The sequence below is a fragment of the Colias eurytheme genome, chromosome 1 (assembly GCF_061535395.1).
Source record: "Colias eurytheme isolate Ceu_HAF_F1 chromosome 1, ilColEury1 Martin Lab GWU primary, whole genome shotgun sequence".
In the NCBI taxonomy this organism is placed as follows: Eukaryota; Metazoa; Arthropoda; class Insecta; order Lepidoptera; family Pieridae; genus Colias; species Colias eurytheme.
In genome coordinates this window covers 9,187,043-9,259,131 of record NC_142980.1, presented here as the reverse complement: position 1 = coordinate 9,259,131, position 72,089 = coordinate 9,187,043, and the positions used below count along the sequence as shown (strand labels likewise).

General features: G+C 32.6%; 3 protein-coding genes and 1 long non-coding RNA gene across 5 annotated transcripts in view; 3 read left to right on the top strand and 1 right to left on the bottom strand.

The window, feature by feature from the left end:
* Nucleotides 1-23,721: 23,721 nt before the first annotated feature.
* On the top strand, nt 23,722-32,969 carry Phyhd1 (Phytanoyl-CoA dioxygenase domain containing 1). Its single transcript, XM_090103599.1, has 6 exons — nt 23,722-23,837; nt 27,648-27,788; nt 29,815-29,931; nt 30,693-30,843; nt 31,410-31,643; nt 31,951-32,969. Exons 1-6 carry the CDS (start codon nt 23,814-23,816, stop codon nt 32,136-32,138), a joined length of 855 nt encoding a protein of 284 aa, XP_089959725.1. The 5' UTR covers nt 23,722-23,813; the 3' UTR covers nt 32,139-32,969.
* A 2,514-nt stretch (nt 32,970-35,483) lies between these two features.
* LOC149911159 (uncharacterized) lies at nt 35,484-41,238 on the top strand. Its single transcript, XM_090111044.1, has 4 exons — nt 35,484-35,621; nt 38,287-38,421; nt 40,335-40,460; nt 41,148-41,238. Exons 1-4 carry the CDS (start codon nt 35,573-35,575, stop codon nt 41,204-41,206), a joined length of 369 nt encoding a protein of 122 aa, XP_089967170.1. The 5' UTR covers nt 35,484-35,572; the 3' UTR covers nt 41,207-41,238.
* A 20,293-nt stretch (nt 41,239-61,531) lies between these two features.
* LOC149911158 (uncharacterized) lies at nt 61,532-63,276 on the bottom strand. The gene is made up of 2 exons (XR_016458568.1): nt 63,106-63,276; nt 61,532-61,745 (listed from the first exon to the last, which is right to left on the bottom strand). It is a non-coding gene; the product is annotated as an uncharacterized LOC149911158 (long non-coding RNA).
* Nucleotides 63,277-71,012: 7,736 nt separating this feature from the next.
* Nucleotides 71,013-72,089, top strand: part of Tango9 (transport and golgi organization 9) — an 8,247-nt gene continuing 7,170 nt past the window's right edge. Inside the window, exons 1-2 of one of the 2 annotated variants that reach the window (XM_090103588.1) lie at nt 71,013-71,164; nt 71,258-71,343. The gene's annotated coding sequence lies outside the window, so the exon portion shown is untranslated. Of the gene's footprint in view, nt 71,165-71,189; nt 71,344-72,089 lie in introns of those variants that run through there. The other variant, XM_090103579.1, reaches the window with a different exon arrangement.

The following is a 72,089-nucleotide window of genomic DNA, read 5'->3' as shown; positions in this document are numbered from 1 at the left end:
CGATTTCGCAATTGGAGCTAAATTGATAAGGCAATCCAATAAATAGCGTAACTTACTAAATACGGTGAAATGTCGACTGCTCAGAAGATAATTTATCTGAGCTATTTGCTCCGGCCCCGGGTCATATTAATGTAAAATAAGACAAAACTGATTCACTGCGACCTATATTTATGTTAAATAATATATTTCTTTAATGGCTCTATAGACTGGGGTAGAAGCCTTTAAAAATAATGAAAAGATAAAAAAAATCGCAGTCGGATGAAACCCATTAGAAAAGGAGGGGAATATGATAAAAATGTAAGGAAAAATAAATTACGGTCAATCCGAGTTCGGGAAGCGGGAGGGGGGAGCTTTTAAGAGAAAAAAATGGTTTCTCTCGATTTCCGACAAAACTACAAGTCCTATAGAAAAAAGTTCAATGGCAAAGTTGTAGGTAATTAAAAGTTCTACAACTTTTGTATTCACAATTTTTTCACATAACCTAAAAATTTAGGTGAAAAATTCAAAAAACCAAGTTTTTGGTCTTTTATTTTTATCTACTTCAAAATTTTTTTTTTTCTACGAAATTTGGTGGAAACTTACTTTATTATGTCCCAAATACACTGTAATTTATTTGATTGAAAATATTTATTTTTTCGCCTTGTTTTGAATTAATACCAAAAAAACAACCTAATTTTCAATCGAAAAGTCACCCGTCAAAATATCAGCTTTTTTCAAAAACTTGGGGTGCCTTTTATTCATTGAAATCTCTACTTTCATATGGTGTAAAAAAAATAAACACCACCATAGTAAATGTTCTCAGGAAATGCATACAAACAGTGTGAAAATTAGCTTTTACTAAATCAGGCACACTTCTTGAACTCTATATCTTCTCTTGTATTGGCTTTTCGGTAATATTTCAAAAGAAAAATAATTATCTGTTCTAAGTTTAATATTTTACAGCATATTCAAAAGCAAAATGATGTCGATAAAAACATTTCAGGTAGTTCGAGAAGTGTGCCTGATTTAGTAAAAGCTAATTTTCACACTGTTTGTATGCATTTTCTGAGAACATTTACTATGGTGGTGTTTATTTTTTTTACACCATATGAAAGTAGAGATTTCAATGAATAAAAGGCACCCCAAGTTTTTGAAAAAAGCTGATATTTTGACGGGTGACTTTTCGATTGAAAATTAGGTTGTTTTTTTGGTATTAATTCAAAACAAGGCGAAAAAATAAATATTTTCAATCAAATAAATTACAGTGTATTTGGGACATAATAAAGTAAGTTTCCACCAAATTTCGTAGAAAAAAAAAATTTTTGAAGTAGATAAAAATAAAAGACCAAAAACTTGGTTTTTTGAATTTTTCACCTAAATTTTTAGGTTATGTGAAAAAATTGTGAATACAAAAGTTGTAGGACTTTTAATTACCTACAACTTTGCCATTGAACTTTTTTCTATAGGACTTGTAGTTTTGTCGGAAATCGAGAGAAACCATTTTTTCTCTTAAAAGCTCCCCCCTCCCGCTTCCCGAACTCGGATTGACCGTAATTTATTTTTCCTTACATTTTTATCATATTCCCCTCCTTTTCTAATGGGTTTCATCCGACTGCGATTTTCTTTTGTTTCAAAAATTATCTACTCTAGTCTACTAGGTCTAGAGTTCTAGACTATAGAGCATAATGAATAATGACAATTATTATTTTCTTTTTCTATTTATACTTCAAGCGAAGGAAAAATGCCGCTTTTTGCGGGACGGCTTTTTTATGTATTGCAGCATTTTTTCGCATATACAGGGTGTCCCAAAAAGTAGTGATGAACGGAAGCTGGGAGGTAGAGGACCTAGAGAGCTATCCGAATCACCCCCATGTATGTTATGCGATTTTTCGTATTTTCGGAGTTATGACATTTTTTTCAATTTTTCATCTATCGCTGAGTACGATGAGATTTTTATTTATGGTGACGTGACTTATTGCGCTAGATGCTTGATTTTTTTTTGTGTGGTAAGCTGAAAGATAGGCCAATTCAGTATGGTAACATTTACTATCGTTAGATCTTCGAATGGAATAAAAAAAGAATTAAATGCCAAGAAAGATAAAATTACCCAGTATGTTCACAACTTCAAGGGCCCATAAAAAAATAAAATCACATAAAAAAAGTTTTCCATTTGGCTTTTAAAAACTCGCTCTATCTATCAGGTAGCTACCCTAAAAATTTCATTTTATTATTCAGAAGGCTTCAATCGAAAAATTGAAATCTAAATGTGGTAAGTGCAAAAATTTTATTAACATGATGATCATTAAAACCAAATTAAAACCCATAAATAGGTGTTTAATTACCAGAAATTTTTAAAATAACCCCGCTGTTGCTCAATGCAAGTGCGACATCACCGTAAAAAGTTGTCTTTTAAATGTCTGAATGCCCTTTTATCATTTTTAATGGTTTCTTCTGCTACTATGAATTTCCGGGTTATTTCGTCCAAATTGTAGCATTCTCTCAAGTAGCCGAGGTCTTTTTAGTATCCCCATTGAAACAAATCAATGGGGTTTAGGTTGAGGGACCGTGCAGGCCAGGCTTTAAGGCAGGCGTCACCAGCGCATGCGCAGGCTGCAACGACCAATCCATCTTTCAGGGTATCTTTGCCCTTTAGCCTGGCCTCGACGGTCCCCGGACATAAACCCTATTGATTTTTTTCCGTGGGGATACTACAAAGACGAGAGACTGCCACAATTTGAACGAAATAACCTGGAAATTCATAGTAGCAGAAGAAACCATTAAAAATGATAAAAGGGCATTCAGACATTTAAAAGACAACTTTTTACGGTGATGTCGCACTTGCACTGAGCAATAGCGGGGTCATTTTAAAAATTTCTGGTAATTAAACACCTTGTTATTGGTTTTAATTTGTTTTTATTAATCATCATGTTAATTCAATTTTTGCACTTACCTCATTTAGATTTCAATTTTTCGATTTAAGCCTTCTGAATAATAAAATGAAATTTTCAGGGTAGCTACCTGATAGATAGAGCAAGTTTTTAAAAGCCAAATGGAAAACTTTTTTTATGTGATTTTATTTTTTTACGGGCCCTTGAAGTGGAGAACATACTGGGTAATTTTATCTTTCTTGGCATTTTAATTCTTTTTTTTATTCCATTCAAAGATCTAACGATAGTAAATGTTACCATACTGAATTGGCCTATCTTTCAGCTTAGCACACAAAAAAAATCAAGCACCTTCCGCAATAATTGACGTCACCATGAGTGAAAATATCACCGTACTCGGCGATAGGTGAAAAATTGAAAAAAACGTCATAACTCCGAAAATACGAAAAATCGCATAACATACATGGGGGTGATTCGGATAGCCATTTAGGTCCTCTACCTCCCAGCTTCCGTTCATCACTACTTTTTGGGACACCCTGTATATGTATTATACTTTATATATTGTAAGTACATAGTTTAGAGTAGAATTTAAAAACATAAAAAAGATTGATTGTAATTTGTATACAAAAATCAACCCAAGCATCTATGCTATTAACATATTAGAAAACAAGAATATAATTGTGGTTTTATTTCTCACGTCCAACAGGTCGCATGCCACAGGCGCTCTATTTTCTAACGCAATAACAAGACAATTAAGAACATCTCAATTGAATTAATTTATTTTTATCCCGACTCTATGAAGATAATTAAAAACCAATGACTACTCAGCGCTCACCATCGCACGTTTAATGATTTGGTGAATGGGAGGAGCGCAAAATTAGGGCAATATCTCTGGGCGGCTTATGAATTAGACTGCCAATTTGTATGCAACCTTTCATTTCAATGGAAAATTACCTACTTTAAGAGACATAGTGATTATTTTAACGTTATGTATTTTTGAATATAATCAACTCAATTCGTGTGCTAAATGTCACATTTAATGAGATTTTAATTTGAAATTTTTGTGTCCTTAAAAGCATAGTAAAACTGTATATTCACAAAGAATTAGATATAAAATATTCTTTGACAAATGTAATTCGGAAATGTATACAGACGCGGTATCGTGCACTACATTTAGCTTAATTTATGGACTCGTATCCCAATTATGCATTTTAAGCACTGTTTGTAGCTACCAAGTGTCAATAAAATTGCGAACCATTTTAAATGAATTGAAAAAGCTTACCTTAATCATTTCAAGAGACTTAGAGTTTTTACAGGCGGTTATGAGACCTTAACAAATTCTTTGAGAGAATTTGTATGTTTACCTTTCGTGTTTGGTATCTAATTTTAATTGAAATGAAAATTTATAATATTATACTACAATTTTCCAGGTATATGATTGTTTTTGTAATACCTACGTCATATTAGTGAAGAAATCTTTCTGTTTTACCTGGCGAGTAACTAATAAGTTTTCTAAAAATTTGTCTTCGAATAAACCTTCACGGAGAAACTTTCTTGTTCAAACGAAGATTGATTTATCTTGTACATTCAAAATTTATTATATCCTACCACTTTTAAATCCCCTGTATTGTTATACAACAATATCTCACTGTGTGCTTAAATTTTATGATTAATAAACGAGTTGGTTAAACTTCGATTGTGTTCAAACATGTTCATAATTCAAATTTAAATGTAGCGTTATTATTGGTTATCATAATTTTCATACTGAAAGTGGAATTGAAGCACAGATTATAAATTTAAATAGATTTTTACATTCTGCTGAACAAAGGGGATATTGATAATAATTATTAACAAGGCACGTATTGAAATAGTACAACCTTTGTGTTAACAATCCTTACTGAAATTCATAAATTATTAGCTATCTATGGAAAATTACTTATGCACAATACTTATTAATACATGCTATGAATGGATACGGTTCTATTGTTATATTACTCATTTGTTTAATCCGAAACCGCTAAATTTCAATGGGTACTAATTTTAGCAATGAATCCTACGTTCTAGGTATGTGTCAATAGTATTGAATTATTACATAACACGCGGATATTTCAGACCAAATTGGACATTGTAGTCCAAAATTAAACAGGATCGCTGTTTGCGTTGAAATGATGAACCTAATTATAGCTTCAATTGTTTCATCCCTGTTGATAAATTTACAATGCTCCAGTATTGCATAATACCGTAGAACTCTTTGTGAATATTCTACAGCTACAGTGAACACTGTTTAGATTGTATATTTAATATTAAAATAGCCTTACCTGATTGACTGTAATCAGTTCATCTGGGTCAAGTATTGTTGAAGAGGTTTTACGATTACCTGTAAATAAAACAAAATTTAAAATGGGACCTTGGCCTGTAATTCATATTTTTTGCTCCGTTTAGCATACTTTTGTTAAAACATTAGAACATAATTTTAGGTACAGTGAAATTAATGTTTGGTAAATTAATTATCTATATGTATATACAAAACAGCTATGCTTATGATTATATGTATAGACCTACATTAACCAGAATGATAAGGTAACAATAAAATAACAATTGCGGACCGTAAGATAACAATAGCTACATTATGTTGATAACGTTCAACGCAATTATTTTCAATGTATCTACGCAGAACATTACATTTTAATAAGTACTTACAAGATAGGTTTACTAAATACATAAATCCTATCCTATCCTGCTAATATTATTATAAATATGTGAAAGTTTGTGAGGATGGATGTTTGTGTATGAGTATGTATGTTTATTACTCTTCCACGAAAATTATACTGCACCGATTATAATTAAATTAAGCACACATATAGGGTAACTTTAATTAACACGTAGGATAGGTTTTATCTCAGAAATCACACGGGAACGGGGACTATGCGGGTCTTTCTTTGAAAACGCGGGCGAAGCCGCGAGAGTAAAGCTAGTTATTACATAATTGTTATAGGTAATACATAATGAAAACTAAACTCTCAAATTAGTTCGAATTTGAAGCAGTAGTGTTAAATAAAGCTATTAAGCTTGTCATGATTGTTGTAAAGTTTTAGTTGATCGGTACTTTAATTTAAATATTCATATCGTGTGCCCAATATTATATTGTTAATTACCTACGCTTGTAAAATAAACTGTAGTTAATCAGAATAATAAATTTAAAGGGTTTGTTTTTAATTTGTATTCTAAAAATGTGCTATTAAATACTTCGCTCCAAAAATAAACAACATACTGTTGAAAGGTTCGTGTACATTTTTAAAAAAGATGTTAATCATTAATACAGACGAGAGCAGGATTCTCCGTGGATTTGCCCAACTCACATTGGCTCTGAAATAATAATTCATTACTTTGGTGAATGAGTTATGGACTCTCTGCAGTATAATTAGATTATATACTCATTAGAGTATATATTCTTTGATATAATAGTTATACTTTCATCAACTTCACCTTACACCTATTATATCAGAAGACAGGACACTTTAAAATCAGAAAAATATCTTTAAATGGCAAATGTTCATTAAATGGGCTTTTGGTGTACCTGATTTATCGATAGTAATAACATAGGTTACACAGGAAAGAGTTATGCAAACATGAAACATGAAACAACTAAAAAAAGACTTCAAAAAACGGAACCGGCTGTGCCAACCCTAATTTGTCCAGCGTGGTGGATGGACTATGTCGACTATGAGAATCATATGAGAATGAACCCCCACAGATATAGGAGGCCAGTGTCCTAGCAGTGGGAACAAAAACGGGCTGGTAATGATGTCTTGAATTTTTCCTAACAGTCGTATAATATATTATGAAGAACTCTTATTCATTTTAATCAGCACGGAGCACCACAAAGATCAATATCAAACAATGTTGTTTCGTTCATAGGATTTGGCAACAAGGTAGGTACCTACAGCTACGCTGAGATAATCATTGCGCCCCGAGCAGTCTTACGAAAGCATTAAAACAAAGCATTTTAATCAAACACGAGTGAATTTGGGTATACGTTTTGATAATATTCTGAGAAGGTTTAAAAAACCTTTTCCTAATACTATATTATTTAAACTATATTATGTATTTCAAATAAATATCTCGTTCTACTTATTGGTAAAATAAACCAGTAACCAACTCCAGAATTCAAATGAATTAAATATTTAAATTAATGTAGCCGTAAAAATGTTATCAAATTATAATTAGCACCGTTAAACAGAGCTACCTCGCTACCACTTTGTATTTTATGCTTAATTATAATAATTACTTTTTATGCTACCTTGTTTATCCCTTTGACGTCAAACACAATTAACTAATGTCGGTCGTTTATAATCTCTTTGTTAAAGCCAAAAAAACAGTAAAGTTTTCAGTTTTCAACTTGAAATTACCTATTAAATAAAATAATGAGACAGATCGTACAAAATACAGATCTACATATAATTTGACTCATGTAAATGTCAATAATCTTTTCTAATGCTATAACAATAGCGTTAGTGCAATTTTATAAAGTGTTGTGTTGTGCATAATAATTAAAAGTAACAACTACGTTTCTTATATTTAAATACTACCTTACTGTGTGCTCATATATTTTAGCGGGGTTAAATAAAAAAGGGTCAACTGTAATTTCTTGGAAAAAAGATGCATAGAAACAAAGAAATTATAGAAATAATTATATGGTTAGAATTGTTAGTTTTTATAAGTGTAATATTAGCACAGCTGCTGTTATTTTGCGTAATGAGAAACTTATGTAGAGGTGCGTATTAAGTATTTGTCAAAATATGTTTTAATACAATTTTATTTAAATCAAACAACTAAATGTTGTGTGTGTAATGACTTATCGTTTACTTTTGAAGGATTCCCATTATTTTTAAGATTTATATCACATTATAGGTACCTATCAAATATCTTTATTTCTTCTTAAACGATCATAATTCTACTATGCTATAATATTTTAACGTCTCATTTTTAAACCGAAATGAAGTGAGATCAGTAACCTCTCTGATGTATATTAATGTAAATTTCATAAAGCAAAAGGGGCGAGTCTTCTCATCCCTAATAATGTTATAATGAAATGAAATGACAGCCACCTTTTGTGAAATAAAAGTTTCTTCTTTGAATTTATCTAGAGTTTGTGTGGTAGCCTTAATTAAATGAATTAATTAAAACTCACCTTGTTCTTATTTAAGCGCTCACATACGAGTGTTTCTCATATAAAATTATGACAACAAAAAAATTAAATTCTCACGGCATGCTACAAAAAAGATGAGTACATTGCATACGTGTATTACTATGCCATAACAAAATCTCACAAAATACGTACACTTAGACACTTAGACATAGTTATGTAGTTTGAATTATTTTTTTTGGTAAGATCTTTTCTAAAAATCTTTTCAGAAATAAGCTTTATCTATGTTTTGTCTCCTAGTAAAATCTTATTGAAATAATATAATAGTCTGAATAAATCCTTCATAAAAAAGATTTTTATATCTTAGGAAGCCAACGACCAGATGTAACCCTTCATAGTAACTTTAGCTGGCCGCCCAATACTGGCCTTCAATAGAAAATACTTGCGATTTTTGTTTTAAAAAATGTTAAGTAAACTATAGAATAGAAAAACAAAATATAAAAATGAAATATGAATAATGAATACAGGCTTTCTCAACCCTCGTGCGCAAAGCAATAATTACTGTTATTCAAAAAACCTGGAAGTATACTTAATATGGAGAATGAAGTATAGAAACCATTCATAAATAATAATCATATTTATATTTGCCACTGCACAGTGATTTGGTCCTAAATGTCAATGCTTCGTTTCTTATCTATTAAAGTTTAAATTATATGATAAACTAGCGGTCCGCCCCGGCTTCGCCCGTGTTACATATTTACGTTTTCTCTACATAAAAACCATCCTCGTACTTCAAGGAATATAATAAAAAAAGGATTATCGAAATCGGTTCAGCCGTTCTCGAGTTATGCGCTTACCAACACATTTTGCGATTCATTTTTATATATAACTAGCGGTCCGCCCCGACTTCGCCCGTGGTACATATTTACGTTTTCTCTACATAAAAACCATCCTCGTACTTCAAGGAATATAATAAAAAAAGAATTATCGAAATCGGTTCAGCCGTTCTCGAGTTATGCGCTTACCAACACATTTTGCGATTCATTTTTATATATAAGACTAGCGGTCCGCCCCGGCTTCGCCCGTGGTACATATTTATGTTTTCTCTACATAAGAACCATCCTGGTACTTCAAGGAATATAATAAAAAAAGAATTATCGAAATCGGTCCACCCGTTCTCGAGTTATGCGCTTACCAACACATTTTGCGATTCATTTTTATATTATAGACTAGCGACCCGCCCCGGCTTCGCACGGGTGCAATGCTGATACTATTTATACACTACAGAAAAACTGTGAACGTTGTATATAATAACATAGCGGCCCGCTCCGACTTCGTACGGGTATTAAATAGATAGCCGGGCGGCCGGCCGGTACCGCCGCAAACGCTACGTCCCGCAATTTTTAAATCTGTAATATCTTCGAAAATATGCACTTAAATCATACGGTGTAAAGGGCCATATAGATCTATATTAAACGAACAATGTATTCAAGGTATTTAATTGGTTAAGGATTAATGCTGTATTGGTTAAAATCGCATCGAAAATTAGCCATTATTTTTCGTAAAAAGTAAATGACAAAAAAATTTTATTGTGGGTTATCCATAAGAGATAGACATATACCATCGCGGACTTTTCTGTAGACCTTTTTAATGTGTATAATACTTAGTACATTATTTTGATAAAACTCGTAGGGTTCAGCCTGCGTTTGCAATGTAAGCGGAAAAAATGTAATTTTTTACGACATCACTTTAGAAACCTCAAAAATAACAGTACTTCTTCACTATTTAATGGATGTTATTATACATATAAACCTTACTCTTGAATCACTCTATCTATTAAAAAAAACCGCATCAAAATCCGTTGCGTAGTTTCAAAGATTTAAGCGTACAAAGGGACATAGGGACATAAGGACATAGGGACAGGGAAAGCGACTTTGTTTTATACTATGTAGTGAAGACGACTAGCGGTCCGCCCCGGCTTCGCTCGTGGTACATATTTACGTTTTCTCTACATAAAAACCATCCTCGTACTTCAAGGAATATAATAAAAAAAGAATTATCGAAATCGGTTCAGCCGTTCTCGAGTTATGCGCTTACCAACACATTTTGCGATTCATCACTTGGTTTATATGTATAATAACATCCATTAAATAGTGAAGAAGTACTGTTATTTTTGAGGTTTCTAAAGTGATGTCGTAAAAAATTACATTTTTTCCGCTTACATTGCAAACGCAGGCTGAACCCTACGAGTTTTATCAAAATAATGTACTAAGTATTATACACATTAAAAAGGTCTACAGAAAAGTCCGCGATGGTATATGTCTATCTCTTATGGATAACCCACAATAACATTTTAGGTCTACAGAAAAGTCCGCGATGGTATATGTCTATCTCTTATGGATAACCCACAATAAAATTTTTTTGTCATTTACTTTTTACGAAAAATAATGGCTAATTTTCGATGCGATTTTAACCAATACAGCATTAATCCTTAACCAATTAAATACCTTGAATACATTGTTCGTTTAATATAGATCTATATGGCCCTTTACACCGTATGATTTAAGTGAATATTTTCGAAGATATTACAGATTTAAAAATTGCGGGACGTAGCGTTTGCGGCGGTACCGGCCGGCCGCCCGGCTATCTATTTAATACCCGTACGAAGTCGGAGCGGGCCGCTATGTTATTATATACAACGTTCACAGTTTTTCTGTAGTGTATAAATAGTATCAGCATTGCACCCGTGCGAAGCCGGGGCGGGTCGCTAGTTTTTATATATAAGAAGATAAGATTAAATAAGGGTATATGTGGCCGTAAAGTGTGTACGGCCACATATACCATTATAGCATTTGTGTGAACATTAAAAGAGGAGTTTTGGAAATATATATAATGTGTGACTAAATATTATGTAGATGAGAAAACGTAGGTCTAAGGATACCGTAGGATTATATGTTTACGTCTGCTTGTCACGCCCACTCGTCTACCTAGTTGTAAAGGCCAGGGGGTATTCGTTTATTTAGAAGGATGTTATGACTGAAACCTATTTCTCCAATCAACGTAGGAAATAGTTTACGAAATATGGACTAAGATAATATTAATTATTTTCTAATTAGAGAAATGTTATGACTAAGAATTAAATCTCCAACCAGTGTAGGTTGTAGTTTGGTTGTAGTTAAAAAAATATTATCAAACTGTTTATTATGTTTCAGTTTAAAATTATTTGATATAATCATAAGTAAAAAAATATATTTGTTAGGTATGTTAAGCCAAAATACTTTGATTATTTTATATTGATATAATCTTAAAGTGTTAATATTTAAACGAAACTGAAAGCATATCAAACATTGTTTCCACTTTACAAATAATTACCATAGATATAATTTTACAAAATTAACAATTTATCATTTCACAGAATTTTCGTGAATAAACTTTATTAGCGAAACTAATTTATTTGAGGTCGAGGAACACAGCTATGGAATAAATATTTTATGTCGAACAGTAAAAGAGGTTAACTAGGTAGGTATCCAACGGGAAATATATATTATTGTTATTTTTATGAATTGTAAATAAAAAAATTAAATACTTATACACACATCCATCAATCATTGAATGAATATTGAATATAATATGTACGTATAGTGAAGTCCCATGTCCCCTAGTAAGGTAAGGGGCAGATGATGATACACCTGTTTCACTGATCGATTTTCTTTAGGGACAAGTAGGTGATCAGCCTTCTGTGTCCTACCAGACCAAGACATATTTTTTTTCTTCGTTTCCACTGGAAATCGAACCCAGGACCCCTCGGTGTTACGCTCACGCGTCAACCACTGTACCGAGGAGGCTAGGCGGTCCTGAATATGTAGATAGGGTATTTCAAAATCCCGTATTTTCTCGTTGAACAATAATTGTAGTTACCTTCAAGCCGATGTTCATGCCCTTGGGTGTAACGCAAAGTTAGTTGCTAATAATTTAATTACCCATGTACTAGTTAGTAATTTTATGTTCACGTAGATACATCCGAAGGGTTTACATTTAATAACCTGCCTGCACAGTGCCGGTGATTTATCCTCCTCAGGTGTTCGAATTGCGCTAATGGCGATCCGATATCTTGTATAATGAATAATGTGTTTGCCTTTACAATAAATCGACTAAAGTATGCAAATTAATATTGATAGTACGCGACATGGAATAAAAATTGTAGCCAGGTCTTTGAAAAATATGGAGAGGGATCTTCTATCTTTAAAGTATATTTCTCTCCTCTCTCATACAGTTGTAATATTAAAAAATTGGTTGTCTGTAAAGTCGGTTTACGGACGATAGTTGAACGTGACAACGTCCAATTGTGCTTCTTTGTCGCTCGTTCCGCGCTCTCGCTTGCACATCAAGCCTTACACGGAACGCCTCAGAGCGAGGTAACGCCGCATGAGTCATGTTTATTCGTGCGTGCAGACGGCTCTATCGAATTATAAGACGTTGTCACGTCAAAAAATATATTTTGTCAATCATATTATAATTTGTAGTCATCAAACCAATGTTCACTATCCACCGAACAAATATTAACAGACGTTTCTGTTTATATAATCTATACAGTAAATTCGTTAATTTGAACTGTGGCTGAAACAAAGTCACAAATGAATAAGTCTAAAGTCTACAGACTTTATTGTCCAGTGTTAATGTTTTTCTCTTTTGTTTTTAAGGAAAAGTTCTTAACATAATGAATAGGACTCCTTATAAGTCTTTACTTCGTTAAATTACCTTACAAATTTCTCAGACTGAGGGCAAAAAATGTCTTGAATTGTTTATTCAGGAAAACCGAGATGTAATTTGTCTAACATGTTTATGGCGGCTTTGTGACGAAGACAGAAGTGCTGATGCCTGATATCGATACGCCAGGTCCCACACAGGTGACAGTGATTTGTAGCCACGTTAAACATGAGGGATCACTGCTTCCCTCGCATGATCCGGTATATTCACATAATATCGCAATTATGTACCACGAATACATCTAGGCATTCTATTATATTTTCTAAGCATACTGTGGACCAGTTTCACGACTTACGTGTTAAAGGTATTGATACACTAATTGACACTGTTTGGTTAACATTTTCATACTTACATTATTTGTCATTTTAACTGACTGAGCATATGCTGAAGTTGTGAAACTAGTCATGTATTGATTAAAACAGTATAATACCTACTTTGTATAATGTATGATCATTGATCGTCAAAAATCTTCAGAACTTATGTCCTAATAGGTGCTTTAATACACTACAATAGTTATCCAACAATTTAGATATAGATAAATATAAAATACTAGGAGTGCCCCGCGGTTTTACCAGCATTACTCCGCTTCTTTTGATCTTGGCCGGATTAAATACTTATGAATTTTTTAAATCGGACCAGTAGTTCCTGAGATTAGTGCGTTCAAACAAACAAAATACAAACTTTTCTTCTTTATAATATTAGTATAGATTATTTTTCTACGCGACCCGGCTTCAAGCTTTATCCGGCCTATAAAAATAGCGTTTTTTTCCCGCACAATAGTTTCTAGCCGCGGATTAAATCCTACCAAAATAACGGTAAAGTACTTTTTTATTATTATAAAAATAAGTCATAACAGTGTTCATATAACAGGAACTGCAATAAACGCGCTTTTAGTTTTTCTTATAATATTCAACATATCTCCCTACCTTACCATCATTGTATTTTCATAAGGAAAGCACACCGGTGGACGTGTCTTTTGTTCTGATATTTATTAATAGGCTTCACAAACCCTTTCAAACAATTTTCCTTTCAAATATTCAATCGCATTAGTAACAATGACATTATTTATTTAGCTAAAATTAAAACAAGACAGGAAATTTGGAAATATTAACCTTAGAATATTAGCCATGAATTTTGAAAAATGGAAACAAAGAGAAAATCTGAAGTTAGGGATATTTTTTTTCATCGCACCGCGAGGCTGCTAGAAATCGGCACTCTAGGCTGCTCTGTGAAGAACAGCCTAATAACTCTACGCGGGTATCGATTTTTCAGGATAATATTATAAAATAATAATATAGTATGATGATAATGGTTATGGTTACACGAGGTCGTTTAAACGCAATTATGTCATTTTGTCGTTATTTATTAAAGACGAATTTAACACGAACGAACGCCGCTTTCTCTTTTCAGTGGGTAATGAATTTCATAAAAATTGTATGAAAACTTGTAAAATTGTATTAAGCTCATTAAGTTGTTTATATTCATGTCTTTTATTTTTAATAATGTCGTTGGTATATAGTTACATAATTTATTCTTAGATTTGAATAGAAGTAAAATAAGTTTTGTATTTTAAAGATTCTTCTTTGGAACCTAATTAAATTTAAAAAATGTAATTTATTTCCTTTTTTACACCAATACTTGGAGATTGTCAAGCATTTATAATTTATAATATATAAACAGTTTGTTTCAAAAAATTAAATTCAACGTCACAAATACAATGAATTTTTCTAGTTGATTTGATTTTGTATTTGTACCACGAAGAACTAACAATTTTATTTCGTAGTTTGATCATAAATATTAGATGAAGAACATTAATGGCTAATCAATACAATCGAATCATTTTTCATAATAAATTGTTTCATCCAATAAAGGTTGGTCAAGTGTCATTATTCATACATATTTAATTATTTAATGGTAGATCTAAAGCGGTTCGTTTGAAACGTAGAATTCAGAGATTCATCTCTCGAGCGTAAAATATAGTACGACATTCATCGTTTTTTTGCTAAAAACAAAATAATAAAAACGTAATGTTTTCAATCGATTAGAAAAAATTTAATAAAAAATGCTTGCGGTCAAATTTTGAATGGTAACCTAGTTGATATATATTCTCCTAAATGGGTAAATAAATATAAAATTTCGGTTTTAGCAAAAAAGCGATGAACGCACTAATCCTGCTGTGCGATCTTAGACTAATAGTAAAGGGATTAAGTCTTTACTGCCAAAGTCTAACTAACGGTGCCATCAAAGCATTTTGCTTATCATATCTCCACGTTTTACATAAGTTTCTCCAACTCCCTAGCACATAAATTCGGCAAACAACTTCGCAGCTCAGTTGTTTGAGTGTCTGTTAATGCATACTGAATTAGCCTTTGTGAAACTATCGTACTTTGTCATATATTTCCTAATAGTTATACCTTCATACATCTTTTAGATATGTACTTTTTCTGGAAATGAGTGAAACCCGTAAACTATTTTAAACACAATGATAAGTAATGCTGTTGATAGGCACCTATTATGTCTACTGTGACTTGTGAGTAGGTATCAAAATTAAAAAAAAAATCCTCATTTAATTGTCATTATTATGCGCCGAAATATTAATGATTCTGGTTATTTGAGCAAAAGTATATGAAAGTTGTCACATTAAGAAAATAATCATGTAGAAACAGTAGCCTAGGACGTCTTGGTATTATAATAATTCATGTCACATTTTCTACAAAGAGTAAAAAAGAAGGGCTTAGAAACTACAGGTCATTCAAGCAACTTTTAAGGAAATTGAAAAGTTTATACTTTAAATGAGCAATATATTACCATCACATTCCTTTGGAGAGAACAAGAAACTTCTAAAGCTATAAAATTTTGTAATAAGCTCTTGTGAAGCGAAAAAGTTCGGAAGTAGAAATAATTGGTGATAATTTTGAGGGAAGTTATGGACTATGGCCAATATAAAACTTTTCATATTCCACAAAATATTGCTGTACTTTTATTGATATCTTCGATATCGTGTTGTAACTACTAATTTACGAGCGTTTAGAGTTGTAAAAAGACGACTTTTAATTATTCAAACCTACTACGAATATGATGAAGTTTTCAATTTACAGGTATGTAAGGTAGGTACTGTAAAATCTTCAAGTAAATTCTAAGATTTGCGTGAACAACCAACTCGTAATGGTAAAAGTCCGAACAGTGCATCATTGTTCATTTCGATAATTAACAACGATTTACGATACACTAGGACATAGGTAAATCTGTGTCTCCCATGTTGTAACCATGTGCAATAGCCGAAATAGTAAAGTTCCTCGGTACAAGTCAAATCGGTAAAAACGGTAATCGGTAAATCGGAATTCGAATCTGCCACGGCCTGGTCGCTTGGCTCCTGCTTTTTGTGGTCACAGTTCTAATATGACCTTACAAAAATCTAGCCACCTCAAGTACCTAGTACATCTATGTAGAATTATAATAAAGAAACGGTTAGAGTAACAGTTTAATAAAATATAATATGATCAACTTAACCAATTTTAATCGGGGTTATTTAAGTTTTGAGGTTATTTCACATTTTTCTCAATATCTTGAAAACCCCTGTTTTTATCAGAAAAAAATAAATTGGTAAAAATCTTTTGAATATCGAAGAACCCTCCAAAACCACTCTGGCATTGACGCAACACTGTACTGTGGTCCATACTTTCATGGGCATTCTCCTTTGAGGAATTACTTAAAATAAATGACTTTTACAGAAACATACTTATGTTTAAAAAGATAAAAGTCCGCAATAAAACTTCTAATTGTGTTATTCTAATCGAAACGTTGTCTTTTAGACTTCGTTCAAATTTAATAAAGAATATCGTTTTGAGTTCCAATCAAATTCTGAGGTAGGACAAAATATAATTTGTCAAATATTATTTTATAATTTCCTTCTCATTCCGTAACAATAATCGACATCTATTCACAATTCTTTCAATCTGATTATTTATATTTTCTTTATTGTATTACATTTTGGAACGTTTATTTTTGTATTTTCTTTTTAATAAAATATTGATTTCGGAATGCTTCATATTGTGTGTATGGGAGAGAAGCGCCTTCTAACACAAGTGAAATAATTAAAACCTTTATTGAATTTGGATTCCGAATTTAAGAGAATTTTATAAGTAATTTAAACAAATTAAAATATTAGAATTTGGCACAAATTCGTCCTAGAGTCTTTAATCTTAATGATAAATAATTAATTAAAATTATTATTATCAGCGCGGTAGGAGCGCTATCTATAGACTATACACAAAAACTTATGATCGATCGTCGTTAGGCTAGGAATCAAGTAGAATACCTATAATATTTTGATTATGCAAAATTGATTTTAAAGAACTTTTTAATATTATTTTTATTTTTAATGCTGGGTTGAGTTCAAAATGAGCAAAGTTAAAACAAACTACTTTATGTTTATTTGCGTCTCGACTCTCGAGTGAAATCTGATAGTATAGAATTAGCAAGTTTTGCTGAAGCAAAGCAACAACCGCATAAGTTCTCCAAATATTCTGTTCATTCTTGACCTGTATTCTGTTTAATATTACCCCGAATATCCGAATTGTACTGTCTCTAGGGCTAGGGTAATATTACAGAACATATTATTGACTGAATAATTTGTAGTTGTAATATTTGTGTATTACATATTCGATTAGTCGGACCGCAAACTGATTCGGCTTGTGTATTTATCGTTATATCCGATTTTATTTAATTTTGACCATCAAATAATTATACTAATATTTTATGCCAAATTTTCTTTACCGACGCGATGGATATAGAATTGATTAGAAAAAAGGAAAGTCAATTAATTTATATAATAAGTAAATCAATGGTTCTAGTAGGTACTTAGTAAAAAGTTTAAAAATATATATATTATTTTCAATGTAATTCAATTTTAGTGATTTCTCTTTAAAATTTTGCAAATAGATGGTCCATTCTTTGTCTTGCGAAGTTTTAATCCCTCTGACCTCTTAACTCGTTTTTATTCCGACTGATTCGAATATATTCGGGAGATATAACTAGTGCGACACATTGCTTTGTTCGTTTAAATGATTTTATGTATTCCTTTAATATATTATGTGTCCGCGATTCTGCGTTTTTTTTTCTTACTGTTTCAATTGTTTCTTTAACTACTTTTTTTGTTTGCTTATAAGCTCATTTCTCTTATTAATTTTATATATCACTTTAATATCTTTATTTATATTTTGTAGTTTCATTGTCTATGCTGTTATTTTAATTACCTACTTTTTAGTCAATTCATATTATCTTCTTCTTATATATAAAAATGAATCGCAAAATGTGTTGGTAAGCGCATAACTCGAGAACGGCTGAACCGATTTCGATAATTCTTTTTTTATTATATTCCTTGAAGTACCAGGATGGTTCTTATGTAGAAAAAACGTAAACATGTACCACGGGCGAAGCCGGGGCGGACCGCTAGTTTTTTATAAAAATAACCGCATAATGTTTTTCTTTGTCTTCTGAGATTATGTCAAAAAAATAGGCGTGTAGCAGAATTAGTAAGTAGGTGTGCTAACATACAATAGACATCATTTCGTAATTAGCAATTACGAGCTTAAAGAAAAAAGAAACTCCGATGCTGTGTTAAAGAAAAATAGGGTTGGGTAAATGAAATATAGAGACGCCTAGAAATAAATTATTTGAAAATCATCATTTTGTTGGGTCATAAAATTAAAAAATAAATAATAATAGGCAACATAAATTTTAATATTTTCTCCTGGTAAAAAGCAAATTAATTAACATCGTACGCCTAAACTTACCTCTGAACTCCAAGGTAACGACTCTTTCTGCTTTGGATTTTATTAATTTAAAACGTTTTAAATATACCGTAAGCGACATGTTGGATAATTTTTATTTACTCCATTTAAATAAAATTTGATTTAATCAAATAAAACAACTTCAAAACTGTCCACGGCGGACATCGCGAAGGCGCGTTCCACCGCGCTAATTTTGAATCTATACAACTTTTACGTGACTGGGATCAGGGAGAGCTTTCTCGACGACCGCTTGTGATGAGCGATGGCACTGAAGTGAAGCTCAGGCTCCGGGCAATGAGGAGCTTCGAGCCTCCCTCGCGCTGTGGTGGAGAGTGTGGAGTGGGCAGGGAGGCGGGCGGCAGCGCGGGTGCGTAATAACACCACCGCCGTACAGCCTTTGTATTTTGTAAGCTGATTCGGTCATGATTTTAGCATGGTCAAAGATTTAACCCTTCATCGGATATCGCTTAGATAATATTCTAATAACTAAACAAGCGATTATTCTGATTTCTGAATACAAATTATTATTTATCCGAATGAGAGCACTTTATTTAACGTTTATGTAAACTTTATATGAAATTATATTGAACTTTTTAATACGTTTTTAAAGTCAGAATTGTCAAATAAATAGATACAATACGAAATAGAACATAATTTGCTAGGTATCTATATCGCGGTCACATTAACTTGACGCATGGGCCATGGGCAAAATGACAAAATGCCGTCATCGGAGCCATGCGGCATGGCTTTGATGACGTTATTTTGTATCGGTAACAGAGATGCTAACCATACTGACGATTGCCGGGCGAGCTAAGGGAATGCGGAGGGAAGCAGGCGGGTTCTCGCATTCCAGCGATGCGTCAAGTTTTTTTTTAGTATGCAACAAAGTTATCTAAATGCAAACAATGCAAAAAGTGTATATTTTTTATCTTTCAGAAAATTTGTCAGATATCATTTTTGTATGATAGTAATGCCATTAGAAGTTCTGTTTATTAAAAAAGTTCCATAATCCTTCACCCTATCGACGAAAAAAAGTAAAATCACACGGATAACAAAGGATTTAGTAACTTTGTCGTCAATGTAAACTTCTAACTTTTTTAACTGGGTAAAAATCTGTCATTCAATTACCTAGGAAGGCCTTTCTCGTTTAGGCGTATTTAAGCTTAGGCCACAACTTATGCCGGGTCCAGATTGGTGAAACGTAACATGCAATGTAATTCTGCCTTTCATTGCATGTTCGCTGCTGGTGTGGACGCATAGCGCGCTCATAACGCGCATTCACTACGAACCTCCCGTAGTCGTGTTCCTTGCCCCTTTGTGTTCGTCGAAAAACCGACAAATTTCGGATCGCTCCGCGCGCGGCTTGTAATGCTCGTAGCATGCGCGTGTAATGCACAATTCGCGCGCGCAAGACGTCCAAACTATGAGAAATTGTTACAAAGTGTGTTACCTTTCATGATACATTGCAGCAATGTGGACGGTGAATTCTTTCATTGCATGTTACATTGCATGTTACGTTTCACCAGTCTGGACCCGGCATTAGGCTTTACATTTTGTAGAGTTTACGTACCTATGCTTTAATATATGCAGTCTTTAACAGCCCAATTTCGCCCATCCTCAGTATGTATTTTCAATTTTGAATGATCGTTGAGCGTCAAAAAGTGATCCCTGCTTTCGATTTAGGTTCGTTTATTTCCAGAAAATTCTCTTTGATCTTAACCAAAAGAATCTAGTAGCTACTTTTATGAATTATTAAATACAAAAGTTCGGTCAATTTCTTACAAGCAATTTGCGCACGTATTTTGTAATAATAGTTTTTGTATTCTTGTGTGTTAACCAGTTTCTTGTAAATAACCCCATCAAGGGAGTAGGTATCTGGAGCACATATAGGAAAGAACTCATTTCCCAGAGCTAACGTTATTACAATTTCTATCTTAGGTTCTTTAATAACATTTTGAATTGAAAGACAGTGGATTTCATAGTTAATGATTAAAATAATGCAAGACTATTGTAATATACTAAAGTACTATTCATGTATACACGTCGCGAACATTTGAATTCCCAAGAAGTAATTTATTGTTATTAATCACATTTAGGGGCGGTTTTTAAATCCTTGGTTAAAATTTATCCGTCCAATAAAGTATTACACGAACATTTTAAAATGTCACCTGTAAACTGTCATATACGGACAATTAGAATACATTTTTGAATTGGTAGTTTAATACGTTATTCGATGAATAAGTTTTAACCAAGGATTGAAAAATCAGCCCTTAATTATTTTACTGTTATTATAGTGTGATAAATGTAATAGTCAATTAAATAAAAAAATAAGCATGACGGTATGTAAAACAAAGAAAAAAATATCCTAAATAAATCCATACTAATATTATAAATGCGAAAGTAACTCTGTCTGTCTGTCTGTTACTCAATCACGCCTAAATTACTGAACCAATTTGCATGAAATTTGGTATGGTGATATTTTGATACCCGAGAAAGGACATAGGCTACCTTTTATTGCGAAATATGTACCACGGGCGAAGCCGGGGCGGGCCACTAGTATGATATAAATTTTATTTAGTTGTTCTAATATATCGACCGACGACCTCTAACAATCTACATACAAATATATAACATAATTTTATTCAATTCTTAAAATTTTCAGAATATTGTAATATATTCAATTAAGTAAATGCTTAATAATAGGTAGGTATAAAATAAAACAAGGGATTATAAATAAATATTTTACGCATAACATTTTTCTTCTAATTTAAATATGTATATTGTATATGTAGGTATAGGAAATGTATACCTAATTGGTGCACAAATTCCCCTGGAGGTTTTAACAAGGGCTCGTACCTACAAGACAAAATAACGACCCTCGTTACAACAATAACCGAAACCCTTCGTTGCTTAATTGCAGAAAATTAGTATTATATCAATGTTATATTCATCCAATATTTTGGTAAGACCAAATTTGTGTACCTGGAACGCTTTTAAATCCGAGATAATTCAATAAACCATCACCCCGTGCTGCATTAATGCTAATTGCAAATTAATGGTATGCCCTTTGATGGATAGCAAGTAAATTAACTTATGGGAAGTTCACCTACATAATATATTTATAGTTTACACGTAATTATTAATGGAGATTATATGATTGTCATTATCAAATATAATCAATAAATTATGTACATTAATGACCTACAGCTATCTATTTAGCAATGTGTTTAAACCTCAAAAAATATGGGTAAGACTTTTAGCTAGTTTCGGCGTTGTTCTGTCGGATGTTTCAGAAATACGTGGGTAAGATGGGTATATGCGGTTTAATTTACAATGTTTTTAGAGTTCAACGTAAGGCGTCAACGGGATTGTGAGCAATCTTTAAACGTTAGTTATTTATTTTCTTAAAAGCATTATAATTCTTTCAGATTTAAAACCATTCATTGCTTCGTTGGTACATTTTCCATTATTAAAACGAAATAAAGTAATAGAAACGCATCCGTACAAAAAGCCACGGCGTTGGTATACAGCATACCTACACAATACAAGGGCAATGTGAACCCTTATCACGATTTTGTAAGTACAACACAAAAAACAGCAAAATTTAACTACCTATTCTAAAAGATAAACTCATAAACATACCTACACGATAAATAAGTATCTTCTTGACTTTAATATCGTCCGTTAAAGTGTTTTTCACTTTCTTTTATCCTTATTGTTATGAAACAACATTATTCGAATAGACAACTTTTACAATGGGTATAAAATCTTCGGTTATAGGAAATGTATATTGTCTTTTTTCAGGTCGCAACTAGCAAAGGCATTCTTGGTATGATTTTTAGCCAGTCGATAGTTAGGAAGCTAGAAGGATACAGGCTTATACTGCCGCGGTGAAATATTTCATCCCCATGGGGATTTTCTTTGACCACACGGGCGTAGCCGCGCGTAACAACAAGTTGATTATAAGCCAGCTTATTACTCTCTGCATTGCATAAAAGATGATGTGATTAGAAGCTATACGACTTTATATAAAAGTACGGCCTTGAAGTTTTCTCTCTGGTCGAGTAGAGCGTTAATATAGAGTGGCAGGTTTAATTTTACGTGTAACATACATACATAATATGTTAATCTCACAACTGAAGTACCCTTGAGGTTTTTCTGATTATTATTTTACCTTGGAAAGAGCTGGATCAATTTCAGGATGAAACGTAAATAAGTACGAACTACGAAGAACTGAGAAAAATGTTGACATAGTACCAAGTTGCTTTTAGTGATCTTAGACTGGATTAGGTATCAAATAAACAGACAACAAAAACAGGTTTAGAAACGAAAATAGGAGGCTGTTTTTTTAGAATTTACCCGTCAATATTATTGTATCCACCATAACCTTTATACATATGCTTGGAAAACCAGACACGGCCAATTTTAAAAAAGGAATACCAAAACAATAAAGAGGGCCCATTTTATATAGGGATAGTAAAAATAAACTAATAAAATCGTATAATTAATGAAATTATTATTAATCATGTTAACAATTAAATTTATTCATTTCTCCATCAGCGATCGTCAACCTTTTTAGAAATTGCAATAATATGACTTCTTTGACTCACAATTATTTTATAACTCTACTCTGTATAAGCTTTTGTTTCATCGATCTATGAATTAATTGTTTAAACACAACTAAACTTTGTAACGATTCCTCCAACTGTTCAAACACCAAAAATAAATAATTTGTGAAATTCCATAAAAACAAATTGAAGCATATATTAAGTAATATCACAGATTACTTAATACTTGTGACTGCGTAAATATGCTATTTCACCCATAATAATTGATAATTAATAATAAAGCGTCATCTTCGCATTTTTAATACTGACTAATATTTGTGGGAATCGGGTGGTCGACTGCTTTCTTATAATATCGTAACACTCATACATAGATGTATTGGTGTTGTATTGATATACACATTTGCTGATTACTCAGTTCCATATGTGTCCAATAGCAACGACACTGAACTTGAAACTCAATATCAAATGCTTACGGTTGAAAATGATATTTCCAATGTCACGGATATAGCACAAAGAATCCCGCGGTGCCGCGTCATCGGGCGCGTGACCCACGTTGTGGAAAGCTGTTCTGTAAACTAGTCTTTAACTTCATACGTCTCCAACGGTCGTTTCGATATCGCCACCTCAGTTTGTGCGTATAATAATATTTGTTCCCTTGTATGTACACGCTGTCACGATGCACGAGTCAATTAGGAATCAGGTAAGTGACTTTTTTATTAAGTTGAATATGCGTTTGCGACTGCTGATTAAAGATATTAATTTTATTTATCGATATCGCCTAACCTTGTACGGCATATTTTGTTACGACCGTCTAATATTTTTATACAATTTTATTAATGTGTGTCTTCTGTTACTGCTTATTATATTTTGTAGTTCGATTTCGCATGATATTTTAAGTGATATCTATTAATTTAATAATTATAAAATACATTTCGTTTATTGTTTGTTTAACTGCTCTCTATTGGATTTTTATTATTAAATTTGAAAATAGATGTCAATTATACAAAGATGAATGTCAATTAAGCGTAGCGAAATTTTTGTACTGATAATATCAATATAGAGCCAAAACAAGAGCATAGAGCAATTTATTAAGCATTTTGTTTTATTTTCATTTAATAATTTATTTTTAAAGTGAATATACTTACCTATCTATAAAGATACGTAATAATACGTTAATAATACGTTGTTAACAATAGCATATTCTGTATCAATAGTATTATTTTTACTATTAATTGTCGTTATAGCGTCAGTAAAATAACATATTATTCTCTTAAATTTTCAACTTACTAATTATTTCGGTTCATGAGACGCCTGCCTGGTGTCAGATGGACAGAAAGATAGACAGACAGACAGTGAAGTCTCTGTAATAGTGTTTTTTTACCATTTTGGCACGGAACCCTGAAAATCGTTAGTATGTAGGTATATAGATGAAAACGCACGTTTGTTATACAAAACACGCATCTATTCAGGATTTTCCCTGTAGTATTCACATAGAATTTAATTAAAAGTACTTTGTATCTATTACAACCCCCAAGCAATAGCAACTTGGTTGCTCAAATGATCACATTATTACTGAGCATTGTCAATTTCATAGTTAATATTGTTATCTATTTTTAATTAACTCACTACTTCCAATCCGGTTTTTAAGTGTCGTATTATTCTGATTATATTAAACATTAAGTATTATTATCTAATGATTATAAGAATCTTGTATAGGTTATAAGAAAATAGTTCCATTGTTCATAAATATAAAAGAGCTTTATTGACAATCAAAGTATGACATCTTCCCGAGCATCTATCCCATACACAGTGATCTAAATATACACACATCCGCATTTCTTACATTTTGGTAGAAACACGTCATATTTGCATTACGCACCTTCCCTGAACTCGAAAGAGTGTTCGCAAATTATATCAGTATTTATAGAATTCTTTGTTTCTAAAGCAAATTGATTTCACATGTGTGTAGCAATAGCGACTGTTTGCCAATGTGTAACTAAAATGTGTTGTGAAGGGCACAATCTTTACAATAAACGTAAATAATTATTTGGTAATCTTTGTTAATCATTATAATGATATGTAAGTATCTAAAAATCAAACAAAGTCTTGTAAGAAAGAATACAGTTTTAAAAATAATTTTTCTATCGTTAAGCGGTCCCGACCTTCATAACCAATTATACTAAATAACATTATTTTATTCTACTCTTATTTCGTAGATCTTCTAGAGTTATATAGAATTTCCAAGAGCTCGATATACATATTATTATTTTGAAAGGTCTGCCAAAAATTTTATGTTGAAAAGGAAACTGAAATTGCCGCCAAAACTGTAGGCGAGGTCTATTCATACTGTTCTGAGTTTATGTTTACTTTATGAGCTTATACCTAGTACCTACCTAGGTATAAGCTACCTAGATACGTAGCAGATAGAGATGATTATCAATCTGACTAATAATATGACTGTTAATAATATCCAAATTAACTAAAGCAATTCGAGATACCATTAGATAATTCTTACGCATCTTATATTATCTGCAAAAAAATTACACCTCCGGACTGTAGGTCCGGTATGTAGATACCTACTTCAACAATCAAACGAAAGAGGACCTACAATATTTACTTTTTCACAAAATATAGTCGTGCATAATTAATAACCTCAAATCATTTTATGTTCCTAGAAACCACTCAGTTGAATTTTAATAAGACCAATTTAAATCTCATACGTTGACCGAGTTATAGAGCGATACCGATTATGCTCATATTTTAAATAGTGTATTTAGATCAAATTTATTTCATAATGTAGTGTAACCCAATACTCATTTATACTAAATATTATAAAACTGAAGTGTTTATTTGTTTGTTTGAACGCGCTAAAGTCAGGAACTACTGGTCTGATTTGAAAAATTCTTTCGGTGTTAGATAGCCCATTTATTGAGAAAGGTTATAGCTATATATCATCACCCTAAGATCAACAGGAGCGGAACAGTGCGGGTAAAACCGCGGGGCACAGCTAGTATTATACATATATTATTTTAGTTATTTTTAAAACTTTGTATTGATCCCTACATCTTTATTACTTAGTACTTACCTACTTACCCGTTAATTTTGATGAGTCCTTCTTTATGGATATAAAACACAAAGAGAAATGTTAATAAAACGAAAATAACTATTTAAAACAATATGCTGTATGTCTACATGATAGTATATGTAATAATAAATAAAAATGTTGTGTGGTTTTATGAAACCACGGTAAAAGTGAAACTTAGGCACAAAATTATCGTATTTGTACGATAATTATCGTACGGTTCGACCGTCACGCGACATGCGCTACACAGACTAAAAAGTTTGAGACGATGTAATAAAAGTTTCACTTTAATTAAATGCTTTAAGTAACAATCGAGTTTAGACCATTTGCTCTACTTTATCGCTAATATAATCTATCTTTAGGTGCAATGATTGCAACACTAGATGTATTGAATACTGCTGGTATCTGCTTGTTTGTACAAACCCAGGCTATTTTCAACTTCAATATGCAGTGTGAAGGCTATCACCGTTGTCACGGTACAATATTTTTCGGTAAACAAACGCGCTCTCTGAAGCGACGGTCATCAAGCTATTCCTGTTAACACCACTTTATAAGCGAAGTTCATGCTAGCGTAAATAAATTTATTGCAAAACATTGCAACGGAACGGTCTTATTGAAAACGCAATATCGTGAAAACGCACCGTATATGATGCATAGTGTTTGTGCATGTTAATTGAGGTAACATGCAATTTGCTGTGCATAAACTAACCACATTTTAAGAGAGTATTGTTTCGATAGGTTTCCATATCAAGGTATACTAACCACTAGGTTAAGTGTCAGCGATAAAGTATAGCTATTTATTTTAGTGTGTTTGCCCAACTATTAATTGAAGTCCCCGCGTCGTCAATTGAACACAAGCACAAAAATAACGGCGAAAGAAATAGTCACCACGTGGGGGCGGTAGTTAAACTTAGACATGTGTAAACAATTTCAGTGCGGCTCCCAATTTTTTAACATATTCTTAATATATATAAATCTCTTGTCACAATGTTTGTCCTCAATGGACTCCTTAACCACTTAACCGATTATAGGTAATAAAATTCGCACACCATGTGCAGTTCGATCCAACTTGAGAGATAGGATAGTTTAAACATGTAGGTACTACGGGCGAAGCCGGGGCGGACCGCTAGCTTATTATATTATGTATATCTTATGGTCGCATCGTTTTGGTAGAAATCTGTTAATAGATAAAATAGATATAATTTGAAACCAGTTTATATAGGTAATATAAATATGGTTTACACTTTGTTTATGGTTATTATATTATGTACGATTGTTAAAGATATTAAAAGTACAATCGATAGAATTGTTCGTATTTAAAAATATACGAGAAGATAGTACTGAAGATACCATCCAGCTCTATTGCTGTGAACGTATAACATAACTATTCGCACATTTCCTAAAAGAACTCTCTCTTAATTATTACAGTTAGAACAAGACGGGTACGTCGTGCTCGAGGATTTCCTGAAGCCGGCTGAATGCGACGAGCTGGTAGCAGCGGGCCTGGAAATAACACAACAAATTGATGAAAATTCTCGCAAATCGGTCTTCTCCACGGTCAATAACCAGGTACTATTCGCCTCCTCATTTTCAACATATCTGTTGTTAACAGATATAGGTACTATATCCCCACTGTTGAAAATCGTCATCCTAAATATTTACTTGTAATTTAAGACTCAACATATTATACTGAATCGATGTACTTTTCAGTACTTGCTATAAAAAATGATCTTAAATGTATCACTGTAAATTGTTGTAATTTTACGATAATATTTTGTTTGCATTCGCAAGATAGGATTCGGAAAATTTATAATGTACATTTTGTTAATCGACAATTGTATACTATTAATTAATATATATTACTAGCGGTCCGCCCCGGCTTCGCCCGTTGTACATATTTACGTTTTCTCTACATAAGGACCATCATTGTACTTCAAGGAATATAATAAAAAAAGAATTGTCGAAATCGCTCTACCGCGCCGGTTCACGCGTGATGCCGCGGCCGTGACCAAGGAATACGGGTTTCATTTTTATATAATATATAGATTATATTTATTATTATAGTTACTACTTACTTCACCGTCTATTGTAGGTATATCAATTGCACTTATATGATATACTTATATTTTTGAAAATACCAATGTTTTTACTTTATTTTTTTACCTAAAACAAAATCATTTGGTCCATAATGAGCCATTTCGATTTTATTGTGTTAAATACCCAGTCTATGATGTTATTGGTTTTGGCTACACTAAAGATATAGAAAACTTTAGTAATACAGCAGTTCGTGTAAATAATAAAATATGAAAATTCAGCGAGGCTCACATAAACATTTTTTGTTACATATTTTATCTTATTTCCATCGTCTAAGGAGCATACTAAGTGGATTACACGATAAAAATTGAAATTTAATTTCATAATATAAAATCTCATATTAATGAGCTCTAATCAACATTTTCATTTATTATTTAATGGGCTTATTAATAAACCATTCCAAATTGCCTTAATTCAATTAGTAAGGCTTTTTAAAACGCTGTTTGTATCATGATTCATGATTTATATATACCTACCTACGAAATGATTTCGCCTGAAATCGCCATCGATACGAATTTCATTGGAAGATAATCTAATTAACTTAAATTTTACGGATACATATGAAAACAGATTCATTAATATGCTTTTATTAATATTCCGCCAACATCAATTAAGTTTTAAAAGCTTTCATAGTCGATAATTGCCGCATTTAAAATGGATGATGTAGGTATAATATTAAAATTATATGAAATACACACGTAAGTATGTACTTACACACGGTTAGTAATATACATTATACATTATGTACCTACTGGAAGACGCGCGCCGCTTTATAATTCAAATTCAATTACATGTAAATAAATATAACACAGAACAAATTAATTTCAATTCTGTAGTAAATGATTTGTTATTACAACCTGGTTTCCAATTTGAATTGGTTTGAACAGAATTAAAAATATGACGTTATTCAATTAGATATCTACATTTAAAATCTTGGAACTTGGTAATTTTGGTCAATAGGTGAATCGTTTTTATATTTAAAGCAAAGAAATTATTTAATTTTCCTTAAAATAAATCGGTGAATATGCGAAATTAGTTTTTTTTTACGAAATCTTTTTAATACATGAAATAATTAATAATCTATATTTATTTGTTCCGTACTTTGTATGATTCCATATCTTGGTTATCACCGATGTGAAAGTCTTTCTAGAAGCCCCTATAACTACGATTGGACTTTAATCAACTAATTCTAACTGGAAGATCTTTCCGTGGCTTTTGTTTTTGCTTTGAATATTAAATACATATAAATTATCCCTAGAAATAGTACGTACACGTATTTGCTATGTACTACCACAGTTGTACTACTGATAAATTGTTCTCTTTTGGAATAAAAATAGACTGTATACAACAACAGCTGTGCTTATCACCACAGTATAAAATATATAGTAGGATAGGATTTTATAGACTGTGCTATTACCCATATATAATAATTACATCTTATAATATCCAGATATAATAAAGAACTTTCGCATAATTTCTGACAAATAAATTCTCTTTTCAGGAACATAAGGACACATATTTCTTGGAAAGTAACGATAAAATAAGGTACTTCTTTGAAAGCGACGCTCTCGGAGAAAATGGTGAATTAAAAGTTGATCCCAGTATTTCTCTTAATAAGGTAAGAAAGAAATAGGGTATTATTGTGTAACAGCAAACCAATTTTTGCATTGTATATTTCTCTATCATACACATTCCTATGTAGAAATTAAGTAAGAAATAAGCCTACAGTTTTTTTTTATTAAGATTTTAGTACAAATGGAGTTGAATATAATACTAAATTTCCATAAATTCGTTATTATGATGTAGGTAAAAATAATTTTACCTACTTGTATTACATGACTCCTGCATTTAATTTTAGCAACAACCAACAAAATAACTGCGATGTCATTTTTCAAATAATATACAGAGAATACAGGAAAATCCGCGCTTTCTGAAGAGCATATCTCGTGTTTAATTTAATTAAATAACACAGATGTGTGTGTAGGAAATGTGATAGGAGTGGTTCTTATTATAATCATACGAAGCGAAATTATAATGAAGAAATTTTTTCATAGAGATAGTAGTCACCTCACATCGCGACGGTTTTTTTGACATTCTTCAAAGTAAAAAGAACTAAATATCTAACTTTTTTTTTGTTGCGACTGTTCTAAATCAGAGTACCTAACGACGCTTAATTTGCTCCTTCAAGTTCTTAGGCATGGGATTAAATTGAAATGTGTAATTGGTATTAATAATCGTTCCTTTTTTTATTTATGAAAAACATATTGCAGAAACGTCTCCTTTGTCTTCGTCCGCTTTTTCTAATATAGTTTAATACTATACCTACCAAAAATTTTAAAATAAATCACTTTTTAAGGGATATGTAATGTTAAATTTTAGGTCGGCCATGCTCTCCATCTTCAGCACCCAATCTTCAGATGCTACACCTATAGCGATCGTGTTAAGGCCGTATGTCGCGAACTGGGCTTCAAGGAACCAGCAGTGGTGCAAAGCATGTACATCTATAAGAACCCTGGTGTGGGCGGCGAAGGTGCGTAACCAATTTATTAATCAAGCTCGTATAGGTTTAGAAGAATCCAGATTTATAAGATGTAAGATTATTATTATATAGGTATTCATAAGATCGCCAATTGATGGTGCACTATTACATACCCCAGTTCTTTCGAAGTAGGTAATCATCGTCTCAAGTTAAATCGACTAAAACTATTCAGCTCCCACACAAATTGCCTACTAACCTTTTGCAGAATAGTACAGTAATTTCTATGATTAGTGTGTGGGATGGAAATCCACATCTAACTACTTATTTAGTTCGTGCAATTTCATCTGCAATTGTGATTCGCAATTCCTCATGAACGATCCTTATACATGAAATGATACATCAATGATCCTTATCTTCTACCTATCCCTGATAGATAGATATTGTCAAAAGGTGCAATCATATTATTAAATATTTAACATGAAAAAGAACCGAATTTTTTCGCTTCTACCAACGCGCCATCTTTACAGATTTTTTGTATAAAAATTTTTAATCGCATCATTCGTTGCGTTTGTGTTGATACTTCGTCAAAATTAATGGTTTATTTTACACTATTTCAGTAATAGCACATCAAGACATAACCTACCTACACACGGAGCCGGTGCCTCCCCTGGGTTTCTGGATTGCCTTGCAAGATGCCACCGTCCAGAACGGTTGCCTTTGGATAGCACCTGGCTCCCACAAATCTGGAGTGCATCGACGATTAATTAAAACGCAGAACAACACTCTTGAGTACGATAAACCGGCTCCAGTATACCCGCAGTCAAGCTTTATACCAGTAGCAGTTACTAAAGGTATAATTATCCGTTTGAAACATGATTATCACAAGGAAAAGCATAACGCCACTTTTATCTTATATTAGTTTTGATTGTTTGTTTGTCTGCGTTTCATATTTTTTAGAGTATGGGGCACATGGATTTCAATCCGAAACCACAGATTGATATTACCTGAATAGCAAAGTTATTTCTGCTACAAAACTTTCTTTTTCACATTTGTATCGAATCTAATCTTCCTTAGGTATTGTTTCATGTAAACGATTCAATTGAATTTTCACGTAATAGTCTAACATATTATAATATTATATATGACTCTTCTTTCAAGGTACCTGCATCTTATTGCACGGCAACGTTGTACACAAGAGTGCACACAATAAGTCTGACAAGAGCCGACACGCCTATACATTCCACATCGTCGAGAAGAAAGATAACAACTTCTCTCCTGAAAATTGGCTGCAGGAAGGCAAAGATGCTCCATTCTTTAATATCTATACAACATCTCAAATGGCTTAGTACCATCGTGACCGCAGCACCAAATAATATGTTTTATGTAAATGCAAATATTTTTGTTTATAAGGCTGATAACCATAATATTATGATAGTTTAGTAATGCAAGAAAAAATGAAAATGAAACGAATCGCAAGTTGGCAAAGGAAAACTTTTATTCTGTCTTTGATTTTATTTGGCCGAAGGAGATTAGGATCATAGTTCTAGTGTTTAGTGTAAATATTAATAAATATCTAACGTTTTTTAACTAAGAGGTTTACATTCAATCATTCTTCGAATCGTATGTCTCAACACTAAATTAAATTATCGTCCAATAAAAGTATAGAAACAAGGCTAAGTTTAGGTACTTACACAAAATAAGCGAATTTTAACTGTCTAGTTTATTAAGCGACCTATTAATTCAATAGTATTAAAAATACATCATCGTCTCAAAGATGGGAATATAACTTTGTAGATATGTGAAATACCTTTTTCTATGCAGTCATAAACTACAGCCTTTTTAACAAATAATGATAATAAGTATCATAGTCAGAGCTTTATGTTACCAAAACACCTCCTCCTTTGAAATATGCGATACCTAAGTACATTTTTTGAAGTGAAACTTCTTTATCGGGGTTGGACAAAAATGTAGTGTAACATTTTTCCGTTACGCCGTACGCGTGACATTTTTGCGTTACGCCGTACCTACGCGTGACATTTTTGCGTTACGCCATACTCGTGACATTTTAAGGTCATAAAGAAGTTTCACTTCTTACGTGTGTACTCTAGTACACGCATACATTTTTTTTTTATACAGAATGCCTTTGAATGGCATATTATTTTTTTATTTAGCAAATATACATTATTTTCTCAATAATGATGTGATATATCGCTAATAGCGATGTGCATTGTGATTTTTTAATAAATAAAAGTTATCATAATCTTGGTTTTTATTTCCATTTTACCTGGATTACCTATTCCCGCTGCAGAGTGACCTTATTAAATAATTCAATCGTGAAAGCTTGTGTTTATTTACGCAAAGAGAAACTTTGAGAAAGAAAACTTGGACTATATTATAATATTGTGCAAGTTCCTATAAATCTACGGACATAAAACTACGCAATTTTCTTCTTGAAAACTTCTTACAAATAATATTTCAAAGGTAGCCAGGTAATAATCTAAGATTGCTTAATAAAGGGCCTCTGGCTATGAAAAAAATTTAAAACATAAGTTGAAGCATTTCGCTTGAATTCCTCCAAGAATGAAAGATGCTGCAGGCGCAGCGTTTGCTTTTCTTTTATCCCAACAACAAGCTACCTTTCAGAAGAAAATTTCACAAAGGTCGTAAGTATAACAAAGAAAATATTTAATAAAAACATAATGAGACTTGAAGTATATAAAATAATTCCTTGCTTTATCCAGGTTATAACGCTTGCAATAATGTATGTTTTATATTTTAATACTGAAACTGTCAAGTGTTGGGTAGGTAATATATTACGCTATTTTGCTTCGTTTTATTGTTTTCGCTGCTTTACGTGGCTTTACTATCTTGGTGTGAGTTTTAGATAAACGAGTTTGAATGTACAACTCGTGTCGAGCCACTCTGCACTCTACAGCTGAAATCCTCACAAAGGAACGTGATTGATTGATCTGCTAGCTGCTAGTACGGATGATAGATGACCATATATATTCACTTATTACTCCATCTTTTATAGGAAACTATTATAAACAAAACTGTACATCTAATTATTTATGGACTATTTTAATTATTGTCTAGAAATTTTTCATCGATTTTTTTTAAAGTAAACAAGACGAATTTTATTACAAGATGAACATTGAACAATAGTTTGGACCTTTAGCACCTTTGGTTGTTCATGACCCATATTAGTTTTTGATCCGTTGAATTAGGATGGCACCTTATTGTCTGTTGAATTAATACCCGTCTTCATCTCGAGTTGATATCCATAATTCCCGGAAATCCTCCCTACTGCCATACAACAGGAATGTCTTTGAATGGAACGTCGACCGGTGAGGCATTAATTAATATATCTTGTATCTTGTACTGTGGAATAGGAAATATGTAGTTGGGTATAGGAATGCTTATTCATTCGGTTTTTCTGACCGATTGACATCTATTAAGTATTTTATGAAATAAACTAGCTGACCCAAAAGACGTCGTCCTGTCGTCGTGCAAATTATCAAACCCATGAAGGTTAAGGCCGTTAGGTTTAAGCATTTTTGACCCAAATTTCTAGAGTTTTTCTTTCATAAGATCCTTCTCCTAAAAAACATACCAAAAAAGGCGATCACAAGTGAAATTTCTTTGGCAAAATTGAAAGATACCAAAATCGTCGCCTTACTCCATGACGTAACCTTGAAAATTTACTCTCAACGCGCCTAAAGAAGTTTCACTTCAAAAAGAATAATCGAAATAGGTCTACCCGTTCACGCGTGATGGGAATGGGAAAGAAGATAGAGATTTATTTTTATATATGTATAAAAATATATATTATATATACCTAGAGATGCTCTCCACTGGAAGAATCTTTTATAGTCTATCACAATCTTAAGCGTAATACAATGTTAAGTATGAAGTGGGCAGTTCTTAATTCCTCCTTAATAATTACCTATAGTAAAATAATTAAGGACATTGACCTTAAGTTTGAAGAACAATTTCATTGCCACATTTTATCCGATAAAAAGTTATTCGGAAAAAAGTGTCACTGGACTCTAATTTGATAAGAGAATAAATATTATGTTTACAAAGCATTTTCATAGTAACTATATTTTCTGGTATTCTTTATATAGAAAGTATATCTCGAACTTATACCTCTAAGTTTAAAGTATGGAATACCTACTTAAAGGAGCTTCTTCGTTACTATAAGTTTCGCATTCTTTTTCCATACTTTTACCTGATAACAGTAAAATGAGTGTACGTAAATATAAGATAAAGAATTATTTTCATTTGAAAAGATGATAATATTACATTTCCTATAACAAGATCAATAATGTTCTTCATTATGGTCGTGTCAAGACAATATCGACTTGTAGAAGCGAATACTTACTTAGCGCAGACCTAAAGGCCTAAATTATAAATAATCATATCAAAGCCAGAACGATAAGACTAGACAAAACAATAATAAAATAATAAACTCCATGTTGTTGTAACGTTTTTAATCAGCGAGGCGCAAGCGGCAAGACAGATAAACCAATTTCTCGGAAATGAGCTCTCTCAAAACAGCTTCTAGCGTCTAACATCTTACGTAGACGTTCATTATCAGTGGCCCATATATTTATTGGGAGATTATAAAAAAGGGTTATTGTTTATCCACACAGAGCGAGCATTGAGATCTGGAGGTCGTAGTTTACTATAGATACGGGGTGATATGACGGCCGTTCACACTTACAGAGGAAGTATGGTATCAGTAGGAACCCAGCAGCCGTTTGAATAGCACACTAAAATGCATCTGAGGCTAGCGCTCCTTATCACCCTGATCGTGTATTTACAATGTAAGTAAGCGATTCGCGAACACTTTTTATTACCTGTTTCGTAAATGGGCCGTTTCCAGATCTAGAAATGTTCTAGTTGTTAACGCTGATACGCGAATTGCTAATGCATTGCTTGACTATTTTCTTTTTGTGATTTTGATTTCGGACAATCTTTAAAGCATCTGAGCGCCGAGACAAATGTCAAAACGCAAAGGAATAGAATCCGCTATCGATACTAATTGACATAAGCGTATGATGTTTTGCTAAGGATTAGTTCACCCTACCACGGCCACGACCATTTACAAAATTTTCATCCAGTTGCAATTTAACAAAATTGTGCAAAATACAATAAAGAATAAAATATTAAAATTTCCTGTCGTTCTGGTGATCGGATTTTTTTTTGAGATCAATAATAAATTTTTCGTAGAAACGGTGGCTCCTAGAAAGAAATTATTTGAAGTTTTTTATAGATTATATTTTTATGATCTACAATTTTGGTCCCAGGTTATTAAATGATTAACTTATCTATTTTTTATTAATTGACCTCGACATTTTTTTCTTTCCGAGTACCAGTGACGGCAAATTTTAATATTTTATTTTGAGCAAATTTTATCTGGATGGGAATTTTGGTCGTGGTCGTCATCGTCGTTGGTAGTGTGACCGAACCATTACTAAAATTTCATGGGCTTATGTCAATAATTATCGATAGCCAATCGATAGCAGTTTCTATTCCATTATTATTACATATTCGTTATTCTATTCTCTGACATTCGTTCTATTATAATTTCGATATGCCATGGTCCTGTTACATATCAAATCTGTAACATGTTAAATCTTCTTCTCATCTTTTTTATTGCATTTATTGTTAATTTATTAGATTTTTTAATATATTGCATCGTTTGATAGTTTCTAGAATTTACCCATTGATATTAATTAAGTATTTATTTTACATTACCAAAGTCCAAAAGTTCTTTTAATAGTGTGATTTTACTGGCAAAATAATTTGGTAATAAATGATGAAAACCCTAGCACTAAACAACTAAACGTAGGCTATTTCTTCAAATAAACAATATTCATTCTACTTCTTAGAAGCAGTAGGCAATGTAACTATGTAGATAGGTACGTGTCAACAAACCTTAACAACTAATTGTTTTCGTTTATAAAGTAAAAGTTTTAATATACCTAGTGTTATTACAGTTGTTCCATTACTGTGTTTAAATAAAACAAAATTACAACTTTGACACGAGCGAACGGCGAGAATACGAAATAAGCTCAAATGCATTCTCGTACTAAATTCAATTAAAGAAAATACGGTAACAAACGAGTTAGAATAATTATTGTTTTTATGAACTCTTATGCCCTTTAAGCCAGAATAAGATGTGGAATTATTAGATATAATGTTTCAAGAGTTTTCTACTATAGATATGCGTGAAACAAGCGCATTAACATCTAATTAACTTTTATAATATTATACGTATAAAATAATCAAAAGACTCAAACATAATGTACAATAATATTGATAATAGCATAATCTATGGTAATTTAATATAAAGGATGTAAAAAGCATTTAAGCGGAAGTATCCGAGATAAAACATCCTAAAGCGAATGTTATAAATGTATGATTTAATAAATAATGTTCTACTTATTTATGAATTGAATTCCCGTTGAACTACGTTGACCTAAGACGTGGATATGTCCTCAGGACTTATAAAACCATGTATTTAGTTATTAAAGCCTTAGATGTAGGTACTTTCAGTGTAATATGAAACAAGTATTATAGGTACATGTACTTTGGTGAATGTTATAAAATATTGCACTTCATCTCCATATTATTTATAACCAGAGTAAAATTAGGTTAATTGTGTTTTAGTATATGTTAAAATTAGAATATATTATATTCTGAATTTCTTGCGGTTTTAACTATAGTATAATCGGGAAATCAGTACCCGTGTCCATGGTAATTATTTTTCTGGCGATTCACATTCATAGAAAGTAAATAAATAACTGTAGGTACCTCGCAGTATTTAAACTGCAGGCAACAACTTTAGTTTTTGATAAGAGTAGCACAGATCCTGTTTCTTCTACTATTGTAAATCTAAATTATCCTCCCAATCAGTGCTGGTGTTGACTAAATGTTAATCGAATAAATAATTTGCGAGTATCCTTTTTAATTGGAATGCATTTACTACCGAGATGTGATTTTTATTAAAATCTACGGGGATCGAACGGCGAACCCCACAACTATACAGAGTGAGTTTCAATGTTACTATATTTCTTTAACTAGCTTTCGCCCGCGGCTTTGTCCGCGTATTAAAAAAACCGTTTATCTCGGAAATCCCACGGGAACGGGATATAATAAGCGGGTTTTTCTTTGAAAACGCGGTCGAAGCTAGTAATATTATAAATGCGAAAGTTTTTGAGGATGGATGTGTGTATGTATGTTTGTTACTCTTTCACGCAAATACTAATGAACCGATTACGATGAAATTTAGCACATATGTAGAGGGTAACTTGGATTAACACATAGGATAAGTTTTATCTCGGAAATCCCACGGGAACGGGAACTATACGGGTTTTTCTTTGAAAACTCGGGCAAAGCCACGGGCGGATAGCTAGTACATAGTTACTTATATATTAAGATTTAGATTAATAATATATATTTTAACTAAAGCGCATATTGTTACAGGGAGCGTGCAAGCATGCGAACAGGATCAGACGCAGCGGGGCTGCAAGATATCCGGTACAACTTGCACATGCGGCTATGGGTGTAAAACTGAGTACATTTACAGAACACGGAAGGTGTGCATGAATGCCCTTAGAGGTAAATATTGCCATCAACAGTTATAAAGCAAATTGAAGTCCCATGTCGACTAGTGGGGTAAGGGGCAGATGCATTATATATCTGTTTCACTGATCGATTTTCTTTGGGGACACGTAGGTGATCAGCCTTCTGTGTCCTGCCAGACCGAGACATTTTTTTTTCTCGTCTCCACCAAGAATCGAACCCAGTTCCCCTCGGTGCTACGCTCACGCGTCAACCACAGCACCAAGGAAGAGTTTTAGATCAACAGGTCATATTTAACACTTGCGCTTAAGTTGTTGCTGACTAAGTAATTGGAATAAAGCTTACGAGATCCTCTCCGCATGCTCCTCTTTGTGTCCCTGCAGTGGGATCATATCTGATGATGATAATAAAAATACAATACTTATTACCTGGAAAGAGAATCGCAAAAATGCGATTCGGACTCGCGACACTAATAAGCCACAGGAGCAACTGGTACCGTTTTCCGTAGGTACCTTCTTATAAGCTAATGGAGCAACTGCAATAAAAAAAAAATCACTTATCTACTTCAGAAAAACATAACCCTGTGGGATTTCCGGGATAAAATTGTCACTTTCTGTGTACAAAATTTCATCGGTTCGGATTTCAGTTCAATGATTTTGGCGTTAATAAGAGACAGACAGACAAACAGACGGATAGAGAGATAATATTGTGACTGAACTTGCCAACAAAAATATTATTTCATTATAGATAAAAGAATGAAGTTGAATTGAGGAATATCTGAAACCAACTAACTTCTAACTATTTTGTTCAAGCTTTGCTTAGTTTGCCGTGGTTGAGATGTTGGGGATATTTAATTAATGTAAATAAAAGTAGAGCTAGTCAATTGCGTGCTTTATTTCGAAATCTAAAACTGACCGTATTATATTGTTAGTAAAGTCTCTCTTACGATGTTTACCTATTAATTAACTTTTACAGTACTTCTGTAGGTACCTATTCTATATTTTTTAGTATTTCGGGTTTTATTGTAGGTACTTGGTACGATGGGTGTGACACCTCCCATCATCGCAACTAAAACACCCATCGATTTAATGGGATTACAGAGCTTCTAAACTATATATCTGATCTAATAATTGCCTAATGCGTCTACATTGCACATTGCATTTCACAGCGGCGAGGTGTAAATCGGCGGATGTGGTATAAATGTGACCTAGTTACTAAATAAATAATCTGCGCGATTGACCCGTTTCGTTTCTGTCATGTTCAATATCCGATGGTACTAGTTGCACTCATAATCACAATACTGCACAGAGGCCCTTGACACGCGTTTGGCATATTTTGCCTAGGTCAATTGACGCTCGTTATCCAATACCACAGTGCTAGTGCACATACGTTTAGAGTATCCGGACGATAATAACTATCGATAGGCTTGAATTTTGCTCATTAGGTAAGTCTATTTTTATAAGGTTTATAAAAGTAGAGGTAAGCGTAAAAATTCTTATGTCATGCGAATTTACGAAGTATTCAAGTGTAGGTAATATTATAACAGATAATTTATTACTAGACTACTTACTTAGTAGGAACATAATATTTTCAACAAGAACTTTTGAGATAAGTTGTTGTACTAACTACGAAAGCTTTTATTTATAAATTTATCCTATTATAGATTCACTATATTATTATTTGTAAAATCTATCAAAAGTATAGGGAATTGTTAAATATGGCCTACCCTTAATTATTATTATTAAATCTATATAATTTAATTTATTACGTAGATATGCTTAGTTTGGTCAAATTAAAAAATAATAAGAACAAGACATTTCCATGCAGCTGAAAATCTGTAAAATAATTGTGTAAAACATAATTCAAAAATACAAATTTAATACAATTTTTGTCATTTTCATCGACATTATATAAAACATACCATGTAAAGTGTTTGATTTCCCAAACAGAGAGAAGTTTAAACGTGTGCGCCCGCATGCCTTGCGTCCGGGGAAATTGCATTCAGACCGTTCAGGACCCAGGATTCACTTGCAAATGTGAAGGCACCGGATTTTATGGTCAGAGATGCGAAAAAGGTATAGTTGATAATGCTATTTTTGATATTCTAGCCTAGCATATGTTTTTTTTTTAATAGATATTATTTTCTTACATTATTACATTTGGTAAATTTAGTAGTGTAGCTTTTTACATCTTGTTCTCATGAATTGGATATCGTTTCGTATCAGAATACAAACGCTTTGTTAGCCCTAGTTGGGCTTAATTCAGACTCTTCTTTAGTCTTCATACGGGACAGCTAAGTATTTCGTTTCCTAAGCAGCGCCATCTCTCTAATTGATACAGTATCACTGTGTTACTTCATAGGGCGTTTTACGTCCTACATTGTACATGATATAAAAGAGTAAAGTAATCTAGTAAGAAGTCCCAATTTCGCTAAATTGATTACGACGACTTAACTTAAGACGATGAAACTTAAGGCGACGACGATCGATTTCTTTTGACATAATATAGTTTAACGAGTCCCCTGTGCGCATCCTCATAGGTACATTAAATGCTCATACTGGCAGTATACCAATACCAATACTATCAATAGGTAAGGTTAGGCGTATTTATCTGAAACGCTCGAGTCAATCCAAAAATCTTTTCTGGGGTTCCTCTACGATAGAGAGGTTTTTTTTAAATCGTTTAAATTATTAGTTCGTTGGTTTTTACTATCGTTATCGTTAATCTACAAATTAAAACTGTTATTTTTTTTTTTGTTTCAGCGTGTCCAACAGAGCCAATTCGGGGCTTAGTGTTTCCGCATGAATGTGTTGTAATATGAAAAGCCTTAGTTGTATTACATATTTACCTATTTATTTAGTTTCATTTCACGTACATTGTATTTGTTTATTCCACCATTGTAAAATATCTTCGTTTGTATTTTAATCGCGTATTTGTGAATAAACTCTTTCTTATTATTTATATTTATTTTTAATTCCTTTTTTGCTGAGTAAATAATTGCTTCATATCATCGGCCTTCACAATATTTCAAGTTAAGTTTAAACAAGGAAATTCTGTGTCAATCTTGTGTAAGTCTCAAGTAAGTTTATAGTCTATATGTGTATTGTGTTCCTTAACTTTCACATACCTACTTAATACTTATGGCACACTAGTGGTCCGCCCCGGCTTCGCCCGTGGTACCTACATGATTAAACTATCCTATCTCTCAAGTTCGATCGAACTGCACATGGTGTGCGAATAGTCCATTGAGGACAAACATTGTGACAGGAGATTTATATATATTGTATTAAGATGGCATATTTTGAAATAGAATGTATGCGATAGATTCACCTATAAAATGTTGAACTACAAACTCCTAGATACTAATTGCATTGAGTGAAGGTCCAAACTGATGGATAAAAATTATAAAAAAATGCTCTTCTTGTCATTAATACCACGAAAAATCAGTTATTTTGAATTCTCAATTTTTATTCAAAATGCTTACTAATTTTCCGCCTATACTTAGGTACTTTAACAAATTTTTAACTAAAATTTTCCTCTTAAACTAAGCTTGAACCATTAAAACACAAAAAATCAGACAGACCGAATGTATGGTAGCAACTGTTTTAAATAAGGGTAGTAATTAAATTATAGTTTTGAGTGACAAAAGTAATGAAAATGTGAATAAATTAAAATTCAAAAGTCGTTCAGACAGAATTTTAAAATCTCAAATGGATTGATAACAATCCACTTTTATCTGTATTTTATTATAATCCAATATTTGTCGTCAAATTTATACTGCTCAAGTTAATAAAATACTTTTTTCCATATTTATAAATTCCATTTCCAAGTCTATTGTGTCACCTTACCATATGTATGCAGACTATTTTCGCCACCACGCCTCACTCCTTGAACTTCCTGAAGCGATTTTCCAAGTAAATGCTGATCTTGCAGCAATTGTCAGATGGAGCAAAAATCATGGTTTAACAGTTAATCCTCTCAATCCCAGGCTATTATATTCGGAAGTAGGCAATTAATCTCAAAAATCGACTGGACCAATTTTCCGAACGTCATCGTTGATGGTATACTTATCCCGTACAGCACGCAGGTTAAAAATCTTGGCCTGACTCTTGACCAAACCTTCTCCTGGGATGAGCAAATTAAACAAGTGAAAAAAGGGTTTTTTCTTCTGCTTTTTCCTTACGGCGCTTACGCAACTTTCTTCCAACCTCAACCAAAATTGCGTTAGCTCAATCCCTCCTCCTTCCTCTCCTTGATTTTTCTGACTGTTACCCCAATTAATTATTTTTGATAACTAAAACTTTAATTTACAGTCACTCGTTTAAATACTACCCATAATAAAATGAAATTTTTAGGGTAGCTACCTGATAGATAGAGCAAGTTTTTAAAAGCCAAATGGAAAATTTTTTTTATGTGATTTTATTTTTTTATGGGCCCTTGAAGTTTGGACATAGGTACTGGATAATTTTATCTTTCTTGGCATTTAACTCTTTTTATTCCATTCGAAGATCTAGCGATAATAAATGTTACCATACTGAACTGACCTATCTTTCAGCTTAGCACCTAAAAAAATCAAGCATCTAGCGCAATAATTCACGTCACCATAAATAAAAATCTCATTGTACTCAGCGATAGATGAAAAACTGAATAAAAATGTCATAGCTCTGAAAATACGAAAAATTGCATAAGTAACATACATGGGGGTGATTCGGATAGCCCTCTAGGTCCTCTACCTCCCAGCTGCTTTCGTTCATCACTACTTTTTGGGACGCCCTGTATATTTTTTATATATTTTATAATAATGAATTTGGTGATTATTGTAAATGAAATAATTATAGCTCATTTTAAGGTCTTCAATAAAAATAAAAACATCTAATGATATTTTTTAATTTCCATTTTAAATGTTAGATAATTTTTCTCACCAAAGTGGAAACTTGTGGAACTCTATTGGATGATAAGGATCTCCATTGATAGTTTCTAAGAAGATAAAAATATATTTGAAATTTGTAGCAAATAAGATCACATACGTATACTTATCAATTTTTATTTATTTCTTAAGAGTACAGATACATAGACGAAAATTTGTTAGATGCACCACATTTATTCTTAGACTAAGTAATACATAGATAATATAACTTATAGATCTAGGTCCTAGGGCCATACAATTTTACGAATAAAAACATATCTCTGTAGCACATTACCTTTATAGTACCTATGCAGAAGTTTGAGATGTATATATGTATACATTCATGCTATATGCTGACAATAAAGGAGTATGTGAAGAAACGCGAATTTATAAAATTAAGTAACACATACAGATACCTATATTTATATCAAAAAGTAATTTTTAACTATAATAATCTATAATAATTATAAAACCCTACTGTCACAAATCGAAAGCTTTAAAATGTTACATACCGACTTAGGGCGTATTCAGAAAGAAAGCTTGAAACTTATAAGCGCTTATCGGCGCTTGTCATGTTACGCGGGTTACCAGCGCTGACATGCGCCGATAAGCGCTTATAAGCGCTTATAAGTTTCAAGCTTTCTTTCTGAATACGCCCTTTGTTATATCACAGATAATATAATAAACTAAACTTTAAAATGTTACTTAGCGACATAGTTATACAACAGATAATTTAATACTAAACATTAAAATGTTACATACCATACTTAGTTATACAACAGATAATATAATACTTAACTTTAAAATGTTACATACCGACTTAGTTATACCACAGATAATATAATATTATACTATTATAGAAGTTATACCACAAAAAATTGTGATGATAAAGATAATAAATTTAGTTAGTTACCGCAATGATAGCGACTCATTTTTCAAACGGCAAATACGAACTATCGTCGTTCAATCCAGATATTTCGGTGAATGTGGAAATATTTGTCGGGCTGATGGAATTTTAACTGTAATTGAACGCACGAGCCGAGCGAGCAAAGCGAGCTCGCCGCGGCAGCAGCCAGCGAGTGCCAGAACCGACTCGCTATTGTTTTAATTGCCCATTACAGAAAGATTTAAGTGTTAAAATCTATTCAGTACGTTGGTTAAAACCTATATTGACTAAATGTCTGCTTTTTAAATCAGTCAATAAGGTTATTGACTAAGGGTGTCGGTCAATAAACTTATTAACTGATTTTGTCAGATAAAATCAGTTAATAAGGATATTTATATATAATATATTTACACACATACACACACACACACACACACACACACTACATTCAATTTCGATGTATCTAAATTTTTTTGGAAGATAAAGTGTCCGTATTTAAGCAAAAAGGAACCACCCAGCAAAAACGCACTTCTGAGATATCAAAGGATTTACAAAAACATTTGCAGCTCTGTCAGATGAAGTAAAATTAAAATTTATTTTATTTAAATTCATTGATAAATTACTTATTTAAGTATGTGTATATAAATTTGCTCTGAATATTCTTAAACTTTCTAGATAATTAAGAAAATGTGCATGTGGTTCCTTTTAACATTTATCAATTAATAGGTTTTCTCTTATACAAAAAGGAACCACATCCCAGGGATTTAATGATATAAATGAAACTATGTATTTATAATATCGTAATTAAAGCTTTAATTAATAAAATATATAAAATAATACTTATATAGGACGTTTATTCGACGTTATCATCGAATTGGATTTCGAAATCCATCGTGTCTAGTCCATCTATGTGGTCTTCTATTGCATCATCACTAATGAGACCGTTATAAAAACTGTGCATCTTGTGGAATGAGATGTAATATGGACTGAATATCGCTAGAAGGTGAAAAAAGCTTCTCCAGAGGCAGCGACGTATAAGGTTCTTCGTTATCTTCTGTAATAAATAGAAAAAAGCTTTAAATCAAAATAATAAAGCCGCGTGGCTTTTATACGTAGGTAGGTATATGGCGACAGCAAAATATTATTAGTTCTTATAAAGCCGTGTCCCTACTAGACGACTAAGTATGTTGTATGTACATGCGCCATGTACAAAAAACTGGCTAAGTGCGAGTCGGACTCGCGCAACGAAGAGTTCCGTACCATTATCTATAAAAACGCCAAAAAAATCACGGCTTATTGTATGGGAGCTTCTTAAATATTTATTAAGCTATTGCATAGCTTCTATCGCGGGCCTTGAGCGCGGGGACCGAATCGAGAAATTCCGTTACGAAAAAACCTCACGCTCTCCACTCCGACGGGCTCGGAGGTGTGGCTTGAAGGCATGCTATGCAATAGCTTTACCGTGGCAGTCCCCGAGTACCACACGTCTTTTTTTTATTCTGTTTTTTAGTATCTGTTGTTACAGCGGCATCAGAAATACATCATATGAAATTTCGACTATCTAACTGTCACGGTTCATGAGACAGAGGGATAGACAGACGGACAGCGGAGTCTTAGTAATAGGGTCTCGTTTTACCCTTTGGGTACGGAACCCTAAAAATCATGCGCAACAGTGGCAACCCTAGCAAAAAATTAAATAAACTTGTTAAAATTTTGAATTTCGCAGGCTAGGGCCTTGTTCCGGTCAAAACAGTAGCCGCGCGAGTTTTAAAATCAAACAAATAATTATATGCGCTGAATGATGTGGCTGAATGTACTGTACTGAATCTGAATCTAAACGTATTTTACCAAAATAGTAGGTAGGTACCTAGATCATCGACAGTTATTTTTAAAACAGGGTTTAGACTTTAGTAGTTTCATCTCACAATGACAGATGAATCGTAACAAAATGATCTCTTAATTCGACTCGCCGCGCCTTCGTGAACAACGACATTGTCGTTAAAATACGTAAATCCACAGAGGATTCCTCTTGTACTTACTTAATGAACTATCTTCTTAAAATCACACCACAATCGGGAATGAATCAAAAGTGGATAAAGCGTACCTGCATCTCAGATTCAATAAGTACTTAAATGCATTAAATAAAACTACTTACCCGTTGTATCTTCATTATTATCTTCGGTGTTCGTCTCCAATGCTTTTCTTACCAATTGCTTGCTTATTTATTACTAAACATTTTCACATTTAATTTTAAAGGTAATTAACAAAAACAATAGAACTTACTTCGCGGAGGAAAAAAACACCGTCACGTATTCGAACTACTTCGCTGAATGTCACCTATATTGACAGATGTTCGACGTTTTACTTAAAAATTTGGAGTTTTGCACTTAAGTAATGAAATACGTTGTTTAAAGATGAGAAGCATTGTAACAAGTCAAGGCATTTGGTTCCATATAGCGATGATGGGTTTCAGAATGTTTTACAATATTTATTTATGCATAATAGAACCGAATGCTTGTGGTTTTATTTTGCAATAAAAAATTACAATTAAATTATGTATTTATTTTACGCATAACCATACCACAGAAACCTGGTTCTATTTTGTGTATTAAAAATAATTGTTATTAATAGAAATATGTGTAATGTATAATGGTACCAAGTAGGTGTGGATCTGTTTTGTATAAAATGACATGATAGTAATATCGTTTATTTGTTTGAACAAAGCAGTCCCGTGGTGCTGTGGTTCGGTTTTGCTTAATATGGTATTATTCGTTGTTGCTGGTGGTTCCTTTCTGCTTTTAGTATACCTTGTTTCCAACGTAAAAATCATGTGGTTCTTGTTTGTATAAGAATTTAAACCACTTTTGAATGAGTATTCTTCGATAAAAGTAAAAAACGAAATTTGTCGAGTGGTTCCATTTTGCATAAATACGGACAAGTTATTGTTTATGGTGATATTAGATACTATTTTAATGATTGTGGTATGTACAATTGTACAATGTTATTTTTTTGGCTTTTGTGTTTTGTTGACTATGGTATTGACAATGTTAACCTTTTTTATTTGAAAATTCCCTCAATTTTTTTTATTTACTTAGTTATCAATAATTGAGTTGGTAACTTTTTTTTTACTAACAGCTCATCTTTATAAGACAACAGAAGACCAATCATACGATAGCTTTTAGTTCTTTGAAGTCAGTTTAATATAAGTTCACATTTCCTAATGCCTTTAGGTTTATATTTTAGTATAAATTAAAAACTTGAAAAAAGTACCCTGGACGTATCATTTCATTCACGCAGCTCGATCTTACCTAATATCTACGCAAAATTATATTGAAAAAGGAAGGTAAACTAATTATTATAGGGCTATGTTAGTGGTCTGTTGTATGAATTCGCTACTAGAGAGGAAAAACTCCCATTGGCAAAAACTAAAGATGAACAAAAAGATTATATTTGTCAAAGCATCTACGTATTAACATTAGATATTATTCTATAATATGTTCACACTAAAATATTAAAGGTCCCGCCCGTATCGCAAAATTGTAGGTATAACAAGAGATACCTCCTGTTTGAAAAGCCAAATGATAAATGACTAAACTGTTTAACGTTTCAATAATAAAATATTTATATTTATATCTAGTTTACCCGATTTACCGAACCCAACTTGATCTAACATTGTGTTTTACACGGTTTTGCTCGACTTATAATTTAACAATTTTTAATTGTACTAACGTTTAATTTAGAATTTTGAAAGAATATCTTATAATTTACAATTTACCCTCTATTATATATACAACTTACGAATATTTCGGTGTAAAATACCTTGAATTATAAAACATAACGATTAAAACGGAAGACATTAAATTAAAATTCTCTTCATTATATTTTTAACACAATAACAAGTTGAATTTGGTTGTATGACAATCAAATGCTTTATAAATAAAATTTTTAAAGAATTAAAGACACATAAATCTGAAAGAGTAGAATAAATTCGAGGCCGAGTTGTTCAGGCGTCGCCGTCGCCCCGGAACGGCGAAAGACGCAGATTCGAATCCCGCCTCGCGATCTAATTTTCTATTTTTTCTTTTGTAATTTAATATAACAATAACAATTTTCACTTGCTTAAAGAATACTACTACTATCCACTTGGTATGTCTCACTATAGTAACCTCTTGACTCCCGTTAAAATAAACAAAAACAACCTCAAGGATCGGCTTTGGAATGGACTAGCATTTGCAAAACAAAGTTTTAAAATCGGTCACTATAACTTCAGTAATATTTTTAGAATTGATAGTCGTAAATCCAAAAAAAATTCGTTGATACATTGCGTTTTAAAGTACGTAATCATTTGTGCCAATTTTGTGCCTATTTCACAATGGTCATGTAGCTCTCTTTCTTTCATTTCAAATTATATGAGATGGTATATTATAATGATGGTCCGAGTTACTAGAACATTGCGATAAGGCACAAAGTTTTCATACACTTTTTATTCAATTTAAAATAGATTCGATTAATTAAGCTCAAGGTTTGGGAATTGAAATACTTTTTGAAATGAGGCAATGGATAGGATAAACATAAATCAAAGAAGACATAGGAAATGTGAATATAGATATTTTGAAATAAACAATAAAGAATAGGTCAAATGCTTTTTCCAAAATAAAATTTCAAATATAGGTTCAGTACGTTCACCACTATATTTAAAATTTTACATGAAGATACCTTACTTAGTCAGCACCATTCCGATTTTTCATATAATCTTAATGAATATACACTCTTTTTCGTAAGTAAGTAAGGAAGTAAATGCGGTCTCTGAGACTAAAATTTTTAACTGACTTCAAAAGAACTCAATGTTATACTTACATTAAAAACCCTGACATTGGTCAAGACTATATTTAAGATGCTATAATATATTATTATACAGTCTGAAATCGGTACCTAATGTAACTAATAAATTCAGTGGCATCCTATTTACCTATGGTATCTATTTTTTATTTTTTTATCTCAATACTTTTAAAAAATTTTCGGTTGCAACCATATTTTTTTTTCTCTTCATGGCAAGAAGTGAGTGACTTTGTCAGTTTCAAGTATGAAATACCATAGATTATATTCAAAAGTAAATTTATTATTATTTTTTCAATTATGTCAATGAGCGAAGACTAGCCAGTGTCAAGTTAAAAAATTTAGCAGGTGTCAAGCTGACATATTGATTTTTAGGTTTATTTTACAGTTTTTAATAATGGGTCAATTCAGATGAAATAATTTTTACAAAAGTTGATGTTTCATTGAAATTCGACACTGGACATAGATTATTTTTACAAAAGATTATAATTATTGAGAAAAGTTTTTCTTTCTTAATTTGATATGAACAATTTACGTATTCCAAGAGGTTTTTCTCAATTTAATTGAAGTCACAACTTTATTTATTATGTACGTAAATTCAGATGGTCGAAATTTTTTTTTAATATAGAGAACCGTAGACGTTGGCGAGCGCAATATTTTTTGTCTCAACAAAATTATAATTTTTACATAAACGATTCATAATTTTTTGTAATTGTGATCAATTTGCCTAGAAAGCCAGTAGAAAAAATTGTACACATAAATTGGAAAATTAAAAACATCATACTTAGATACACTTGTACAAGGAAAAAAGCGTTGCATATAGGTACATAATTAAACATATAAATAAAAATGCTTCAAACAATTTATTCTGTAACCAAGTCCCCAAACATATTATCGTTTTTTCGAATTACTATTATTTTTGGAATTTTTGTATCGGTAGATGTAATAAGAGAAGTATCAATACTATAGATGCGTTCAGAAACAGAGCAATTTGACGTTTATTATTATATATGCTACAGTCAAAACCCTGAACCAGTCAATAACCTTATTGACTGATTTAAAGAGCAGACATTCAGTCAATAGAGGTTTTAACCAAGGTACTGAATAAATTTTAACACTTAAATCTTTCTGTAATGGGCAAATAAAACAATAGCGAGTCGGTTCTGGTTCTTACTGTGATCCCTTATAGCAATATTGAATTTATTATTATTCCCAGTGTGGGAAGGTGACGGCGCGGGCGCTAGAAAAACCGACGAGTGCCCACACTTTCTCACACTGAGATTGTACTGCTATAAGTTTGGCAGCTCCGCCCCGCTAGCCAACGTGGACTTCAACCATATCTACAAGTCCCCCGGATCACGCTTATATTGTTATCAATAAAAAGTATATAAGATAAATCATTGGCACAGATGCATGAATGGAAAGAAGAAAAATATCCTTGTAATTTAAAAACTGCTTTAGAAGAGAAACCTAAGAGAGAAACCTACGTCACAAAAGAACAAGCTACTAAATTATTTATAGTAATAAATAAATCATTTATTTTCACCATTATATGGTACAAAAACTTAATGATCCAGGCTCCTAATATAGTTGTAAACTGTTTTTCAGAAGCCTGTGTTCACACTAATTTATATTACACTGTTTCAATGGCGTATTTACACGAATTCATTCAGCTTATTAGACATGATTAATTATAATATTATTTGTTACATTTTAAATTTAATAATTTAATAATTATGCATGCATTAAAATAAAATAAAAAATAAAAATAGTTTATAATCCAGTAGGTTAACCCTAGAGTGTGTGGACGTGAAACATGGTGTGGTGTGTAGGTGTGAGAGTGTTGTGTGAGAGTGTAGTGTTAGAGTGTAGTGTGTGAGTGATTTTAGTAGAGAAAAGAACAGTCCTAGTTAAGAGAGTAAGCGTTCCGTATTTGCATAATCAAAAGTTGAGAGCCAGTTTTTTAATTTTCGATTTTATTTGGTAATTTGTACACCTGAATACATTCAGGTATTTATTAAGGGCATTGTACATTTTAGGAGCCAAATGTTTACACTGTCTGTTAGCAAATTTATTTTTAGCCATCGGTACTGGGACGACTACTAGCCTGTTGGATTTACAGATGATGTTCAAAGAATACTGTCGATGGAAGCGTCTAATACATATTTTATAAACGAACAATTTCCTAGCACTAAGTACCGTAGTCCTCTCATACAAGAGGGCGGTTGGGTAGCGAAACTATTCTTTGATGGCTACTTTCAGCAAAGCCCTCAGAGCTCGTTCAATTTCTATGAAATGGCTTTTTGCAGCTCCACCCCAAGCAGTTAAACAGTAGAATAATAGAGATTCACCTAAAGCCTTATAAATCTGCAAAATTAGGTTGAAGTTAGCAAAAGTCCTCAATGTCTTAAAAACATACAGCAACCACCGGTTTCCCATTGACACGTACGCTATTTGGAACTTCCAATTGAGCTTGTCATCGAGAATTATTGCTAGGTACTTAATCTGCGTAGCTCTGCTTATGGATGGACACATGCGATTGTAAACTATGATTACTACGATTGCAGGGAAACACGTGTAATTTGAGTGACTTATTTAATGGTTCTAAAGCGGAAGTTTTGCTGAAGCAGAGATAATTAGTTTTAGCGTAGTTAAGACTTAAGAGGCTATCTTCAAGCCATGCCGTTACTTCACCGAGATCACATTCTGTACCTTCAAATAGTTGTTTCCACGTATTGGCCTTAAAGATTATGACTGTGCCATCGGCAAACATTGTGTTTTCGCCGCCGTTTAGTTTGAGCTTACATAATTCGTTTACATAGACCAGAAAAAGTGTAGGTTCTAATGTACTTCCCTGGGGGACTCCATACTAGCAATGTTCTTCCGTACTTAAACAGCCTTCCAAACCAACCACTTGAGATCTATTAGATAGATAGTCTCGGAACCAGTCAAGAGGAATACCTCTTACTCCCGAATTTTCTAGCCTGGCCAATAGTATGGGAATTGAGACGGTGTCAAACGCCTTCTTTAGGTCCAGGAAGACACCCAAGCACTTATATTAGATGATGGCTATCATCTAGATATGAAGAAATTAAAGTGGTGAGCCTCAGAGTGGCATCCTCTGTGGATTTTCCACACCTAAACTCAAACTGATGGTTATACAGTAGATTTTTCGTTTCCAAAAAGCTCGCGTCTCCTGTTAACGCATTTCTCCAATACCTTAGAAAGGGTACATAATAAGGAAATTGTCCTATGTCGGTGGGAGTTTATTGCCTGATTTATAATTTGGAGTGACTATCGCCTTTTTAAAGAAATGCGGAAAGATACCAGTTGAAAAGCTTTTATTGCACAGGTGAGATACGGGCGCGGATAAATAATTTCAGAAATTCTCGAAAACCAATGTTGGTATTAAGTCATGACCGGAAGAACTCGTTATATTTATATTTGCAAGGATGGTTTGTATTTCGAGGTGGTTAGTTGGAGTAAGCACGAAGGAGTCAAGAGGTGGCTCCTTATTTTTAGATTTAGAAGCCAGTTTCTCTTCTGTTTCATTAAGGGAAGCTAGGGTAATCTTTGCAAGTTCACCTCCTACAGATACAAAGTAATTGTTAATTTCAGCCAAGGCATCATGCTTATTGGGTTTAATATTTAAGAGGTCAGCATTGGGTACTTTACAAGGCTTTATGTTACAAGACTCTTTAATTATGTTCCAGACTTTGTTTGCGTTACCATTGTTTTTTTCCAACTCAGATTTATAATACGATATTTTAACATTTTTATTATTTTGTTACATACATTCCTATATTTTTTGTATTCGTTAAGGGAGTCGCTTTTCATGGATATTTTTGCGCCACGAGCCACGCGCCAGTATAGAAACACATTTGTCTGTTGTGCCGTGTCGGGCCATAACCCCCACCAACGCTCTGGCGCAATCGGTGGCGAGCAGTCCGCGCCACGACAGAACGCGTTAAGTCACGACACGACACGCAAATATGTCCCTAACCATATTAAATGTATGAAACCGATATGCTCCTGGCGCGCCATGACACGCCACGACACGTAAGTATGTTTCCGCCTTTAGAGTGTACTGTAGAGAGTACATCCCAAAATATCTACGTGCTAATAATATACCCACATTCGTATATATTGTACCTTATGTCAGTCATTTATAATTAAACTAGGAACTGCATGATGTCCTATTTATAATAATTTATCCTTAACCTTTGTGAATACAGTAAAAGCTACACACATGCCGGCAATTCAATAATAATAAAAAAAATATAACCAAACACGAAGGCACATACATACATACGCACGGAATGTTGAACGTGAACGCGATGTCACAAAATAAATAACAAGAATATGAATAAGTAATACATAAGTACTGAGTTATACACTGGTGCTTTAACAATATAAAATTTATTTATTACTATAAATAATTTAGTAGCTTGTTCTTTTGTGACGTAGGTTTCTCTCTTAGGTTTCTCTTCTAAAGCAGTTTTTAAATTACAAGGATATTTTTCCTTCTTTCCATTCATGCATCTGTGCCAATGATTTATCTTATATACTTTTTATTGATAACAATATAAGCGTGATCCGGGGGACTTGTAGATATGGTTGAAGTCCACGTTGGCTAGCGGGGCGGAGCTGCCAAACTTATAGCAGTACAATCTCAGTGTGAGAAAGTGTGGGCACTAGTCGGTTTTTCTAGCGCCCGCGCCGTCACCTTCCCACACTGGGAATAATAATAAATTCAATATTGCTATAAGGGATCACACTAAGAACCAGAACCGACTCGCTATTGTTTTATTTGCCCATTACAGAAAGATTTAAGTGTTAAAATTTATTCAGTACCTTGGTTAAAACCTATATTGACTGAATGTCTGCTCTTTAAAGCAGTCAATAAGGTTATTGACTGGTTCAGGGTTTTGACTGTAGCATATATAATAATAAACGTCAAATTGCTCTGTTTCTGAACGCATCTATAGTATTGATACTTCTCTTATTACATCTACCGATACAAAAATTCCAAAAATAATAGTAATTCGAAAAAACGATAATATGTTTGGGGACTTGGTTACAGAATAAATTGTTTGAAGCATTTTTATTTATATGTTTAATTATGTACCTATATGCAACGCTTTTTTCCTTGTACAAGTGTATCTAAGTATGATGTTTTTAATTTTCCAATTTATGTGTACAATTTTTTCTACTGGCTTTCTAGGCAAATTGATCACAATTACAAAAAATTATGAATCGTTTATGTAAAAATTATAATTTTGTTGAGACAAAAAATATTGCGCTCGCCAACGTCTACGGTTCTCTATATTAAAAAAAAATTTCGACCATCTGAATTTACGTACATAATAAATAAAGTTGTGACTTCAATTAAATTGAGAAAAACCTCTTGGAATACGTAAATTGTTCATATCAAATTAAGAAAGAAAAACTTTTCTCAATAATTATAATCTTTTGTAAAAATAATCTATGTCCAGTGTCGAATTTCAATGAAACATCAACTTTTGTAAAAATTATTTCATCTGAATTGACCCATTATTAAAAACTGTAAAATAAACCTAAAAATCAATATGTCAGCTTGACACCTGCAAAATTTTTTAACTTGACACTGGCTAGTCTTCGCTCATTGACATAATTGAAAAAATAATAATAAATTTACTTTTGAATATAATCTATGGTATTTCATACTTGAAACTGACAAAGTCACTCACTTCTTGCCATGAAGAGAAAAAAAAATATGGTTGCAACCGAAAATTTTTTAAAAGTATTGAGATAAAAAAATAAAAAATAGATACCATAGGTAAATAGGATGCCACTGAATTTATTAGTTACATTAGGTACCGATTTCAGACTGTATAATAATATATTATAGCATCTTAAATATAGTCTTGACCAATGTCAGGGTTTTTAATGTAAGTATAACATTGAGTTCTTTTGAAGTCAGTTAAAAATTTTAGTCTCAGAGACCGCATTTACTTCCTTACTTACTTACGAAAAAGAGTGTATATTCATTAAGATTATATGAAAAATCGGAATGGTGCTGACTAAGTAAGGTATCTTCATGTAAAATTTTAAATATAGTGGTGAACGTACTGAACCTATATTTGAAATTTTATTTTGGAAAAAGCATTTGACCTATTCTTTATTGTTTATTTCAAAATATCTATATTCACATTTCCTATGTCTTCTTTGATTTATGTTTATCCTATCCATTGCCTCATTTCAAAAAGTATTTCAATTCCCAAACCTTGAGCTTAATTAATCGAATCTATTTTAAATTGAATAAAAAGTGTATGAAAACTTTGTGCCTTATCGCAATGTTCTAGTAACTCGGACCATCATTATAATATACCATCTCATATAATTTGAAATGAAAGAAAGAGAGCTACATGACCATTGTGAAATAGGCACAAAATTGGCACAAATGATTACGTACTTTAAAAGGCAATGTAATCAACGAATTTTTTTTGGATTTACGACTATCAATTCTAAAAATATTACCGAAGTTATAGTGACCGATTTTAAAACTTTGTTTTGCAAATGCTAGTCCATTCCAAAGCCGATCCTTGAGGTTGTTTTTGTTTATTTTAACGGGAGTCAAGAGGTTACTATAGTGAGACATACCAAGTGGATAGTAGTAGTATTCTTTAAGCAAGTGAAAATTGTTATTGTTATATTAAATTACAAAAGAAAAAATAGAAAATTAGATCGCGAGGCGGGATTCGAATCTGCGTCTTTCGCCGTTCCGGGGCGACGGCGACGCCTGAACAACTCGGCCTCGAATTTATTCTACTCTTTCAGATTTATGTGTCTTTAATTCTTTAAAAAATTTATTTATAAAGCATTTGATTGTCATACAACCAAATTCAACTTGTTATTGTGTTAAAAATATAATGAAGAGAATTTTAATTTAATGTCTTCCGTTTTAATCGTTATGTTTTATAATTCAAGGTATTTTACACCGAAATATTCGTAAGTTGTATATATAATAGAGGGTAAATTGTAAATTATAAGATATTCTTTCAAAATTCTAAATTAAACGTTAGTACAATTAAAAATTGTTAAATTATAAGTCGAGCAAAACCGTGTAAAACACAATGTTAGATCAAGTTGGGTTCGGTAAATCGGGTAAACTAGATATAAATATAAATATTTTATTATTGAAACGTTAAACAGTTTAGTCATTAAATTATCATTTGGCTTTTCAAACAGGAGGTATCTCTTGTTATACCTACAATTTTGCGATACGGGCGGGACCTTTAATATTTTAGTGTGAACATATTATAGAATAATATCTAATGTTAATACGTAGCTGCTTTGACAAATATAATCTTTTTGTTCATCTTTAGTTTTTGCCAATGGGAGTTTTTCCTCTCTAGTAGCGAATTCATACAACAGACCACTAACATAGCCCTATAATAATTAGTTTACCTTCCTTTTTCAATATAATTTTGCGTAGATATTAGGTAAGATCGAGCTGCGTGAATGAAATGATACGTCCAGGGTACTTTTTTCAAGTTTTTAATTTATACTAAAATATAAACCTAAAGGCATTAGGAAATGTGAACTTATTTTTAACTGACTTCAAAGAGCTAAAATTATATTTATTCTATTCTATTCTATTCTTAAAAGCTATCGTATGATTGGTCTACTGTAGTCTTATAAAGATGAAAATGAGCTGTAGTATAAAAAAAAGTTACCAACTGAATAATATTGATAAAATTAAGCACAGCTAAGTAAATAAAAAAAAATCTGAGGAAATGCACAAATAAAAAGGTTAACATTGTCAATACCATAGTCAACAAAACACAAAAGCCAAAAAATAACATTGTAAATACATGAAATTAAAGTCAATCTCCTACGGGGTTACTGTGATCCCCTATAGCAATATTAAATCCAGTGTGGGAAGATGACGGCGCGGGCGCTAGAAAACCCGACTAGTGCCATCACTTTCTCACACTGAGATTGTACTGCTATAAGTTTGGCAGCTCCGCCCCGCTAGCCAACGTGGACTTCAACCATATCTACAAGTCCCCCGGATCACGCTTATATTGTTATCAATAAAAAGTATATAAGATAAATCATTGGCACAGATGCACTAATGGAAAGAACATAGAAATCTAAATAACAAGACACTAGAAGTCGTAAGCGTGCGTGACCTTGTCGCCACTCAGGTGATTTGCACATCACCAGTGCATTCGTCACTGTTCAGTTGCTCTGGAGACGTATGAGTGTATACATGGTGTGTTTCAGCAATTCCCATTGCGGAAATTCTTCCACAAGTTGTAATAATACTTATAAAGGAATAATATTTCATCGGAAAATGTTTTTTTTTAGAAATAATGCCGTTTTTCCTTAAAATTATAAAATATTTACAAGTATTACGAGTGTCACCATAGTAATCGAAATAACAATGAATGACACAGTCGACCATTCTTATTATCACGTTTGTTCGTATTGGAGCAAAAAGTCTCATATACTTAGGGATGTTATTCTAAAATAAACCGTAAATTCGTGCGTTAGGATACATATTCAAAAGCTTAATTTAATAGATAAGTTAGTTTTCACTAAAATCAAGCTGTCCAATAAAAGGCATAGTTGACTTGTGTGTACTGTTTAGCTTTCGGTTTGAATGTGTTGATTTTGGCGACAGCGGTTTCCATACGAATTATGACATTATAGCACTTCTATGTGTCTTGTTATTTAGATTTCTATGGGAAAGAAGAAAAAATATCCTTGTTATTTAAAAACTGCTTTAGAAGAGAAACCTAAGAGAGAAACCTACGTCACAAAAGAACAAGCTACTAAATTATTTATAGTTATAAATAAATTTTATATTGTTAAAGCACTCTAGTATATAACGAAGTATGTATTACTTATTCATATTCTTGTTATTTATTTTGTGCCATCGCATTCACGTTCAATATTCCGTGCGTATGTATGTGAGTGCCTTCGTGTTTGGTTATTTTTGAAGTGAAAACGTCTTTAGCGGCGTTTGGTATAAAATCTTAAACTCGCGTCAGGACACGTGGCCTGATTGAAAAAGCGTAAGACGGATTTTTTTTTAGCTCTTATACCTATTCCATGCGTAAGACGGATACCATTCCAAAATATCAAACATGCTGAACGTTAATAATCAAGTTTTCACTTCTGCAACCCGTCTTTTTCACTGGAGGCACTTCCGGAGTGCAACCCGTCTTTTTTTTTTATTATTATTGAATTGCCGGCATGTGTGTAGTAGCTTTTACTGTATTCACAAAGGTTGAGGATAATTTATTATAAATAGGAGATCATGCAGTTCCTAGTTTAATTATTATAAATGACTGACATAAGGTGCAATATACACGCATGTGGGTATATTAGCCGGTAGATATTTTGGGATGTAAATTAGCATTGAGATAAAGCATCTGTGATCGTTATTAGAGGGACTTCATTAATGGGGAGGGACATCCATATGAGGAGCGGGGTGGGCGTTCCTCCGCTCTTTTTTTGGACTAACTATCGAATTTTTCGCAAACTATCAACGTACATTATGTGGTCATCATGTCGTCCTGTTCTAGCACGTTTTAATTTCTAAAGACAGACTGAAACACATTATAATATAACGTTTTATAAAGGATGACGGTTACGGTAAGTCCAAAATTTTGGTCTAGTTAATACTTTTTTTACCCATCCGCACTAATAGACTGGGGTAGAAGCCTTTAAAAATAATGAAAAGAAAAAAATCGCAGTCGGATGAAACCCATTAGAAAAGGAGGGAAACATGATGAAAATAAAAGGAAAAATAAATTACGGTCAATCCGAGTTCGGGAAGTGGGAGGGGGGAGCTTTTAAGAGAAAAAAATGGTTTCTCTCGATTTCCGACAAAACTACAAGTCCTACAGAAAAAAGTTCAATCGCAAAGTTTTAGGTAATTAAAAGTTATACAACTTTTGTATTCACAATTTTTTCACATAACCTCAAAATTTAGGTGAAAAATTCAAAAAACCAAGTCAATTAATAACTGAGTTCCTATGATCACCTTCCGATTCCATCCATGCTCAAACAAAAACTACTAGGCCCGGATCAAATTTTTATGGGACCAATTTGAAACTATTCCGCATCAAACAAAATAAGAATCACATAAATCGATTCCGAAACCTCGGAAAAATCGGTGTACATACATAAAAAAAGACGTGTGGCACTCGGGGACTGCCGCGGTAAAGCTATTGCATAGCATGCCTTCAAGCCGTGTCCGTGTCCGTCGGAGTGGGGAGCGTGCGGTTTTTTCGTTACGGAATTTCTCGATTCGGTCCCCGCGCTCAAGGCCCGCGATAGAAGCTATGCAATAGCTTAAAAAAAATATTGGTTCAATATCTGCTTAGTATATTTAATATTTATGTTAGGTATGTTTTCCTATTCAATTTATGAATAGTTAAATAATTTATAAGAGAACAATTTTCTTTTTACGAGTAAAGGTCAAATGTTATATCAAATATTAGCCAAAATTTCCGGGGGACTTAAAACCAATTTCATGACCTGGGTGGTACCGTGACGTCTTATAGCAGTATTATTTACAGTAGATGGCCTTATAGCGCTGTCATATTTCCACACTGGTAACAATACTGCTTGAGCTCATGGTCTATTCCATCCTATTTTAGTATTAGACTTCTAGTATAAGATACTTTTATGAGCTTTCCAGTTCTTGCCAAATTTCATCAAAATTGGTCAAGGAATATCCTACTTAATTAATATTAATATCCTAATTTTCCTAACCTAACCTTAGCTTTGTAGCACAGTGAGATAATGTTACGTTAATAATATCTAAGTATTTACAAATAAGTAGAAATAAAGTAGTGTTTAACAATGCCCAGGTCATGAAGATGGTGAAGTATAAAATATTAATTAGAGTCAGTATATCTTTATTTAGATAAAGTATAGGAACTGAATCTGAGTAATATTTATTAGGCGCCTTAGTATGCATAAGAGGGGCTTTAGAACTATATCGATTATCGGTGTTTTTGCCGTTGGTTTAACTTTGGAGCTACACTTTTTTTCACTTTTTGACGTTAAAGTCGATCTCCTACGGGGTTACTGTGATCCCCTATAGCAATATTAAATCCAGTGTGGGAAGGTGACGGCGCGGGCGCTAGAAAACCCGTCTAGTGCTATCACTTTCTCACACTGAGATTGTACTGCTATAAGTTTGGCAGCTCCGCCCCGCTAGCCAACGTGGACTTCAACCATATCTACAAGTCCCCCGGATCACGCTTATATTGTTATCGATAAAAAGTATATAAGATAAATCATTGGCACAGATGCATGAATGGAAAGAAGAAAAAATGTAAGAGAGAAACCTACGTCCCAAAAGAACAAACTACTAAATTATTTATAGTTATAAATAAATTTTATAGTGTTAAAGCACTAGTAGTATTAATTATGTAGTTTAGCTAATTCGATCTGGAATAATGTCCAGATCATCGTGCCAAATTATTTATTGCACTTAAGCCAAAAAATCCAAAAGTTATAAATAATACTTAAAAACACCTTTAAGTGTGTGTGGTTCGTAGGTTGTTCGTAAATTATAATTATTTTTCCTAATTTGAAAAAAAAATCCAGTTGGATTTTTTTTTTCTCAACTTTACCTCCGTGTTGAAAATAGCCTAGAATAATTGTCAAGACATTATTCCGGGTCGAATGAGATACTTAACACAGTGTATATTATTTTATCGTGAAAATGGAAGCCCCCATTGAATTTGTCTAAAAAAACTTATATTATCATTATTCCGGGTCGAATGAGATACTTAACACAGTGTATATTATTTTATCGTGAAAATGGAAGCCCCCATTGAATTTGTCTAAAAAAACTTATATTATCATTATTCCGGGTCGAATGAGATACTTAACACAGTGTATATTATTTTATCGTGAAAATGGAAGCCCCCATTGAATTTGTCTAAAAAAACTTATATTATCATAGGTAAGTAAATTAACGCCAACGGTAATTAATTAATTAATTATGCTGCGATCTTCTGTTCCATTCAATAGTGAATGAACTTAAGCTTAAGCATGGAAAAAATGTGAACTCGTTTCCATTATCGAAATTTGTTTATCGATACTTTCCGCACTAGTCGATAAATGCCAACGAAGTAAATTTTGTAGGACGTAAACGCAAAGTCAAATTGATATAATTTCTCGTAAATGTTAAGAATTGTTATAATTCCAACAGAATATCATTGTTATGGCATAAAGCTACGTAAAAATTAAAAAAATGCCATTTTTAGACGCCTCCAATACGTTTCCAATTTAATGGTGACGCCGTTACAAGTTTGTCTCTTGAGAGTAGGTAACTAACTGTCAGTGTCATAGGGATCATCATTCGCCGCGCCGGGTATAAACGTCCAGTTTAGTCATAAATCATACGGCATCCCCTTACAAAAAAGCGATAATACTGAAACTACATATTTATTACCTCTACCTATTTCTATAAACAACTGAGGTATTTATCGCTATGCAATATCGACACAGTTTCAGATACAGAAGGCTTACATTTATTGATACATATTGAGATTCAACAACCTGGCCAGCCAATCCGCATGACATTTTCCACATCAACTGCAATCTTAAGGAAAGCTACGAGATCCTCGTTGCTGTAACTGATAGTATTCCTGAGTCTCAACATTTGATGAACGATATTCCCTTCGTAATTTGGGTGAGCTGGGCTAATGGTGAATACTGGAAAAATACAAATACTGTTATTCTTTCATAAGAAATAAGTACAAGGGGTTCTGGCATAAGGAACGACCTATTTCCGTTAAGGGTTGTATAGCTTTTTGATTTTGATTTGAGAATTTTAGAATAGTTGGTTTTTTGATACAGGTACTTTCCCTCTTGTTCTTCCGATTAAAGTCCGGGATGTCTGGCTGGCCGCAATGGTTGCGTATTAGTGCGCACCGTCTCTCTCCAACCAGAAGCATCATCTATACATATAATAAATCGTAAGAAAGTCAAAACTGTACGTTGAATACTTTTTTCTATAATGGATATAGAAGCCAAAAATATTGTTTTTAGAATGTTTGTCTGTTTGTCTGTTTATCTGTTTGTCTGTATGTATGTCCAAGCTAATCTCAGTAAGTACTGCATGGATTCACTTCAAATTTTGCATGAATATTATTAATAGGTCGAGTCAGGATAGTATATACGTATCGTATGGTTCAATCATTGGAAGAATCTTGGGTAATTTTGGAGAATATTTTTCAGGAAGAAGAGAAGAGGCAGCCAAACACATACCAAACTACTACGTTTTAGTATAATGATTAATGATGCCTGACAATAAAAAATTAATGTCTGATGGATCTATTAAAAGCAAAAAATTTTAAATTACGCTTGAAATAATTCTTTAAAAGTTGAGAATTTTAGGTACTTACCTATGCAAATAAGATGCGCACTAATAAAATATGCAACCACTGCCGCCAGCCAGACAGCCCGGAATCTAACCGAAAGAGCAACCTTTTTCAAGAGACCACTTGGTATTTGGATCCTAAATATAAAAAAAATAGAGATGGAAAGGAAAAAAAAATTAGAGATGCGCCAATTCGAGCTGGTCTATAAGGTGTTTAAAAATGTTTTATTTTTTTATAATATATTCAATAACAATAATAGATATTCAATTGCCATATAAATAAAAAAAAGACCGGTTGCACTCCGGGAGTGCTGGCAGAAGTGAAAACTTGATTATTAACGTTCAGCATGTTTGATATATTGGAATGGTAGGTATCCGTCTTACGCATGGAATAGGTATAAGGGCTAAAAAAAACATCCGTTTTACGCTTTTTCGATCAGGCCACGTGTCCTGACGCGAGTTTAAGATTTTATACCCAACGCCGCTAAAGAAGTTTTCACTTCAAAAATATATAATTTCTGCAGGATGTAAAATAGTGAAATATCTTCTAAAAGAAACAATATTTAATAATTGATCTCTTAAATAATAATTGATTTTTTTTTACTCAATGTCCTTTACGGAAATATGTCGATATAACCCTTAATCCTTTATATCATTTCACCTGATGCTTGAATCTTCCAATAGAAAACTCACCTCTGTTAGGGTTTCTCCTTTGTGGAGGAGGCTTTCCGATGATCTCTTGCTCACAAGCGAAGCAAATGTTACCGGAGGCTTGCAACGCTCGCTGAGCTCCTTCGGCAGTATAAAAGTTGAGCAAAGCATTACCCTAGGCGATCCCCTCAACTCTCAAGTCGCCGAACACTAAGAATGTCTCCCTTAGTGCTAACGAATGGGCGTTGGTTGCATACGGGGGCAAACCTTTAATTGAAAATTGCTTAATGTTGAAAAATATTTCGCATAGGTATTATGTGCATAATATACTTATTTATATAAATGTAAATATATAATTATTAACATAAAAAATAAGTCGCCATATATTTATTTAATTCTAACTATGTGTCTCGTCTTTATAGTTGACATTTCATATAAATCCACAAAAAAATAATTCGCGAAATCAAGTTAAAAGCAATCGCAAGGTTCCTATTTAAAGCAAAGAAATTTTTTAATTGCTTATTCAGCCTTTACTTTGCTCTATCAATAAATATTATAATAACATCGCTTGGCATTTTTGTTTATTAATCAAAAGAGTCATAAATATAGCTATAGGAGCAAATCACTTTTAAAAAAGCAAAAAGGATAATTACCGTCGACGATTAGGCGGCAGGTCTTCACACCTAAATTAAAAGCCGGCTTATCCAACTCGTCCTCAAACTCGATGGGCTTAGTAAAGGCCATCCTTTTCCGTTAGTTTCAGAAATCTGAAAAATAAAAGATAGCCCTAGGGAGTCGAGTAAGAAATTAACTGCATCGTTACTACAATAATATACCTACGCTTCCCCTACCTACCCACCCGCCATTTTGAACAAAGTCCAGTCTCATGTAATGGCCGCCCGATCGATCGAGCTAAATCTACGAAAGGTATCCAAGTGCTCATGCGTGTTTTATAGCACATGATCAAAAATTAAATGAGTCTCTTCTTTTCGAATCATCATTACCTACACAACTGAAAACTATAGGTACATGCAATTCAACTATAAATGCAATTCTTAACACGTTCAGTACGGCATCGGGTCGAAAACACCTGAAGTGAACTATTCGCGCGGGCCGGAGAGAGATTTCTATTGCTATCGCATGGGCCGGGGTAGTTTACTTTAGGATTTTTTGTAGTGAGAGTGTGACAGATATATTGACTGGTATTCTGCCACTAAATAGTACCCATAAAAGGAAAAATATTGTATCGGATCTTAAAGACCTGATACGGCCTGCAAAGAAATTTTGTCCTTGCAGGACGGATATCGGATCTAAAAGACCCGATGCCTGATAACCCGATAGCCGGCCCTTGGTGACATGTCAGTTAATTAGTGATGTGCATAATAATTAGACGTTGCGATATTGTATTGATATCTATTATTATATATCTAACAAAATTTTACGATTATGACGCGGCAATGGATGCCGTGGTTGAGATTTTTGATAGTTAGAAAAAAAAAATTTTTTCAAAGAGAAAAACAAATTTTGGAAAATAGATTTTACATTTTTATAGTGATTCCAAGAACTTTTTGATTCATTCTCGTATTGTCATAACTGTTATAATGAAGCGCATACTGTTTTTGAGGTAAAAATAAATTGATATTTTTTAATTATATAGTCGATTCATTTGACATCACTAGCAATCATATTCACTAGTGCCGGGATCAGGTGTTTAAGATCCTATAATTTTACTACTAATTTAACCTCCTTTAATGATATTTTTTTCAAAAACGGGTCAAATGTTGTTATGCAGTGATTCAATAACAATACATTTCAAGAAAGAATATTCAAAAAAGTCTTCAACTGGATGACACATTTGATTTTAATGTCAAAAGGTGTAACAGGTCCTTTCCACCTGATGCCGGCCGTAAATGAAGTTCACCAACAGGTCTTGTAAGCCCTATGCCGGCCCAACGATAAGTAGCCAAAATCGGGCCCCGTCTTGAACGTGTTAAACTAAGTATAGGTAACCTTTCAATATCAACTGGTATCGAGTGCGTTGTAGATTTTTAAATTACCAATATGAATAAGGATTTAATTGTGCCATTACTACATCTCCTTCCCCATTTCCCCACCCTATTGCACAATGTGCAGTCTGACGCAATGGCCGCCCAATCGATGGGGCTAAATTTAAAATACGTAGGTTTTTCATAGTAAATTATCGCCATAACACTATAGCACGCGCCTTTGTTTAAATATTTTTATCGATAAAATATTATATACTCTACTGGACGTGCTTATTATAATTTACTATCGGGAGGTCCTGTACTGTATTAAAAATATTTAAAAAAGAAATAAATTTTAAGTACGCAATAAGGTAAGTATTAAAAATTTTGGAAACAGCTTTAAAATTCTTAATAATAATAATTGTATTAAAAAATACATCGCACTGTTAAATCGCAAGCATTCATTAAACACAATAAAAATAACGTTGCAAAAAGGTAGTTATTCCAATTTATATCTACAGAAAACATAAGAACTCACTTTGGAGTTTGGACTAATATTTTCAAGAAACAGCAGTCAGCACCATTATAAATTTTCAAATAAGTTATTAGTTGATGCAAATGTAATTTGGCGCAACAGTTACGAATAAAAGACGACAGCAGACAAGACGACCCTAGCAACCCCCGCCTACTCCGCAGAATCACCGATGGATGATTCTGTATTGATTTTCCAGAACCAACTCCCATGTTCATTTTATTCAGGCCAAACGATAATTTGGTAAAAGAGACTTCTAATAACACTTTACACAACACTGATATTACAAAGAAATATACAATTGATTAATAACCCGCACCCCGCTCCCCCTCCACCAGCATAATCGACCCTGCTATATTATTCACCAAAATTTCACTAAATATTATTACACCATCAAATACCACCAAAAAACATTTGAGAAATGAACACCACACTAAGGCCTACTGTACAATGTACCTACACTATAATATTACGTAAAAATTTAATATAAGGACCGAGAAAATAATATCACCTAAATTTAAAAAATTACTGACGTACTCGACTTTTTGATAGATCGTCTAAATTAATCGTATTTTAAGTTTAGAATGCCCTAAATAACCATTTTTCTTACCTGAACTCCAGAGGTCAAGATGCACGCGCGTAGTCTGCAGCTTCACGAATGCAAATGAAGCGACGCAATATTGCCAATATGTCATATAAATCAAATCATCAGACTTTGCGTGGGCCTGGACGTTAGAGCGCTTGCGTCCATCACAGCATCGATCCAGACCAAATCCAGACAACTTGGATGTTACCTATTGACAGGTAACATTAACAGTTTAACGTAAGGGTACGCTCACATGGTGCCGAGTATTTCTCTACCGAATCGTATTTTTTAGCATTTTTTGATTTATATAAGTGGTATCAGTATTTCAATGAATGCGTTCACACATGCATTCAGTCTCATGACACGGTAAAAAGTCAAATCTTGCTGGAGTTAACATCCGATTTTGCTACAATCCTACAATACAATACCTACAAAAAATATTTATTGCAACAAAACAACACAATGATATGATTATACACTATAAGACACAGTAAAAAATACAATTCATAAATAAAACAACTAACTTTCTCAATTTTTTTTTCATAATTTATATAAAACATATATTTATTCTATCCGATTTACTATTCTTCTTCGTGTGCGAAGTCCGGTTCACCGCCATATCGTCATGAAGTCTTGCCCCCATGGATTGATTTATAGAAATCCAGACAGTAACTATTTAGGTAAATAGTCAAAGATTGACTCCAAATCGTCTAATTTGGCTTTTCTTTACCATTTGGTCATAGTAATTGGAAATCGTTATCAGATACCTCCAAAGATTTTCCTTTCGAGCCCGCGCATACATACAACTTTTGCATCGACTATACTGATCTGTCGAGTTATATTCTCCTCTTGAATTCAACATGACTAAACTGTTTAGTCGATGGAGGTGCGCACACTATCCATTTCAGTCTTAATTTATATCCCGAACAAACCTTACAGTCTTCTATAGGCAATTCTTGAATCAAGGTAATAAAGATCATATGAGCGCGTGATCGATAGTTGTGCGAGAACATTTTCACTTATTTTTTTGCTACTTTGACATATTCGTCAGCTGTGTAAAATTTTTCATGGTATTTTAACAGTGCTTCTATTTTAGAAAAATCGGTATAAAAAAAGGCAAAGATGTGTGACCCGATTCAAGATACTTGAGTGTAATCGTTTTTAATGTTAGATTGTTAGGTGTGGACTTAATGCATGCCTAACGCCTAAAGCTTTAAATACATAATATTCGGTCTATCCAAATGCTCTGAATCGTTTCTGTTATTAAACCAGTATACCTACATTATTTATTTTTTAAATAAAAATTTAGTTTAGCAAAAGAGATCCATGCTTTCTGAATCTTTTTAGTGATTTATCTTTTGAATGGGTTTGAATTAAATATTATTATCTAAAAGGATCCACATGCTTTGGATTATTTTAAACATTTTAGTTTTGTGTCAGTTTCATAGACTGAGCGTTTTACAATATGATCCAAGAAGAATGGATCGTTTTTACGAAACTAAGTAAAATATGGCTTCTCCATATATGTGGTTTGGTACATAACTAGTGACAATTTAACGTAAAAATATTCCTTCATATTTTACTTGGATTGTTTTTGCTAATCGAAAATATATAGACTTTGACGAGCAATTTTGTATACTTAACCCATTTTCGGTCATGTAGTGGGTTGGATCCTTTTTTGCTTATCTACGTCCAATTATAAAATGAAGTCGAAAATAAGCAAATAATAATAATATAATATGTATATAATTTTGGATAAGTATAATAATAGGTATTGTCGAAGGATATTAAGTTACTCAATACTCATGTTGGAATTTTAGCAGGAACGATTTGTAAATGCGACGAAAGTTGGATTTGCACTTAAGATTTTTTATTGGAGGGGGGATATTATTCCAACATTGCGTCGCGCTATATTTGAATGACCCACGAAAGGCGGCCTGATGAGGCGTGATTGAGTAACAGACAGACAGACAGAGTTACTTTCGCATTTATAATATTATAATATAGTATGGATTACAGTCGTTCATTCTCGCTCTATAGACCAAAACAAACATTAAAATACATTGAGCTATTATTACTACGTATAGAGCAGACACCACGAACAAAATCTGGGCTGCAAGAACGGCGGCGCAGGGCGGCTTGTGAGTGATGTCATCATAGATTAATTAGTAGTGTCATCGACTCACCGCTATAGAGGCAAAACTTTACAAATATTTTGCTTATTACTTATCAATTAAGAACAATCAATGTAACAAAAAAAAATAATTAATCTAATAAATAAATTATTAATAAACTTATCATTTAAACACTTTTCAATTAAAACCAATCAATGTAAAAAAATTTGATACATAGGTAATTTATTTTCATCTTTTCATGATTTAACCTTTTTTCAAATAATATCAACTATCCACAGTACAATATTTTTTAGTGTGTAAAATTATTTTTTCCACTATAAATATTTACGTCATCTAATAATATTATTACCTACATCTTTCATACCCAATGCCGTTTCTTAAATTTTTAGTCTATGACAAATGACGCAAAATGGCGCCGCCAAAAATTTTGCTCGAACCAAGTTTTAAAAATGATTATCTAATTAATTACCGATGAAAAGTCATTTCTTTGCACTTTGCCGCATTACTTGAATTATAAATGCAATATCGCAACACACCCGAGGGCATATAATATTTTGATGAGTTTCTTGGTTTTTTGCTTTAAAACAAACAAGATGTGAACGCGATCTTCGCACTAAAGCGACTGAGTGCAATTAAGCCATATAGCCTAAGTTGAGCGGAACATAATATGTGATGTAGGCGGTGTCGTCTCCATAATATGTATATCTCAATTCTCAATGGTAAGAATTGAGAGATAGACATCCAGTTGCCTGAATTTGAATAAATTGTAATTTTTCTTGTAATTTCTTATGTTTTTTTATTCTATAAATTTATTTTATTATTCAATTTTAGTTCTTTTATTTAAATTTAAAACGTTAGGCGCGTTCAAAACGTCTGAATCCAACACTGGGTCGGTACCATAGAGTAAAGTAATACGTCTGTGCCTCGGAGGTCTGTGCCCTCCTTAGATCATTAAGTAATGATCTAAGGTGCCCTCAGGCCTCACTCCTCAGCCCTGTGGCGACTGGCGGCTGTGGCAGTATTATCTATGGCAGTCGCGCTCATGCTTTTACGGCGCGTGTTTGCCAAAGAGTATAATGTATAGGGCATAGAGAGCCCTCTTGAAGCATATGAAGGCAAACCTATTTGACTTTGACAGGCGACAATGCGCCCTCTGGATTTTGGGTAAATAAATACATAGGTATACGCTCATATACGTACATAATATTATATTTACCTATATTTTTTTAGCACTTCAAACGACGCAATTTAATTTGAACAATCATTTCAGGCAATATATTTTTTACTTGATAGTTGAAATCAAACTTCAAAATAATATGTGCCTGGAATAAATGTCATATATTTGCGTCGTTATTGAAATAGGTGAGCGATATTGTTTCAGATAATACAACTGAAATATCATTTATTTTCAACATTTAAGAAATAAGACTAAAGATCTAAATGATGACGAAATGGATGGTGTTTAAAGATTTAGGTGATTTAAAAAAACTTTTCACTTATAATAATTACAAGATAATTAGTATATTAAAAATTAGTTTCATTATATGAATATTACCTACGGAGTCTTTAAAAATAAGATATTTGGAAGTGCTAAATATTATTCAGTCAAATTTCTTAAAACATATTGAAGTACATACTAAGAATAATGAAGAAAACGACATTAAAAGAAATCAGTACTTTATTTTTTAAATGCTTTCACATAACGTAATATTACATTTTATATATCTAAAACAAAACTGTCCGTGCACATAATTTATAAATAATTAAATAAATAGGCATGACGAAAGATTTTGAAATCCTCTTCCATAATGTGTGACATACGTTTACTATACAAGAAAAACCCTAGGTATATTTCGGTAATATACTTAAATTTAACGAAGATTAAAGCCATTTTTCAAAAAATATTTAATATCTGTGCCAAAACAGCTCGCAGGTGTCATGGCGTAGGCGTGACGTCATACTTTGGTAAATACGTAATTACTTGTACGCATTGCGAAGAAAATTAAAAAAGTCTTTATTTAATATGTGATATAGAAACGAATTTCAAAGTTTATGAGTGGTGTGCAGTATTGCAGTATGAATCCACATAAAAATAATGCTCAAAAATGTGTTAGTAATTATTTCAAGCGAGAAATAATAAGAAATGATTGTATAAAGTTGGTGCGGAGAACCCCGAACCACGTATTCGTGAATTCGCAATTGTATTTCTGTTCTGAGTCGATAAGCATACGTGAAACAACAGAAAATAAATAAAAATGCGTATTCTCAACATATTCATAACAACAAAACACATCTGACGCGAGTTGTTTACTTAAGCGTGACGTCACGCGTGTTTTAGTCAAAATGGCTAACTGCAGAATTTCAATGTTTTATTTTATTGATAACCTCATTAATCTTAATGGTTTTAAGATTTCTAAGTCACTATATTGAATTTATTTATTATACATTTTCCCTTAAAAACACTAATACGATCATTTATGGATACTGTCGTCATGCCTATGGCAGGTATTCTCGAAGCATTGTTTTATTTTATTGGATCGAATGCGAAACTTACCTTTTTTCAAATGCCATTAAATGATTTTGCGATTTAAAATTCCTCTGAGTTTCATATGGTATCAAATTAATAAACTAGCAACATCTTCTGAGTTCTGAAAGCTTCTCAGTGTTGTCATAATGAAATTAAAGTATTAAAAATCTCATGCCTTTAACGGCGCGTGTTTACTGTTTGCTATTTTACGGTGCACCCTGCAGGCTGCAGTACAGCTGTTAAAATACATTAATGATTTGTAAAATTATTAGAGAATAGAAATTCGTATACGAATTCACGTATACTGCGTAAAATGTATATATACGCATTTTAAACGTGTGTATACTGTATTTTAAACGTAACACTAATCATGACGTCGCATATTTAATATTTTCAAGTGTAAATAATTCCATTGTTAAACAATTGCAGAAACTTGCCGAGCATCAATTTATAATTACTATAACAGCGAAGCCGATCTGACTGTTTTTCACAAGGGAAACATCAATTAAGTGAAGGTTAGTTGCTGTTTTTTGTTATTTATTAGTGTAACATTGTAACATCAAATATTGTTGAAAATAGACTGTAAACATCGGTGCAATTCTATGATGACGTGGAAAAGTTTAATTTTACGCAAATATGCTTTTTATTTATTGTGAGAGGCTTAATAAATAGGTACTTTTTGTTAAGCAAATAATTTTTAAATATAATTTTTAGGCTGCCTACTTCTAATAACTAGTATACTTACTAAACACTTATTAAACAAAGACAAAAGAATCAGAAGTTTAAATGTATTTTAATATAAAAACTATATTACAAAGTATACCTACTTAGATTAAAACATAGGTACTTAATACTTATAATAGATATCTATATATAAGATACCAATCTTTTTACGCTTTTTGTTTTTATTATCAATATTGGAGAGAAGTTAATTCTCTACACCTTTTCCGAGTTTTGCACCTAATTGTGCTTAAAATGTCAGCACTAATAATATTTTTATTGATTTTGCCAAAAAATACATTACATTGTAATCTGAAACTACAAATACATAATTAGACAGTACAGGTATCCTCTTTAATAATTATAGTACATATATAGAACGATAATTTAACATATTAAGTACTTACAAGCAATTTTTTTACAATGAAGTAATAGTAAATTATTAAAAAAAAATTCTCTAAAAAACTGGGGTGTTCCAAGAAAACATTATAAAATTAATGTTGCTGTGTATTTGATTATAAATTTAAACATGCATTCTTCT

Coding starts and splice junctions, on each gene's coding strand:
- Phyhd1 (XM_090103599.1), top strand. CDS start 23,814: ATGCACGAGTCAATTAGGAATCAG. Junction 27,789..29,814: donor TCTCCACGGTCAATAACCAG/GTACTATTCGCC, acceptor TTCTCTTTTCAG/GAACATAAGGACACATATTT. Junction 31,644..31,950: donor ACCAGTAGCAGTTACTAAAG/GTATAATTATCC, acceptor TCTTCTTTCAAG/GTACCTGCATCTTATTGCAC.
- LOC149911159 (XM_090111044.1), top strand. CDS start 35,573: ATGCATCTGAGGCTAGCGCTCCTTATCACCCTGATCGTGTATTTACAA. Junction 38,422..40,334: donor GTGCATGAATGCCCTTAGAG/GTAAATATTGCC, acceptor TTTCCCAAACAG/AGAGAAGTTTAAACGTGTGC. Junction 40,461..41,147: donor TGGTCAGAGATGCGAAAAAG/GTATAGTTGATA, acceptor TTTTTGTTTCAG/CGTGTCCAACAGAGCCAATT.